Below are 72,089 nucleotides of genomic sequence, written 5' to 3'. Positions count from 1 at the left end.
ATATATTCCTAACAATTTTACCATTCAAGGTTCGTTGAGGACTTCTATGATTGTAGCTTCTAAAACTTTTCTTAACAAAGTTGGATTTTGAATTCTCACATTTTTCAAAACTTTTTGTTCCAACCTTATTAAACGAAGTTTTAAGATCATTAATCTTCTTTTGATGATCATCATGAACTTTTGAAAGTAAGTTATGAAAATCAGTATTTTTCTTTTCAAAATCATTAATTTTGATTTGCAATTCTTTGATCTTACTTTCAAGCTCATTGCTGGTCTTGGATATAAGACTATTTTCGTTTTTCAATTTTGAAATATCATTTTTGTATTTTGAAAATAGAGTCTTATAATCCGAAGCCAACCCATTATAATCCTCTGATAACTCATTATAAGATAATTCATCCAAATCGAATGAGTTAGAGGTTACCTTAGAATCTTCCCTGATAGCCATCAAGCACAAGTTTGCAACTTCTTGTTCCTCTTCATCGGAACCTTCTTCATCACTCCATATAGCTACATGAGCCTTGTGCTTCTTTTTGGATATACCCTTTTTCTTCAATTGTGGGCAATCATATTTGACATGCCCCGGCTTTTTGCATTCATAGCAAATGATCGGGTCTTTCTCCTTCGATTTAGTTTTGAAGCCTTCATGACGTTTGAATTTTCTTCATGGGTTGGGCATTATCAACTTTCTGAATCGTTTGGCAAATAATGTCATTTCCTCGTCATCATCATCATCGTCATTCGAATCACTCTCATCTTTTGTGGATTTGAGAGCAACTCCAATGTTTTTCTTCTTCTCTTTCTCCTTTGGTGTCTCGTCAATCTTATCGAGATCCACTTCATCTTCAAGCATCATTTCATGAGTGAGAAGAGAACTGATTAGTTCTTCAAGAGTTAAGGACGTTAGATCCTTAGACTCGATGGTTGTCGTCTTCTTTGATTGCCACGATTTTGGAAGGGAGTAGACTAACTTCCTGACAAGCTTTTCATTTGAAATGATCTCTCCATATGATTTGAGACCATTGACAATCGTTGAAAATCTATCCGTCATAGCTTTGATATCTTCATTTGGTTTCATCCTGAAATTTTTATAGCTATGCGTTAGAATACTAATTTTAGATTTCTTTACCTCATCGGTACCTTCATGAGTGACTTGAAGTTTGTCTCATATTTCTTTGGCGGTTGTACAAGATGAAACTCTTCCGTATTTATCTGGTCCAAGAGCACAAAATATGATATGGATGGCTTTGGAGTTTAGCTGGAACATTCTTGTTTCTCCTTCACTCCACAATCTTGGATGAGTGAGAGGCTTGATGTATCCTTCTTCTACGACATTCCATGCTCCCATGTCACTTGCTTGAATGAAGTACATCATCCTATTTTTCCAATAGGCATAGTTAGCTCCATTGAAGAAATGAGGCTTGTTGATGGGCATCGAATCGAGACCAGAGTCAAAATTTGAAGTGGAGGCCATTGATGACTTTGATTATCAATGTAACTCTTCTTGAATCGACTCAAGAGACGATTAAACCTTCAAATAAGTTAGGCTTTGATGCCAATTGTTGAGTTAATCGATCGATAGAATCAGCCAAGAGGGGGGGTGAATTGGCAATAAAAAGTTTGGTGGAAGTTTTTGCAGAAAATTGAAAGTAATTGCACAACGATTTAGAGTGGTTCGACTTTCTCAACCAAAGTCTACGTCTACTACCTTAGCTATCCACACTAAGGATTTTCCACAAATTCACTAATTTGTCTTTCTTTTGAGGACAAATAGTAACCTTACAAACCCTCAAGAATTATACCCCAAATTCTTGAGAACACTCTCTCCCAAAGAGAACAATACAAATTTGCAAACTTACAAGGAAATCCTCACAAGGTAGATTGTTTGCATAATTCTATAACAAAGAAAAGAACACTCAAGAATGAATACAATTGAGCACAATAAGTGTTCTTGAAAGCAAAATGAATATTGAATGAAAAATAGGCTTGAAATGCTCAAACTTGAGGTTTGATACTTTCTCTTTGATTCTCTCTTGATTCTAGTTGCTTGATGTTTCTTGTTTTTAATCAATGGCTTCTAAGCTTGTTTAACTACACATTGAATCACTTCTGAACGTTGGGGATCATTAATGAAGTTATTGGAGTCGTTTAAATGTGAAAACAATTAATACAACAGCTTGGAGCGTGGGGGGAATCAGTACCCCCTCATGGGGAATCGGTTCCCTAAGTGTAAAATTCAAATATTTCAATGGTTGAACAGTGGGGGAATCGATACCCCTGGGGGGAATCGGTTCCCTCTGAGCATACTAGAATTTCTCGGAGCCAAACCATTCAGGGGGAGAATCGGTTCCCTCTGGACAAACTGTAATTTTTGGCTTTGAAACAGTTCGAAATACTTTGTAAAATTATTGTGAAATTATTTTAATATTAAAACTTAATTTTACACTTTAGTAAGGATTTAAAATGAACTTTGAGAAACTTTGAGTAATATTTTGGTATTCGATTTAATATATCGAATATGCTTAGAAAAATCTTTTTCAAAATTAAAATTCTTTTAATTTAATTTGTTATATCGAAACATCAAAATCTTTTCAACAGGATTCTATTGAATTTACTCATCCTAAACCCCAAGTAACTGTCATCTGTCTATACTGGAAATTATAAAAGAATTAAAGAATGTAATGGAGATTAAGGAAAAATTCCCTAATGAGAAATTATTATTTGCTGTGACAATTTTTTGGTATGCTGACATTGTCAATTTTCTCGTTAGTGTTGTTTTGGTTCCTTACTTGAATAGCCTAGGAAAAAACAAGGTCATACACGATGGTGGCTATTGTCAAAGGGATGACCCCGACCTCTTCAACAAATTTGCTGCCTAAATGATTTCAAGTTACCACAGCAAAAAAGAGCGAAAAGAGAACAAAATGTCACGGCAAAATATTTTGAAGGTGGAACTGTTATATGTGTGGGGCATTTTGGTCTATATTGGTGCTCCGATTGAATGCGATAAAATTGTCATAACAATTTAAGATGTTTCGAAAAGAACAAACTCCCAAACATGTGGACAAGGGAAAAGCCCCTACAGAAGCTGCACCCACTTAGAAATATGACTCAATTGGTGTTGGCACTAATGATGACATTGCTGATGATGTCCAACCATATGCACAAATTCCACGGTAAATTGCAACACTTCTGGCCAAGCAGACCCAAGATTAAGTGGTGAATCTGACAAGCAACCTGATGACCTTCTTTACCTATATCAAGCGACGGGATGAGGATGTGGCAATAGCCTTCATGGAGCTCATTCCACATATAGCTCTTGATCTTTTAATCTTCTCTGATACACTGTTGCGTGCTTCTACGGATGTCATAGCATCAGCAGACGCTCCCCAGCCAGCTAATGAGAAGAAGCTGGAAGATGTTGACCGAATTCACACCATACCTACAATCGAGAAACAAGAGACTGATCCCTAACAACCAACTCTCACAGCACCATCGCAACTCACAGAGTCACACGATGCAGCACAATCGAAAATGTCGCAGTAATTTCCTTTGCACATGAGTTGATGCCGTTTCAAAAAGTGTCTAGACGTAAAGAGCCTCAACTTTCCACAGTCTCAGAAGGCCCCAATACTCCCCCTACTGCACCAACATTGACCTTTGAACATTCTAGCCCCACACAACTGCGTAAGCGCAAACGTCGCACGACCACCGCACCACCACCCGCATAAAAATCAAGGTACCTTGTATTACATTGCATTGCATAGCATGTAGTCTAGTTTTAACTTAGTTTTTTATTTAGCATTGAGGACAATGCTTCTCTCAAGTTTGGGGGAGGTAGGGTTCTCAAATTATTACATGATAGTATTAGTAGAATGAATATGCCATGACATTAGTAAGTGTTAGAATTAGTTTCTGGAATAAATTGAGGATGCCCGACGATGATGAACTCTTTCTGGCTAGAATAGAATGTACATGATTATTGAGGATGATAAAACCAACTCTAGGACTTGCTTCTTTGAAACCTTTGAATACACGATTGTATGTTTTCCATGCTTATGGAACTTAGAAATTTTTTATAAGAGAATTCTTGAATGTCGTGGCATAAAACTTTGATAATGAATTATGAAAACCCTAAAAAAAAGAAAACAAATTGTGAATAAATGCTTCGGCACATCTGTAGAGGGACACTCCTCTATGCCATGACATTGCCTAGAAACTGCATATAAATAAATGGCAGCTATAGCATATGAGTGAATGAAACTAGTCACGGGATGACTCTACCTGACTAGCTCGGGGGTGGAAGATACTCCCTTTCACCTAGAGTGTGGGATGGTAGGTGTGATGGGCTGACTCCCTTCGTAGCAGAGCTAACAAAAAATAATGTAGGAGTAAAACTTGTAAATGTCGTGGCAAAACAAGAAAACTTGATGAGAAATTTTTTAGGTTTGTTAAGCATGGACTTGATACAATAACATGCACACACTCACACAAAGGATCTTGCCCTAGGGGACAGTACTTGATTTCTCAAATTCTATCCCATATAACTATTATGCTTCTGAACTTGCCATGTTATTTTTATTTTTCTTAATACTATGCATTGCTTGAGGACAAGCAATAGCTTAAGTTTGGGGGTGTGATAACTCCGTAAAAATGTCATATTTGGGACCTTTTCACTTAAGTTATTGATTGTCTAAGAGTTCATAAAGGATTATATAGATGCATTTAGGAGTATATAATTGCATGTGGTGGAATTTTGTTTGTCGTGGCATGTTATTTTGTAATCGGTGTTGCGTTATGGGGAAGGTGTTTTGTTTGATGATGTGCAGGATTTGGAAGCAAGGATAAGCAAAAGGGAATTGCCATGATATAATGAGACTACTAAGCAAAATGCGATTATCGCGACTACTCGGATGACATTTCTGGGAAGAAAGGATAAAAGAAGATATTTTTAGTAAGAGTCAGCTGTCATTAACTATACGTGATTTCTGCAACCAGATACATAGGAGGGGCCCATTACCATCTCTGGAATGAAATTTAGGGTACTAGGGTAATTTTAACACAAAATCCTAGGTTCATTCTCCCCCTATAAATAGGAGATGAAACCACAATAAAAAAAATAACTTTAGACAAGTCGTCAAGAGCCTAAAAATTCAGAGAAACGATCTCTCATTTTTCCGTCAATCTTATTTGTCGTGGCATTCCTCCGTTAACAAGCTAGAGGGAGTGGCGTTCTAGGCGTCTGAGAGGAGCTAGTTCGTTGGGATAGTTCGTGGTGGCCGAGGGAAGCTCCGGTAGTGCACGTCGAATACTTTTCCTCATGCCCTTTGCTCTTTGCTTTCATATTTTATCATTTGGGTTATAAGGAACTGATTAACTTGCGTTTTGCTTGTTTATTTCGAACCCCACCATGAACTAATCCTATTTGGTGGGAGTTTATTTTGGATATTTAAGTTTTGCTTGAATGAATGGTTGTTTTTCTATATTATTATATGTTTTGTTTATGGATCTTAGTGCCTTAAGGTTGTAGGAGCTATGAGAGTAGCCATTCCTTAAGAGATTACTTAGTGTTGGAGAGAATGCCTAGGTAGCAAATCCTTAGTGTTTGAGATAAGCCAGTGATAAACCACATAAGCAAGGGGTTCTAGATAGTAACTAGGCCTAATCCACCTTAGAGATAAGGCTAGGATTTCATTCGACTAAAAGGAGTTGTGCATGAGTGATAGGTTAGATGTTAATGCTACTGCAAAAAGGTATTACCGAGACATATCCTACTATCTGGACCAATAGGATCACTACAGGGGCTTACGCCAACCGGTTTTGCCAATGCATCTTCAATTTGTCGAGTCCCTTACTAGAGATAGCATAGGGCACCCTAGTAGACTCTGTCGGGAAGATAAGGCATAGAAGTAAAACTATTCTGAGAAGTGGACTTAGATTCTCCTTAGTGACTCCTATCATTCATTCCCGTGGTAGCTTGTCGTGTGAGGAAGTCTAAAGTCCTTATAATTAAATCCAATATTTACATTTTGTTTTATCTTTATATTTTTAATTTATTTCAATACACTCAATTTACTTTTGCCAAGACATTTCTATCCATTTTGCCATAACATCTCCATTTACTGCCACATTACATTACATTACATTACATTACATTACACCATCATTCCATTCCCTCTTACATCCATTTCATTTTGTCATAGCATTCTCATTTGTGAATATCATTAGCAATACTTAGTTACTTTAGGATAGTGCATAAACTTTACTCAAGATCTCTCCTATCCATGTGGATATGATGCTCACTCATCACTTTATTACTTGTTCGATTATGTATACTTGCACATGTTTCACGTCCAAATTTAGTACTCATAATACGCGGACACTCGCACACTGAAAATGCCCCACTAGGGTAAATAAGGTAACCTAGGTATTCCTTAACATAACTTGACTTACTAAAGTGAGGTCAACATCAAACTAGTTGTAATCTCTCTCATTCTCTCATATAGAATGTTATGCGAAGGCTTACTTATTATCTGAGGAACTGGCTAGCCCGATATCTGGCTTGGGTTTATTTCTGAGTATCATAACTATATTCAATCTTATCTCATTTCCCTTTAAAGCCTCTTGAACTGAAAAGGACGGCATACTTTTCCTGGGTTCACTGACATTCTCAAAGCTCTTTTTTTACTACCATTGAATCTGACATATTCATCGTACCGCTTGTCGAATGTCTCCTTTAATGATCCTCGGTCCCTACTATCTGTATATGTCCTCAATTGAAGATAACTTATCGTACTACGCTCAATATGGTTATACCTGATGTAACCCGCTCTTACGAGTGTTTTTAGGCATGGTTGGTCATTTGTGTCCCTCACGGGCTAAGTCTTATTATTACGGATCATTCTTAGATCTAACGAACCTTAAACGGATCAAATATAACCATCCAAAGTGAGTAGTATTGATACTTTACTTGCAGTATCGACACCATAGGTAAAGTATCGACAGCTCCTATGAGTATTGGTACCAAAAATGTATTTTATTATGAAATTAGGGACTTAGTACCGATACTGTCACCCTAAGTAACGATACTTCTATGGTAGTATCGATATTTCAATGGTAGTATCGATACTCCCCTTGGCAGTATCGATACTCCAGTGTAAAATCTCTAATTTTTACCCCAATTTAATTAGTATTGATATTGTTCATCCCAGTATTGATACTCAAACCCTAAAATGGGTATTTTAGGCTCAAATAAATTGGTTTGGTTTCTAAACTTATTCTGAAGCTTTTACAAGATGATTAGGGTCTTAAAGTATCATAAAAACGTGTTATTAACACCGAAAACATAATTTGCTCAAGAAATTAAAGATAAACCCTAAAATGCTAAAATAATCAAATATTAGCAATTACTTGAAATTTATGAAAGTTTAATACTCCCAAGGATTAGAAATACACTACGTTGATTTTAGAAACCTGAAATGAACCTTCTTCAGCTAGCAATCACCTTCCTCAAGGCTTGGATGATGAAACCCCCTTTTTTTCTTGCAAAATAAAACCCAAAGCTTAAATCTTCAAAAATGAGGTAGCTAGGATGTTTAATAGGACAAAAAAAAGAAGTATAAAAGAGCTCACGATCTTACCTTGCTATGGAACTTGGAGAGGGAATAAAGAAAGAAGAGAAAATAAGATGATTAAGAGGAAATGGGAGAAACCCACATCCAAAATGGTATAAAACCCTAAAATTTAACTTTAATTTCCTTCAATGGTCTAATTGCTCTTTTGCAATTTGTCCCTTATTTAAAAATCCCCTTTTTATGGCTAATTAGCCCCAAAACCAACCCAATTAAGCCCAAACAACTTAAGCCATGGAATCTATGGGGTCCAATTACCTCTCGGGTAAACCTGAAACTACTAGCCCAAAATTTAGGGTGTTACAACTCTCTCATCCTTAAAAGAAATTTCGTCCTCAAAATTTACTCGATCCAAACGACTTATCCTTAAGTCAAACACTTAGGAACCTTGAAGTACCTAAACTAATATCAAAACTGATTCTGAATGAAGACGTCCTTACAAGCTGACATGCAACTAAGAATTTGCAAAATCAATCTACGATTTCTAAGGGCACTACCAACGTCAAACTTTAAGTGCAAACCTTCGAGAAGCACGAAGCTAAATAAATCATATTCTTGTTATCTTACACTGTACGCTCGAAACATTTCAAAGGATGATGTTTCTCCAAGATTCACTGTTATCTCTAAATCATTTTTCCAGTTAACATTACTTAATCGAGTTTACTCACTGCATAACCTAATAACCTTTTTTACTTGTTGAACATAGTCAACTCATCATACACCCTGATATCTTATGGAACTTGCCAACACTGTCTCGATACCAACTAATAAACAGGTGATGATAGTTCCCGACTAACGTCTATCTATATGCTTCTGCTTCGCAACTCTAATTCATTACTCATCCAAAAACCTAATTGTTTCTCATATACCTTGTGGCCTACATAAGCATTTCCCACTTGATCGAGCATCTAAGGTACTCACAACTGAAAATTGACTACTCATCTAGTGAAACTTACAATATTTGACTCTCTTGGAGAGTACACAACACAAAACGAAGATCTTACACGGCCAAACTATGACTTAGGGGTTCTGAGACTCTATATCTTAAACTCGATAATTCTTACTATCATTGAGCTATTTGATGATAGTTATTGCTAGTCATACGGTACTTAACAAACTTGATTTCCTTTAATTTGAAGCCCCAAAATCTACGATATTGTGCAACATTGTATACTTCTATGTTTTTTGTATACCTCATGCTCATATACCAACACAAAGACATAACTAATGAGGATTAGCTCATTTAGGTGATTCACTTACTGATCACGCATGAATACATACTGACAAAATCAGAAGAATCTCTACACTTCGAGACTCGCAACTCACTACTTAACCTTTAGTACTTTTAGTACATATGGTGGGATTCTATACTACTGTATCAAAACATATATTCTGCTAACTTACTCATTGAGAGTACTTGGAGCATCTGCGGCCAGTTAACAATTGAAGTGCCTTGGCACTGGCTGAGCTACATCCTGAAGTTTCTGGAAAACAAAGCGATAAACATATTGGTTAAAGCAACTTGGGTATTCCTAACACTCGCGGAGATCTTTATCTCCGACGTGGAACTTGGAATTTTAAAATTTTCTGCGGGTCGATCACACGAACCCTCGAAGAAAATGTAAAATAACTTTTCTTATTCTGCTAGGGTCTACCAACTCAACACTTAGATCCTCATAATAAGGTTCTCCTTATCTAGTTCACTTAACAACACAAAAGAATGCATGCACTCGTGTCACTGAAGCAAAATGAAAAGCTAAGACATATGAAAACATACATATAATCTCATCTACATCATCAAAATCCTGACCTTGCTCCTCTGCTATATGACAAGCTGGATTAAATATCATCGAACCAAAAATAGGTCAAACCGCTCGTTTACTATCCTGTCTGAGCATATAACCAACGTCAACTGAACTAGGACAATCCCTCACCATATGTGCCAAGGATTTGTATTCATGTCACTTATTAAAAAGCTTGAAGCAAATTCATCTATGATATTTTCCACAATGCTCACACACTGGATACCTCAAAGCTCTATCAGAGCCTCTAAAAATCACCATAGACGAGGAAGTAGGTGGTATCCTACGAGACCCTACGTTAGACCTCTAACTGGGTCAAAGTGACAAAGTTGACATCACTCTCTTATACTCTCGTGGACCTCTAGTCCTCTCTACTACTGACTGAGATAGATTCACTGGTACATAATTCCTCATACTTGGGCTACCTGATTCGCCCAACAAATTTTTTCTCATAGCATGAACCCTCTCTACAGCCTTAGCCTACTGTGTCAACTTTGAAAATACCCTAGGTGGGTCTATTGTCAACTGCTTAAGGATATCTATATGTAGTCCCTCAAGGAACCTCTTTTACCTTAAATACTTAGTCGCAACTAATTTTGGGGTCGTAACGGCTCAACCGAAGAAAATCTCTCTCGTACTTAAACACTGAGCATTCCCCTTAACTAACTAAGAGAATTGCATCCTCAAACCATATATGTCCGCCTCTCTAATATATTTTTCTATGAAATCATCTAAAAAGTGACCCCACATAGCATATCTAGTTGTATATCCATCTTTACAATCTCTCACCAATCGATAACATCACATTTGAGCAAAACGGTGATGCACTCTAACTTACCCTTTGGGATAAGATGAAGTTACCTCAGAGTCCTCATGGTCTCTCTCTCAACCACTAATCGATCGAAATCGGATCATCATCACCTGAACCGTAGAAGTCAACTATCTTATACTTCCTCAGTCTTTCTACTGGGTCCTAGCCGACGCTAGCGTACTCTGGGTGGTCTATTGCACAATCAACACTCTAGGAATGGCGTCCACTATCTCTCTAAGAGTGGAGGTTAAACCTCTAAAGAAAGTAGCCTTTGTGACTCCTGCGCCTAACAAAATTTCCTGATCCTCTGCCCTAGGCTGGAACTCCTCACTGACATTAACTGGATGAGAGGTAATGCTCTCAATCCTATCCTCAAAACCATGCTTTGAACTATCTACCATCGTAATACTCTACAACACATATTAAGAAAAGATACACCATTAGGATTCCAAACTTATACAAGTACAATAAATACCTAAGGGCATGCATTCACTGACACCTTACTAAAACTGACCACTAGGTCCTAGGACCGACTCAACCTGACATTCTGATACCACCAAATGTAATACTCTAAACTCGATTGGGCTTAAAATGCCACACTAGGCTATCGAGTCATCCCTTGATTTTAAAAACCTATTCATTTTTTTTCAAACATATTGAATAGTATTATGATAAATCATAAATAACTAATATAGAAATATTGTACAAAATCAGAGCTCCATGAGACATAATTTAAACCAAAATAATACAGTCACAGAGTTTAATAAATTGAATATATGAGTAAGGACTTATGAATACATATGTCCACTAAACCTACAATAGTGTACTCTATCGTAGATGCTAGAAGTCTTGCTGCAACGGTGTCTCATGAACTTCCCAAGCTACTAACCTACCAACGAAAAATTTTGAAAGTTGAGCTTACAAAGTCCAATAATATAATCGCTAATCTAGAGCAACATAAGAATTTTATAAACATAAGCATGCTGAAGACATGATACTAAGTAGTAGGTGCATGCATGGCCTAGATCAAGTGATATCTACTTAAGGCTTATTGTTCTATCACTGAAGTAGGGATCTCACGCATCCCTTAATAATCTGCTAAGGACCTCTCCATGAGTACACCTCTAAAGGGTCTTTAACCCTAACGAATGAACATGCTATACATTATCTAAATGCAACACCGATACTCCTACTCATTATCTAAATGCAAACCTAATATATTGTGCATTATCTAATATAAACTTGACTAGTATCTGGTCTAACATAGCTATCAGACACTAGTTACTGAGGGAACCCCGGTGTCACACTGCATCACTGTAGTTCCCACAAAGCATATTGAATGATCTCCTAGTCCTCACATAGCCATCAGGTATATCACTAAAGGGAACCCAGTATCATATATCATCGGTACAATTCTCGCACAAACTGAAGCATTAGCTCGGTCTCACATAACCTTTAAGCCAAGCTTTAACATATATGACATACTAAACTGATGGGAATATGCATGCATGACAGACACAAATAGACATGAAATAGGTCTGGTGGTGTGGTTGGATAAATTTACGTGCATCTCCGAATGACACCTAACTTACCTTGAGTACAAAAACCTAAGAGTAAGAACCGATATTTACGTGCATCGGAAGCTTAGCTGATTGTATTGAACTGACATAACTGCCCATGCATAACTAAGGCCCACAAGCCATTTAACTCTGTCATCGTTAACCCACTCCTCACATGTGTTAGGGTCTCACACCCTAGTTAGGCCCTGAACTACCTCGAACGTTGACAATACCCCCTAGGGAAACTAAGGTAACCTGGGTATTCTTTAACATAACTGGATTCACTCAAGTGAGGTCAATGTCACACTAGCTGTTATCTTACTTCTGAGTATCGGTACTCTATTCAATCTTATTGTACTTACATTCCAAGCCTCTTGAATTGAAAATGATGACATATATTACCTAGGTTCATTGGCATTCTCGAAACTCATACTTTTTTCTACCATTGAATCTGACATATTCATCGTACCGCTTATCGGACGTCTCCTTTAATGTCCTCAGTCTCTAATATATGTATAGTCCTTAATTAAACAGAATTTGGCATACTACACTTAATATGGTTACACCTGATGTAACCCGCTCTTACGAGTGTTTTTAGGCATACTTCATCATTTGTGTCCCTCACAGACTAAGTATTACAATTACGGATCATCTTTAGCTCTTACGGAAATTAAACGGGTCAAATCTGACCATCTAAAGTAAGTAGTATTGATACTCTACTTGTAGTATTGATACTCTACTTGTAGTATTGATACCCTAGGGTCAAGTATCGATACCCCTTTAAGTATCGGTACCAAAAAATGTATTCTTTTATGAAATTGGGACCTCATTATCAGTATTGTCACACTGAATGTCGATATTGTTAGGTCAATATTGATACTCCCCTTGCTAGTATCAATACTACAGCCCAAATCCATAATTTTTGCCCTAATTTAACCAATAGCGATACTATTCATCCTAATATCGGTACTCAAACCTTAAAATAAAAAATGTTAGGCTAAAAAATCACTTAAAATTCACCTCAAATGACTTGGTTTAATTTTTTAAGCTTATTCTGAAGCTTTTGCAAGTTGATTAGGGTCTTAAAGTATCATAAGAACATTTTATTAACGCCTAAAATATGATTTACTAGAGAAATCAAATATAAACCCTAAAATACTCAAATCATCAAATCTTAGCATTATTTGAAATTTGTGAAAGTTTAATACTCCCAAGGATTATAAATACACTACCTTGATATTAGAAACACATAATGAACCTTCTTTAACTAGCAATCACCCTCATCAAGGCTTGGATGATGAAAACCCCTCTTTTTCTTACAAAATAAAGCCCAAAGCTTGAATCTTCAAAAATGAGGTTGCTAAGGGGTTTAATAGTGCAAAAATGAAGTATAAAAGAGCCCAAGATATTACCTTGCTATGGAACTTAGAGAGGAAACGAAGAAAGAAGAGAAAAGAATAAAATGGAGAGGAAATGGGAGAAACCCACATCCAAAATGGTATAAAACCCCAAAATTTAACTTCAATTTCCATCAATGGTCTAATTGCTCCTTTGGTCTTTTGCATTTTGTCCTTTATTTAAAAATTTCCTTTTTATGGCTAATTAGACCTCAAAACCAACCCAATCAAGCATAGAAACTTAAGTAATGAAATCTACAGGGTCCATTTACCTCTCGGGTAAACCCGAAACTACTAGCCTGGAGTTTGAGATGTTACAAAATATTAAAATAAAATGAGAACCAAATTGATAAGATTTTTAAATATTAAAACTTTTTTTGAATTAGGATCAATTTGATAAAATATGCAAATTTTGAGACTGAAAATGTTATTGTAACACCCGTTTCCCGAATACATTTCCGTATACAAGTCACAGATGTCACATGACTTTTAAAACATTTTCATTTTTAAAAATAGTAAAATTTTGATTCTATACATAAAACATTTTAAAATATTAATAATAAAACATTCGTTAACTTTCAGTATGTAAAATAGTCTTAAAGTTCTAACATATTAAATATTACAATCATTCCAGAGCATCATCATATATCTATTACATGCCATCTAATTATATCAAAAGTAGATATATTTGTCATACAATTACTGATAAGGCAACTTTTGATTTATGATATCAGTTGCACTCCTTACTCCGCTCGTACTATTACCTATGCGTGAAACCATCAAACACTAAGTATTCACTTAGTGAGGCATAATAATATAAATGAGGTGTAACCAAAACATAAGTATATCATAAAATATCAAAATACAAATTTATTCGTATAAATCATAATAATAGATAAAAATGGCTTGGTAAACCAAGTTTCTTTCATATAACATACGAAACAATATTTAGTATGTCTAGCATACCTATCAATCAGTATTATTCCAAAATTATCCTTTTATTTGCCCAATGTACGTTGAATGAGAATACAAGGTACATGAGTTACACCTAAGTGTCGAAATGGTAATTCACAAACTCATTATGAATTCCATGGATGCGCACATAGTGCCAAAATGGTAATTAACAAACTCATTATGAATACCATAGGTGCACACATAGTGCCGAAAGTACACATTGTATTGATACGAAAATGCAACATATGCATTAAAAAAATCGATCGATAACCATCATACACGAAATATGTCAAAATGCACTCATGACTCTCAATGCACATACAATAGGCATTTAAATCAATTTCGCAGATTAAATATTTATTCTGAAACATCGATAGTTGTTAAAACAATATAAAAATTCATCCATTTATTTTAGAGCAGTGCATACTCTAAAAATTAATTGTAAAATCATTTTCATAAACTTTATGAAAATATTTCAAAATACTGTAAAACATACTTTTATCAAAACATTTAAGGTTGACTCATTGCAAGTCATCTTCATATCGTATAAGTACATAATAATGCACTCACCTGGAATGCCTCACTATTATGCCTTAATGATGTCCTACAATTTTACAACTTTATCCTTGCCATTTTGTTTACTTGACTCCGAAATTTGATTACGATCTACCCAATCATCCATAATCACACATACAATATAAAATATAACGTTAATATACTTTTTAACAATCATACAAAATAATAATACTCAAAAGTACTATTATGTTCGAATTCTTTTAAAATTCATCCAAACTTAAAATTTTAGACTGAATAGTATCGGCACACCTCCTACAGTATCGATACTTCTCTTATATGGTATCGATACCCACTTTAGTATCGACACCATTTTTGCATTCTAGAATCCATTTTTCAATTACAGTATTAATACCTTCCTCTTGGTATCGATACCTCCACATCAGTATCGATACTACTTTTATCAGTATGGATAATTTTCATCGTGTTCATATTCTTTCCTCCAATTTAACCTTATAGTATCGGTATTTTTCTTCCAGAACCGATACCCTTACCCATATTTTTCTTATTTCACTTTGATTTTTACCCAAATTTCCCTTAAATCTCTTACTCTTATCTCCAACCATGCCATCAAACTCACTATCACTTATCCTAGCTAACTTATATCCATAAATCTCCTTATAACATCCAAAATCTCCAAAGAACACAAAACTAAAAAATCACACCCAAAATTCAAACATGTTTTCAATCACTTATAAGGCTCCAAATCTCTTATTTACATCTTTGACAAGTCAAATATGCTTTTAAACTTCAATTTCTGACCAAATTTCATCAAATCACTTAAAACCCCATTTTATTAAATCACTACTAAATCACTAATATCTTAGTTTTATTCACCCTTGAACTTTCCTTAAGCCTATATATCACTTAAGGCTTTAAAACCAACCCATAAACGAAAGGAAAAAACCAACTTGAAGAAATCTTACTTTTGCTATAGAAGTATGGGGATGAAAAGAAGAAGAAGAGTAGAGAACCCACTTTCCAGACTTTACATTTTTCCCCTTATCCACTTAATAAATATCCCTAAAAGAATGAATATTAAATTCATTTTCTTCTAAAAGACCATAATGCCCCTCTATTTTTCCATTCTTAATAATAAGTTTTAAACACAATTTACTAAATCAATCCATGTACTTTTCAATTTGTTCAAATTAACCCACAAAATTTAAATCCTTTCACTATAGTCACTGAGCCGATGTTTGGGGTATTACAATTCTCCCCTTAAGAAAATTTGTCCTCGAATTTTAAGACGTACCTGATGCGAAGAGGTGTGGAAACTGCTTCCCCATGTCCTCATCTATTTCCCAAGTAGCTTCCTTGACTTTATGATTTTTCCAAAGCATTTTAACTAGAGGAATCTTCTTGTTACGCAGATCTTTGATTTCTCTAGCCAAGATCCATACTCTTCTTCATAAGTAAAATCTGGTCAGATATTTATTTCCTCTGGTGTGATAATATGCGAGGGATCTGATCGGTACTTCTTGAGCATCGACACATGAAAAAAATTATGGATCTTGTCCATATCGGGAGGCATAGCTAATTAATAAGCTATTGGTCTGACCCTTTTTAAAATCTCATAAAGTCCAATAAATCTCGGACTCAGCTTTCTTTTGCGCCCAAACTGCAATACTTTGTTTTGCGCCCAAACCGTAATACTTTCTTCCAAGGCAATACTTTCAGAAAAACCTTATCTCCCACTTGATATTCAATCTCTTTTCTCTTTAGATCAGCATAAGACTTTTGTTGATCAGAAGCTATCTTAAGATTATCTTAGATAACTTTCACTTTATCTTCCATTTCTTTCACTAAATCAGGGCCAACTAGATCTCGATCTTTTAGCTCAAACAAATTTAATGGTGTTCGACACTTCATCCCATACAAGGCTTCATATGGAGCCATCTTAATACTCGATTGATAATTGTTATTATAGGTACATTCCTCTAAAGGCAAATATCTTTCCTATGATCCTTTGAATTCAATCACGCGTGCTCTTAGCATTTCCTCCAATACCTGAATAGTTCGCTCTGATTGACTATCTGTCTATGGATAAAACGTCATGCTGAAATTCAATCGAGTACCCAATGCCTCGTGCAAAGAATTCTAGAATATTGAAGTAAACCTTGGATCTCAGTTAGATACTATCGATACAGGTACTCCATGCAGCTGAACTATCTCTTTTATATAAAACTTTGCATATTTATCCATCAAGTAATAAATCTGAACTGGAATAAAGTGAGCTGTCTTGGTCAACCTGTCCACAATTACCCATATTGAGTCCTTTTTACTGGGTGTCAAAGGTAACCCTAAAAAACTCCATAGTAATTTGTTCACACTTCCATTCAGGAATGGATATCGATTGTAGCAATCTGGAAGACACTTGATGTTCAGCTTTCATTTGCTGACATGCCATGCATTTTTGCAACAAACTCTGATATAGCTTTTTTCATGCGATGCCATCAATAAAGGCTCTTTATATCCTGATACATCTTATTCCCACCTGGATGCAAAGTCAAAGGACTATAATGTACCATGGAGATAATATTTTTCCTCAGTTCTTCATTATCTGGAATGTAAAGTCTTCCACGATAATATAAACATCTATTAGTCCTGATTTCGAAGTCTTTGGTCTCACATTTTTCTTGTACAATTCTTGCCAAACATTTTCCATCTTTTCCTTGCAATTCTTTTATCCGATCCAACATCATCAAATTTAACTTAAGCTCAACAATCAAGGAGTCATCTTCCTTTAATAATATACATGCGTCCAAAGCTCGTAAAGCTGTAAAAGTCTTTCGGCTAATTGCATCAGTTACCACATTAGCCTTCACTGGATGATAATCGATGATCACATCATAATCTTTTAAAAGTTTGATTCATCTTATCTGCCTTAAGTTAAGTTATTTTTAAGTCAAGACTTTTGTGATCTGTAAAAATATGGCACCACTCACCGTACAGATAATGACGCCAAATCTTCAAAGAAAACATAACCGCTTCCAATTCTAAGTCATGTGTCAGGTAATTTCTCTCGTGAGTCTTCAACTGTCTCAAGGCATAAGCCACAACTTTCTCTTCTTGCATAAGTAAACTTCTCAACCAATTATGAGATGCATCACTAAAAACTACATAGTCTTTACCCGACTCAGGTTGTACAAGAACTGGTTCCTCTGTTACAATCCTCATTAGCATTTCAAAACTTTCTTGGCATTTCTCCAACCAAACAAAAGGCACATCTTTCCATAACAATTTAGTTAGCGGTGAAGCTAATATCGAAAAGTTCTTCACAAACCTTCGATAATAACTAGCAAGCCCCAAGAAACTTTGAACTTTAGAAATATTCTTTGGGGGTTTCTAATCCACTATAGCTTGAATCTTTTTGGGATCTACTCTTATGCCTTCTACAGATACTATATGGCCAAGGAAAACAACCTCTGCTAGCCAAAATTCACATTTATATAGTTTGACATACAACTTCCTCTCTAAAAGAGTCTGAAGAACAATACAAAGATGAGTATCATGCTCCTCTCTTGACTCTGAATACACCAATGTATCTCCACTAAATACCACCACAAATTGATCTAGATAAGGTTGGAATACTCGGTTCATCAAATCCATAAATATTGTAGGAGCATTAGTGAAACCGAATGGAATCACCACAAATTTGTAATGTTCATACCGAGTATGAAAAGCTTTCGTTGAAATATCCTCTTCTTTAATCTTTAATTTGTGGTATCCTGACCGAAGGTCTATCATATAGAATAATATTGCACCTTTCATTTGATTAAATAGATCATCAATCATCGGAAGAGGATACTTATTATTTATTGTTACCCTATTTAACTGTCGATAATCTATGCATAATCGCATATATCAATCCTTCTTTTTCATAAAAAGCACAGGTTCCCCCAAGGTGAAACAATGGGTCTGATAAATCCCCTATCGAGCAACTCATGCAATTGGGCCTTTAATTCTCTTAACTCAGTTGGGGTTATTCGATATGGAGCCATAAAAATAGGTTCAGTACCCGGGTAAACATCAATCTTGAATTCCACCTCACGGTCAGGAGGTAAACCCAATAATTCTTCAAGAAAAACATCTGGAAACTCCCGAACTGTTGAAATATCATCTAATCTCGCATCTGATATTTAAGTGTCTAATACGTTAGCCAGAAAAGCTACACAGCCTTCTGATATCAGTTTCTTTGCGGTCATTCTTGATATCATATTGGATGGTGATTTCGCTTTTTCATCGATTACTATGATTTCTGAGCCTTCCGCATCCTTCAAAAATAATCGCTTCTTGAGAAAATCAACCCATCCATGATGTGGAGACAACCAATCCATGCCCAAAATAATATTAAACTATTTGAAAGGAAATTCCATCAAGATTGTCGGGAACATAACCCCTTGAATCTTTATCGGGCATTTTCTACATACTCGAGTTACCATTGCACTATGACCCATAGAGTTTACCACTATCATCTCATTAAATATTGGTTTCAAAGGAATTCATCTAGCTCTAATCAACTTTGTCCTAATATAAGAGTGAGTAGAACCAGGGTCAACCAAAACAAATATAGGTTCATCAAAAAGATGAAATGTACCTGTTAAAATCTCTGGGTCATCCCGATCCTCATTAGTATTAATATTATAAATTATGTCTACTCCCCATGTCTCTAGTCGTTGGATTGACTCAAATTGTCCTCTGGATCTACCTCTTCCTCTGCCTCTATTATATCTTGCTACTGATCTCCCAGTTTGCACTGATTTATCCTCGAATCTCTTAGGACAATTTCGAGCATAGTGACTAATTTCACCACACTAGAAACAAACGCCACTGAGCAATCTACATACTCCATGGTGAAATTTACCACATGTCTGACATGGAGTAGTTATTTCTCTATATGCTCTACCTGAGCTAGCAACAAAATACTGTAATTGTTTACTCTTTTGTGAAACTGCAGCAGAACTATCTTTATTATTGTATCGAGAACTCAAACCCTTTTCTCTTTTAGAATGATAGGAATTTAAAGACGTTCCAACTCTTTTTCTCGTCTGCATACCTTACTATACTGCTAGAGTCTCCTCTTGAGCTCTTTCAATGACCTTAGCTTGGTTATGACTTCTTGCAGGCTAGGTAATTTTAAAGCCAACATCATCTCTTTCAACTTAGGCCTCAAAGCCTCGATGAACCAATCACGTCGGGTCTTGTCATTGAAAACTACTTCAGTAGCAAAACAACTCAGCTTGTTATACTCAGCCTCGTACTCATGTATTGCTCGATCACCCTGTTTCAGATTAAGAAACTTCAACAACATCGCCCATATAAACTGCTCACCGATGTACTTGTTCTTAAATTCATCTTGAAAGAACTGTCATGTCACTTGTTCAGGTGGTGTATACATCGTAGTATTTATCCACCACACTCGAGCTGGTCCTCGAAGTAAAGATATAGCTCTGCCCAGCTTTTCAAAATCTGAGCAGTGAAGATCTTCAAGCATCACCTTAATGTCTCTTAACCATAAATCAACATCTATAGGAGCTTCATCCTCTTCTCCCCGGAACTTAGGTGCTCCCAAACTTTTTATCTCTTTTGGGATTAACATCGGTGGTGCTGGAGCAGTAGGGGGAGGCGGAGGAGGTTAAAATCAAGTCAAAATTGCATCAAGAGCCTGCATAAAAGCTCTATACTCTGGCACTGACATACCCTGATGTATCGGTGCACTAGAATTTTCAGACTGGATCGGATGCTTACTATTAGCTTCATTGCTCTCACTACCCGACCCTTCTCTAAATTCTTGCTCAATCGCTCTTCGCGAATTCACAGATTCCGACATCTAGTAGGACATACATAATAATAACAAGTAAAGTTAGTAATGAGTGACATCAATCATATTCTAACAACACCATATCAGTAACTTTGACATCTTAGTGGCATGTAAACCCTTTTTAAATTAAAATACACCCAGTTTCGGCCGAGAATCGACTAAACCTGTAGCTCTGATACCAATAAATGTAACACCCATTTCCTGTATACGTTTTCGTACACAAGTCACAGATGCCACATGACTTTTAAAACATTTCCGTTTTTAAAAACCAGTAAAATTTTGATTCTATACATAAAACATTTTAAAATAATAATAATAAAATGTTCGTTAACTTTCAGTATGTAAAATAGTTTTAAAGTTCTAACATATTAAATATTACAATCATAGTAAGTCTCATATGTTTCAGAGCATCATCATATATCTATTACATGCCATCTAAGATTACCAAAAGTGGACATATTTGTCTTACAGTTACTGATGATGCAACCTTTGATTTATAATATCAGCTGCAGTCCTTACTCCGCTCATACTATTACCTAAGCGTGAAACAATCACACGCTAAATATTCACTTAGTGAGGCATAATAATATAAATGAGGTGTAACCAAAACCTAAGTGTCAAAATGGTAATTCACAAACTCATTATGAATTCCATGGATGCGCACATAGTGCCAAAATGGTAATTCACAAACTCAATATGAATACCATGGGTGCATACATAGTGTCGAAAGTACACATAATACTAATACGAAAATACAACATATGCATTAAAAAAATCGATCGATAAACATTATACACAAAGTATGTCAAAATACACCTATGACTCTCAATGCACATACAATAGGCATTTCAATCAATTTCGCAGATTAAACATTTATTCTGAAATATCGAATAATTGTTAAAACAATATAAAAGTTCATCTATTTATTTTAGAGCGTTTCATACTCTAAAATTAATCATAAAATCATTTTCATAAACTTTATGAAAATATTTCAAAATACTATAAAACATACTTTTATAAAAAAATTCGAGGTTGACTCATCGCAAGTCATCCTCATCTCGTATAAGTACATAATAATGCACTCGCCTAGTATGCCTCACTATTATGCCTTAATGATATCCTACAATTCTGCAACTTTATCATTTCCCTTTTGTTTGATTGACTCCAGAATTTGATTACGATCTAACCAAGCATCCATAATCACATATACAATATAAAATACAATGTTAGTATACTTTCTAATATTTATACAAAATAATAATACTCAAAAGTACTATTATGTTCGAATTCTTTAAACATTCATCTTAACTTAAAATTTCAGATTGAATAGTATCAGTACCCCTCCTACAGTATCGATACTTCTCATCTATGGTATCGATATCCACTTCAGTATCGATACCATTTTTGCATTCTGGAATCCATTTTTCAATTATAGTTTCAATGCCTTCATCTTGGTATCGATACTACTTTCATCAGTATCGATATTATTCATCATATTCATACTTTTTCCTCCAATTTAACCTTATAGTATCGGTATTGTTCTTCCAGTACCGATACCCTTACCCATATTTTTCTTATTTCACTTTGATTTTTACCCAAATTTCCCTTAAATCTCTTACTTTTATCTCCAACCATGCCATCAAACTCACTATCACTTATCCCAACTAACTTATATCCATAAATCTCCTTATAACATCCAAAATCTCCAAAGAACACTTAAAACTAAAAATCACACCTAAAATTCAAACATGTTTTCAATCACTTCTAAGGCTCCAAATCTCTTATTTACATCTTTGACAAGTCAAATATGCTTTTAAACTCCAATTTCTGACCAAATTTCATCAAATCACTTAAAAACTCATTTTATTAAATCACTACTAAATCACTAATCTCCTAGTTTTATTCACCCTTGAACTTTCCTTAAGCATCTATATCATTTAAGGCTTCAAAACCAACCCACAAACGAAAGGAAAAACCAACTTGAAGAAATCTTACCTTTTCTATGGAAGTACGGGGACTAGAAGAAGAAGAAGAGTAAAGAACCCACTTTCCAGACTTAACCTTTTCCCCTTATTCACTTAATAAATATCCCTAAAAGAATGAATATTAATTTAATTTTCTTCTAAAAGACCATAATGCCCTGTCATTCTTCCATTCTTAATAATAAGTCTTAAACATAATTTCCTAAATCAATCCATGCACTTTTCAATTTATTCAAATTAACCCACCAAATTTTAAATCTTTTCAATATAGTCACTGACCCGATGTTTGGGGTATTACAGTTATTACATCAATACCATATCATCAGTTCCATTAAATCAACTATCAAACTTTAAGTTGGGTGATCTAAATAAAAATGAAGTGAAAAGATAGGTATGAATTTGAGGAAAAAAATACTAGTAAGTGACTAAAATAAAAAACGAGAATATATAAGTGATTAAATATGTAATTTACTTTAAAACATAATAGTTAGAAAATGAAAGTGATAATTTTAATAGTTTATTCAATAATAAAATAATAAATTTAATTAGGCATAATGACAAAATTAGTATTTAGTGCTTGAATAAATAGTCACTTTATTTTTTATTTTTTAAAATAATTTTATCCATAATATTTTTATTTTTGTTAGAACAACTATTGTTCGATGAAAATATAAAGATATGATTTAGGTCACATCACCTAAAATAATGATATATCACGTATCATGTCATTAAAGTGATGTATCATATATCACATCATTCATTAAACACATATGAAAATACTACGTTATGTGTGTTAGTTAACTAACGATTTTTATCTAACATGAATTATTTTAATAAAAAAATTAAAATATTTGAAGCTAAAATACTAAAAAAACAAAGTGATTATATATACAAATATTAGGAATTTATTATTATTATTATTATTATTATTATTATTATTATTATTATTATTATTCATTTTGATTATAAATAGCTATAGCTTGATTTTATCCCAACACCAAAAACATTAAAATTTTGGTTTCATCTCTACGGTGTGGGGACATACCTATATGGTTTTATCACACAAAAATCGCAGTGACAAATTAAGACAAAGTGAGAAATCTCAAAGCATCTTCTCAGAGCATTGATGTTAGCAAAGAGAAAGACAAAGAAAAGAAAAGATTATGTCACTGCTGACTCGCTGACTCATCGACTGACATTGATTATTTTCTTATATAAGCTTTTATCTTAGCTTGCCTATCTGTGACATGACAGCCTAGTATTCACATAATTAATTTTCAAAAAAGAAATTTAAAATACCCACCATTTATTTATTTATATATATCCAAAACCCAAACTTGATGATTTGACATTACAGATTCTGTACTGTTAGCTTCGTTCCCATCGGACACTTTCATTTACACCCCAACATTACCAGTAACCTTTTTCCGGTGAATTCAAAAAATTCTTTTTATGGAGGTTAGAAACCAATTTTTGAACTTTGGTGGTGAATTCATGGACCCACTTTATGGTGGCTCGAGTCAGCTGGTTAGGACGAGAGGGCATCAACTGCACTATTGTGTGCTCCAGTGGGGATTGCACCATGCAAAAGAGGATATCTTCGAAGATATCCTCTATTTCTCTCTGAAGATAGTTTTTCCTTACACGAATTCAACTCGAGTCTCGTATTCTCTAGATAACTATAATCTTATGATTAGACATTTAACATTCTCACATGATATACGGAGTAAAACTTAATACCAATCATATTTGTTTGGTTTGTTGACCTATGAGCAGTGTTGAAATGTGTATCCTTATTTTTGATAAGTTATTAAATATAATTCAATATATTAATGGAAAGAGAGGAAAAAAAGAAAATTTATATACTCAATTTATTGAAAATGAGTATTAAAATTAGCCAAAGTATACATATGGTCCCTCAACCATAGGGTGTTACTTTGTGGAGTTCCTCACCTATCAGAAGTAATAAAATGATCATCCAGATGTTATTTTTTTAGTCTTTTGACTATTAAAAGTTACAAATAGTCACCCGATTATTCATTATGTTCCAAACTCGTCATTTTTCATTAAAAATAATGGTAGTTTGAGTTGGATGCTAATTTTTTTGTCTAAAACATGATAGTCGTTTGAGACTCTATGATCAAATTTTATCATATATCTGACAACATATTAACATGTAACTCAATTTGTCGTCAGTTTTTTAATGAAAAATGATGAATTCGGAACATAATGAAAGTTTGGTGATCATTTTATAACTTTTAATAAACGATGGACTCAACAAAGCAACACCCTATAGTTGGGAGACCATTTTGTAACTTTTAATAATCAAGAGACTCAACAAAACAACACCTTATAGTCGAATGACTATTTGTGTACTTTATCCTGAAACTTTAGACTCCGATTTTTTAAATTTGCCACTATCTATAAATAGTAATAACTATGTCAATACTACCAACTAAAATCACTATAAATATCCCTAAGCATGACTGAGAATAAGCATGTCTCGACTCCAACTCACACGAACGTACATTGTTTATCTTCCTCTACCTTCACTTCTTTTCTCAAATAGATCACAACTGATTGCGAATCTCTACCCAAATTAGAAGAAATAAACCGTCAATGGTCGACAAGACTACATTGTTCTCATCAACAATATCCAAAGTGCTTTTGGTTTGGGCTTATTCCTCTTCATGTTAAATTAGAAGTTAGGGTTATACACGAAAGTGAAAAGATACAAAATCATTAAAGGCTAACTTAAGCATTTTTTTTAGTTTGACTTCCTTAACCTAATGAGATATTGTTTGATGTTAAATTAGGGTTCATGATTTTATTGATTTTTAACTATATGTTATTGTTTGTTTATGATTTTAACTATAAAAATCAAGTAAAAGGGAAATGGTAGTTTTGTTGTAACTACTAAAGAAAGGCTCTACTGGAAATGTTAATTTTTTTTAACATTTCCGGTAAAGCGTTACCTAAAACATTATTTTTTTATCAGAAATATTAATTTCGCTACCTAATTTCCAGTAAGAAAAAATATTTTGGGTAGCGCCCAATATTAACAATTCTGGTAGAAAAAATAATGTTTTAGGTAGCGTTTTACAAGAAATGTTAAACATTTTAGGTAGCATCCAATATTAACATTTTCAGTAGAAAAAATAATATTTTAAATAGTATTTTACCGAAAATATTAAAAAAAATATTAATATTTTCAGTAACATTCTTTATCCGTATATTAAGATTACTGTACCTTATACATCAGGGAAAAGGTTTTCCAATTCAGCAATACACAGTGAAGGAAGAGCATGCAGACATTAGACCCTTGAAGAATATTTGTAGGGTTTCGTTGGCTAAACCTAAAAGAATCGTAAAATATTGTGTTTTAGCATCCCAAGGTGGGTTTTTTAATGCATGTGTTCTGATAAACACTGCTGCATGATTTCTGTGCCATCAAATTCGGTGAAAAAACAAAAAGAAATCAACAAAATACTATAAACTGCAATTATTTTTGTTCATCTGATCAAATGTTTTTTTAACGATTTGATTTGAGCTCTGAACATGACAGGTTAACACATGTGAGATAACTGCACATCATTCTGTGATCCATCCATGCCATTGCAACATATGCTAATATTATATCTGAACAAAGAAGAACGAGTTAAATTAAAGAACTTTAAATGTAGGTAGGGGGAAGCCCATTGTCTTTTGTGCAAATCAATGAAATGTCATATATTGGTTAAGTGGTCCAGTCTGAGGAGAGACAGATAAAAGAGCAAAGGGATAAAAGGTTGAGACTTTACCATTATTGTTACTAAAAGAGAAATTACACAATACAATTATTCCATGGGATTGTTTGTTTAATTGAAAAATATGATCTGAATTAAACATATATAAATGCATTCAGTAGAGTAGAAAGAAACTGCATGTAATGGATAGAATGTGAAAAGCAACACACATTTAGTAATTAAACATATGATGATGAGGGATGGCATTGTGTGTTCAGTGGTACCCATTAGACTTTTGAGGATCTGCAAATTCCTGGTCAACTTTTGCTTGCTTGTTCCCATCCTCCTTTAACCCAAAGTGAATGTGAGGAAGATGTGCCCACTGCAAAAATACTACTACTGTTAATTACACGCATAATCTTATATTGGGGTGAACTTATAATGTCTTAAGGGTGCGACTTATAAAATTTTAGAGATAGAAAATATATTATAGATATAAAACACAGGATATATCTAAAACATATGGGAATTTGAAATTCTCAAGGGTACATCCGCCTCCGCTAGCCCCTTCAGTCCATCCCTGCTCTCAGCTGTAACCCAACTAATTCATCAAAGTCACCCTTAAAAGATGGTATCTACACAACTTGATTAATACATAAGGTTTAGAATTCAAATTTTTAAAATATTTCTTGAGAACTATTTAATTACTAGTCATTTGACCTAATAAGCATATGATATTTGGGGGTTTCTTTGAACATATGAACTACTATAACCAAATTAATTAGGATAAGATGCATGAAAACTATACCTAGTTCTTAGGCCTTTCTAGCCCCTTAATTTTCTAAGTATTTGTTGTTGAAATAGTTATTTTTCTAAGTTAAACTAGCTTGAAAAAGGTCCAATGCATCATTTTGACAAATCATTTTTAATAAAATGCGCTAAGAAGGAAATGAAATACTAATACAATCTCCATAAATAAAAGTGTATCATCATAGTTATAAGCTGTCAAAATTCATTAATTTAATCATCTTTTATTTCAGTTTTATAGTTAATAATCAAATTATCTCTCTTAATAATATCATTTCGAAAATTCAAACATTAATTCTCTAGCATGACAAAACTACCTAAGTAATATCAAATCAAGCAGGAAATAATAGAAAAATAAGTAACATGTTTGTAGTGGCTTAAGAAATAACAACACAAGCCTTGAATTAAGGGTGGTTGAGAGGCTTAATGTTGGCTATCATGGTAGTAACAACCCAAGTAAATGTCTCTGCATATATAGAATTAAATTGACATGGGGAGGAATCATGGCATGCATATCCATATTGGTGAAATGGATTAATTTCATGTAATAGGATTATTAATTGCAGATAAAAGCAGCAGTGAGTCAGTGACTATACATATATAGATATATGTTTATTTGCAGAACCTGTATATATATAAAAAAGCTTACATTTTTTGCTGCTGTGCTGAAAGCTTCCCTGTGGCTGATATCTGGATTAGTAGCCTTGATTCTTTGGATTTCCTCCCTATAAATAGTAAGAATCCAGAAGAGGAAAGTGAATGAGAGATGGGGGTTTATGATCCTTCATCAAAGCAATTAACCATGAAAATTGAGTTAAGACTTACTTAATGAACCTGTTATACGCAGAAGGAACACGTTGCCTCTTCTCAGGTGCTGCATTTTATATCACGTAGTTTAATTAAACATCTACTTATAAACAAGCTTCAATCAACCAAAACACTTTCTGAAATTCATATGTTAGACCATACAATCGAAAAGGATGGAAAACTCTCTAGTGGGATAGGCAATCGACATTTATTTTGTCAGGTGAAATCTTAAAAAAATAAGCAGGTATATATAGGTATAGGACACCAGCCTGGGGATGTACTCAATAATGGTCTATCTACATGCAAAGCAACTCACTTTGGATTCTTTGTGATAATAAAAAAGAAAAAGAACCCATACATCAAACTGTTATAGACATGTCTATGGAATTGTTAATAATTAATGAGTTGAACTTGTGTGTAAGGTCACCATCTTGGAAGGGGCTAGGATTTGAGAGGAGAGATCAAATGAGTTGCATAAGGTGTTTCTGATAGGCGAAATCCTTATCTGCTATTGTTATAGCTGTGAGACAATCTTTGGAAACAACCAAACCTCCACCAGTTAAGACTCTCGGGTTAACCTCTCCACTTACCGAAACCTTCAAGGAACCACCACTTTCTAAGCACGGGCTTCTTAGAAAATCATGGTACACAAATAATACATGACAGACTCACATGATATACCATAAACTATAACTAAATCTAAGATATGACAACAAGACTTATTTAGTCAGTTGACCTACAAATAACCATAATTACTATCAACACTAGACTAGGGTCACTATAATACACCTCAACACAATCGAGGGAGGGATTGAAACCTCTACGACCACTAATACAATCTTCTTCTTCTTCATCATCTCTATGACTAACTCTCTCCCTTACAAAGTTATCGGTCGACGGTCATTTTATCACTGATATTGATTCTCTGTCCAAATCAAAATGAGTGAATCGCTAACTGCTGACGATATTACTATGTTCCTATCAACGACTATGTTATGGCCATTTGTGTTGGTGGGCCGGGGGGGTAGGGTGAAATTATCCAGCATTAAAAAGGCTGTGGTAGTAGGTTCAGGCGCTATGCATGTAGCAATTACTTAAGGGAACCTATCTCAATGCATTTGAATGACACATAAGTATGTATATCATGAGATTGACAGAGAAACAAACGGCGAATAGGGGGCATTCTAGTTGGTTCATGCTCTGCAGAAAACTTGTTGCATTTGGAAGACGACCCACATTCCTTATTCGAATGATCTTCATCAATGGCTACCTGCTGTTTCTGCAACTCCTCTCAAAACGAAAGCAAACAAGTCAATTATCCAAAAAAATAATTTTGTGGATAATGCTACCATTCTTTGATCAACTAAAAAAGAAACTGTATATATATATTATTCCTTGTCTTAAATGCTACCATTCTTTTCTTTCTGAATTTAATATTTCAGGAAGTCACAAGAATGTCCCAGAAAAGAAGGGGGGCTGCCAAAAAGAATCTGAAAATACCTGAGCATCTTGAATGGGAACTGTTTGAAGAGAGTTCCCCATATTTACAGACAGCAGATTTGCACAATGCCCACATCTAACAGTCACCAGATTGAACCCACTGTTGCATGGAACACTAACCTACATAAAAGTTCATTTCGGCGATGTTAATGCTTACTGCTATAGACACAACCAATCACATGTCTGAAGCCAACCCTATCTTTATCTTTTGGTCATTCAAAGAGTTGAATCTGCTGGAACAAACACAAACACTAATTGATAAATCATAGCCCCAACCCTCATATCTGTTTAGAATAGATCCCTATACATTTTCCTTACAAAATCTCTAGATCTGCCATATCCACCAATACCAAACACAAAAGTTTCGTAATGTCTGAAGCATAAGAGAAAACATCATTCATGAAGTAATCCTTTCAAGTTTTTTGTAAGGGTCTGTTTTATATAGAAGGAATTCTCTCGATATATTCTCTCCTTTCACATGACATTTTTCAGCCTGACACCTCTATATACATAAGCTCAGAGGGGGGGGGGAGATGAAAAGAACGTGACCGGAACGGAAACCATAAAGGGCAGGCCAAAGCTATCAGAGCATGTCATTGAACAAAGATAAAGATAAAATTCAAGTCTGGTGATTGATTTACTGATTACTTAATCTGTGCAGTGCTTAGGATCTTGAATAAAGATAAAAGAAACTCTTCTATCTTTTGATCTGGAAGAACCCTAAGCCAAACCTACTTTAGCTCCCTTGGAAAAGAATTTTTTATCACAACAAAAAGTCTTTAGGTGTATAAATAACCTATTTCAAAGGCTGAACTAAAATTTCCCTTGGCCTTCCATAATGCTTTCATCGTGCACCAATATGTTCAACACCCTGTGCTTATTTCATATGGGAATTCTGGGTCATGTGTTGGACACTTTGAGCCATAAACCATACTAAAATTTCTCATAAAATATGAGTTCCGAGTTAAATCATAAAAATATCTCACAATCCCATCAAGAAGTGGATTTTTCTCTTTTTACAGGAAAAATGGCATTTTCCTAATTAAATCAAAGAAAAAGAAAGATACATGAAGAAAAAGAATGCATAAATTGATAGATAAATATATATAGTAATGGAATTCAGTGCTGTACCGCTAAAATGGTGTTGCAGATGTTGCACTGCACATACCAGATACGTTCAGATGTCAAGTCCATTGACATTTTTTCTCTCTCTTTTAAGTTTCTATAGTATTCACCAAGAACAAAGGAAGAGAAACAAAAAAAAAAAGCATAAAATGGATCAAGGTTGAAGAAATGATAAGGTAAATAGTAGCAATAACAAAGGGAAGACAGTAGGACGACAAAGAAGAAAGGAAATAATTGGGTTTTGGTTGTATTTTTATGTGAATTAATTGTAAGACAGATTTTCAAAAGTGTAAAAAACACATGATTTGACAAGTCTAGCGCTAACAGGGAGAGAGAATAGTGCAGTAAATATGGGTTAGAAAGGAAGAAGAGAGGGAAAGGAAGAGAGGGAAAGGAGGTGTTATGATTGAAGCAATGAGTGGGTGGGAAATCTCCCATCTCCATCTCCATCTCCATCTCCATCTCCATCTCCTTGCTTTGTCCTGAGTAGGTTCTTTAATAATTACTAATTTAGTAAAAGATAATAAAAATGATAAATTATTAATCTATGAACTTTCTAATAAATAATTAAAAATACTAAATTATTAGTTAGTAATTATTATTTTACTACACTCAAAATCAAACCCTAATTATCATTTCAATATATTTATAAATTGTTATTTTGGTATTTAGACCTTCAATTTATTTCATATACTCTTTTGATAATTTTTAGGTTAAATTTATTAATTTATGTTTATATGAAGTTCTATATAATATTATTAGATTTTATTTATAGTTAGAAAAATAAAATAAAAAAAATTGATGAGCTTAACGAGGCGAGCAAAAAGCTTAACGAGCAACGAGTCGAGCAACAAATTTTAACAACCTTAACGAGCAACGAGTCGAGCAACAAATTTTCTTAACGAGCAAGAGTCGAACAAAATTTTAACGAGCTTAACTAGTAACGAGTCGAGTCTAGCAACAAAATTCTTTTAATGAACATGAGTCGAGCACTGACCAACTCGCGATCGACTCGCTCGATAAGCACCCTAGTCTTGAGGACGAGGGGCAGCGATCATATTAATGCTTTCTAATGTTTTATACGAATTAAATGATTTTAATGGTTAAAGGTTATTGTTATTTTTTTTAGGTTTTGAATTTCAATATCATGTATGATTTTAGCGGTAAATGAATTGTTATTTCTTGAGGTCTTGAGAATGAACGTTCATTGTCAAATTTTTGAGAATCTTTTAATAGATACTACCTTGTATTTTTTTTACACAATAGATAAATAATTTATTAGAAAAAATTCACATGCAATGGATGTATAGCGATCCCCAATAAAATCCATACAAGATCCACGCTTAAATCAAAATCACCAACAATTCCCTACACTAAATTCCAATACCCAAAAATTTTGGTTAGTGACTACAATGTAAGTTTTATGGCTAAGTATAAATTTTGTAAAAGTTTAGGGACTAAAAATGTAATTTTGAAAAGCTATATATTTTAGCCCGTAAATAATAGTTTAGCCTAAAACTAGAATTTTCGTGGTAATCAGATTTTCGGTACGAGATTGTGTTAAAAGTTATAAAGCGATAAAGTTCGGTATAGAAAACAGATAGTCAGATTAAACCAAAATTTTACAAAATTTTGAAGGATGCTAGATGAGTGTTGGAAATATTATTTTCATATTTTAGATCATAAAAATTTAGCACATGTCAGTTTAATTTTTCAGATTTGGGCCAAACAGTGGAAAATTAGTGACTAAAATGCAATTTTTAAAAAATTGCATGGTCAAAGTAGAAATTCAAAGCCAAATTGGTTCATCTTTGAATACGGAATATCTTAATGGAAGATAATGCAATGGAATTTTGTAATTATCAAGGTTCATTAATGGTAAAAATGAAATTTCTCATTAATTGAATTTTAAATTCAATTAAATTATATTAAGCTTGTGTTAAGGATTATTTATGCTAGAATAATCAAGAAAATTAACACATTTTTCAGCCATAAACCCTCTCCAAGTCGTGAGCTCTATACCAAAGTAAGAGAAAATTTTGATTTCATTTTTAAGCTTACATGATTGATTTTTGGACTAAGTTGTGAAATAGAGAATTAATCTATATGAAATTCTCTATCATTTGGTATAAATATTACATGGTAATCATGCTTATTTCATGAGATTTGAGAATTAGGGTTTATGTAGGGTTTATGGATTTTGAAGAAATGACAAAGGATTTTTATGTTATTGATGTTGGAGATTAATTATAAGGCATGTGTGATAATTAAAATTATGTGTAAAGACTTGTAGTGTATTCAGTCATGACTAGGGTTTATGAGATTGGTTGATTTTGGTTAATTTGATGTTTTGATGGTTAGAATAGCATGAATATGATGTAAGGAAGTTAAATTCATGCTTGAAATTGAATGAAAAGCTTGCTATGTATACTTGAATAAGTTCGGCCACAAGGGGAAAATTAGGGGGGAAATATTGAAAATTTTCCTATGGTCTAAAATTGATATTAGAAGTGTTCTATGTGGTTTGGAGATCAATTTGGAATCTTCAGTCAGTAAAAGGGCTAATTTACAAGTTTTGAAAATTTTGGGACATAATTGTATAAAGGTGAGAATTGAGAAGTTCAATGTTGAATTTTTAATTATGCAATGCTGGAATTTTAAGTTGGAAAGTTGTTTGGAGCCAAATTGCAAATTTGGTAAATTACAATGTGGAATTAGAAAGGTCTTGACACTTTAGGGACTTAGTTGCAAACTTATTAAATGTGAAATTATCATTTGGGTAAAATATTACATTGCTGGAAATTCTATTTATAAGCTTATTTTCGAGTTTAAATGTTGAGTTGGGATCAAATTACAAGTTTATAAAAATGGATGGTCAATTTCGAAAAGTCTAAGAAACAATGGGATGAAATTGCAAGTTTTTGAATGTTAAGGTATTGATTTGATAATTTTATTAAGGTTCTGGAAATTTTAGTAAATTATGTGAAAATTATTATAATGGTGAATGGTCATTATGAATTAAATTGAAAAGTAGGTATGAATTCTAAAAAGAATTCATAAATTGTGATTCGATTGTGAATTGGCAAATGTAAAAGGGCTGAAGATGAAAATAAATATGTATGGAATCAGATAAGCATTTTGAGAAGTTTGAAATTTTGAAGGAAAACATTATTTAGTTTTATATCGATTTAAGTATCGATTTTTATTTCTATCAAATTAATATTTAAGCTTAGATTATGTTAGTTCGATACTAACATATAGTTTAAATATTTTATGTTATTATATGATATCGTCAGACCACGATAAATCTAGTGATCCAAGTAACACGAAAGGAAAGAAAAAGATACATGATTGAGAAGATTATCGTGGAGAATGCTTGATAGTGAGGCAAAGGTGATTGCATATTTAATTTGTATTTATGTTATCGAACGAACAATTGGCTTGTGATGAGCCAGTGACGGAGTTACTATGGTAAGAAGTGACTCATAAATAGTATGTAATTTATGATTCATGCACATATGTTCATTTGGTAAGCTAATAGAATTATGGATTAAGCTAAGGATTATAAATAAAGAAAGCTGTCTAGATATTATGATTCGAACAATAAGTTTAGAAAATCACTATAAATTATATAGAAGTGATTAGAGGATGATCTCTATACTGTTGGATTTGTATATAAGTCTACTTTCATTAAACAAACATCTACTGATTTTGAGAAGTACACAAAAAGATATGAATTTTTAATCGATGATAGGTCAGAAAATAGGACAGCGGATTTTGCTCAAAACAGTTTTTGTAAGCCAATCTTGAAAATTCACTATAAATTGTACAATTTGAATTAGAAGAAGTGTCTTATATGGTTAGATTCATATTCGAGTCTAGTTTTCAATGGTATAAACGAAATAATTTTTAAGTATGTATATTAATATAGAATAAATTTCTTTAAAGGTGGTGCAAACTGTCAGAGTATGGAATTTCAATAAATTATGTAGTTAAAGCAATTGAAAGCAAAAGATTAAATCTAAAGCTTAGTGAGGCTTATATGTTGATTTATAAATAAAGTATCAAAGTGAGTGCAATTTATTTATTTAATTATTCTGATCGATGATGATTTGCAATAAGTCAACCTCATATTACTTTAAAGTATGATTTATAATTTTTATCATGGATTATTTTCATAATGTTTTCAACAAGTTTTATGAATGATTTAGGGTATAAACTACCCAAGCACGATTTATATGACTATGAATTTCAATGTTATGATTTTTAAAATGTTGATTAAATAATGATTATATTATGTTCTATAAGTACATTGTATGTTGTATTAATAGTCATAAGTACATTTGGCATGTCATTAAGTTGAATAACTTCAAGTTAAGTTATGGTACATTTGTGTACATTATGTATTGCACCGTTGGTGCTCATGTTATGATTACACTTGGAGTGAAGACTATGATCAGTTATGATTGACATCGTGATGTGCCTAGTACGCACCTTATGTTGAACTCACGTACCTTATATTCTCTTACATACATTGGACTATAAAAGTAAATATGAAAGTTATGACAAGTATATGAAAATGAAATGAAAGTTCTAAAATATGTTTGAATGAAAAGAATATGGGTTTATGACATTTGATGTTGATTTATATGATTTTGGTAAAATCATGAGATGACGATTTTCAAGTTTTCAAGAGGAAAACGACTTGAATAGCTCGGTTTGAAAGTTTTAATATACTTTGTGAAATTTATGTTTTATATCACTTTAGCTATAGTATTGTCTCAATATGTTTTACTTAGCGCGTGATGATTTTCATGCGTAGGTTTGAAAAAGAAATGGACGTAAAATGAGGAGCTTTGTGAGTATCTTTTGGAAATCAAACATACCGACAGTATCAGTAAGACATCTTATCTTTGACTTATTAGTGACATGTACATTATATATGTAGGTTGCTTTATCAGATTTATTTTAAAAGCGTCTATAATAGTAATTTAGGACTATTTTAATTTTAGCTAATTTTAGCTATAATGGTATTTATAAATGAATAGTATAAATGTTAAGTTTTAAATAGTTTTTAAATTATGCAGAATTTAGGCAGTTTTATATAGCCATGAAACAACATAGAACTGCCTAATTGCTGAATAAAATCAATTTTGTTTTGAATGATAAATCATTATTTTATGAATATACATGTTTAATGAAACAAATTTAAATTTTTTAAAGGGTTGTTTTACAAGCAACGGAATTTTAAGTATTTTATGTTTCACGAATGTCTAAAATGATAGTGTAACATCTTTAACTCATAATTTGAGACATATACGAGTTATGGGTATTATATTTATCCACTAAGATAAATATTGCACCCAATTCTATTTTTAAAAAGCTTATAAATAAACCCAAATGGAAGACGAAAATCTTCAACAACAAAAAAATTCCTAAAATGACATCACCTAGAAAATTTGACACACCCAAATTAACACGGGAATGGAACCAGAACAATTGAAACTCGTCCCACAAGCTGAAAAATGATCCCCTACACCTTGGGCGAACCATAATATTACTTGAAAGATAAATTCGAATCTCCTTAGAAATATTGAAACCCAACGCCATTGGAATTTCTTTAGAACCACCTCAGAAATTCAAAATCCATAACCTAATACAAAGATTTATTAGGTGTTTAAACTCAAAATTCAGCATGAATCAAGCGACCTTAGTGATTAAGAGATTGTTGTTATCCTTGAGGTAATGAGTTCAAGAACCTATGATGGGGTATGAGCGTTCATTGTCAAATAGTTGAAAGTTTTTGTACATATACTACCTTGTATTCACCCTAAGTTTATATATAAAAAAAAACTCAAAACTCACAATATAACTTCTCATTTGTCTAATATTTAAACTTACAAAGAACTAAATTGTAATTAGACCAAAAATTTAAGAACACATACTTATCATTCTTTAGTTCGACCTCTACTTGATTAAATATTTAATAAATTTTTATATTTTTTAAAATTTAAACATCTATTTTTACATGAACCAAAATACTATTAAACTAACATTATATCAAATATATAAATTTTAACAGGAGCTCCGTCCCTGACCATATATATATTGTTATAAAATGATAGTATTTAGAAGAGTAAACTACATATTTAGTACATAAACTATCATTTTTGTTCCATTTTAGTACCTAAACTTTCAATTTTTTCAAAATCACACCTAAAGTTTACTTTTATTTTCATTTTAGTATCATGCCGTTAAAAATTTAGGTACTAAAATGAGACAAAAAGTTAACAATGGGGTACTAAAATGAAATAAAAAGTAAACGCCGGGTACTAAAATGAAACAAAAAATAAACGTTACGTATGATTTTAAAAAAATTAAAAGTTTAGGTACTAAACATGTAATTTACCCTAATTAGTATTCATCAGTGTAACGCCCCTGCTCGGTTCGATGCGTAAACACAAGTTGTGGGGACGATTTGTTAATTCACATTAACACGTCTTTTAATAAAAATATGTTACGTGATGTATCATATGCCATGCATGATTATAATCTATTTATTTTATGAATATTATAATTTTATAATAATATGATTTGTCTGTCGCGTCTTTCTATATTTTTATTGTGTATTTTTTTTATATCTTACTTATATGTAAAATGAATTTCTATAATTATAAAATATGAGAGTTGATGTGGGTTTTTTTGCCCCCACTAAGTTATGCGTTCAAAAAAAAACCCTAGTAGGTCATCTTTAAAATTATTTTGGGATATACGATAAATACTATAGTGATAAACTTGTTACACCTAATGGCAAGGTTATTCAAATAATATTTTTATTTAAATTCGTCACGTCGAATTGACGAGTTCTAATAAAATATAATTGTTATTAGATTTTGTGATGTATGAGTGACAAGTTTCAATAAAAAATATATTTTATTAAAAAACGTCATACCCACGTGATGAGTTCTAACTTACTGTAGTAAATATCGTAGTTTTAAAAAATAGTGTTATATTGAACTAAATAATTAATCCGCCTATAGTATTGGGCAAATTTTGCCGCTCATGTAAATTAGAAGAAGTGGATTAGAAGCTTCAGAAGTGGCTTACAATTTTGGGTTTATTTTCGGTTATCCTATTAGGTTGGGAAAAATCACCTTAGTTTTATGGTCTATAACCATTGTATTTTTTTTACTGATTTATATTTTTTTTATGTGTGTGATATAATGTATAATACATTAACATGTAGATTATATTAAATTTATGAGATTAATTAAATGGAAAATGATAAGATAAGTTTTACTTATAGAAACCTTAAAAATATATTAAGTTAATATGACATTTCAATATTTACCATCATTAATGTGTCGATTGATATATGTAGGTTGTGTTACAACGAAATACATGTATTTATCGACTTAAAGAATAAGTAAGTGATATTGGATGGTTTTAATATTGATTAATAACTTAATTAAGTTATTATAATAGGATTAAAAACCTAGAGATAAGAGATTCGAATAATTATAACATTGGAACAAAAATTGTCACCAAATAGAGGAGTTATCCTTACTCATTAGAAATTTTAAAAAAAATATTTCCAAAATGAATATATGAGATTGATTAATTTTAATATAAAATAAAATAGTGGGAGCATCATTTAAATCCAACCCTCTTCAAATTGGGTCCATGCTTAAGCCTGCATTGAGGCCCCATGCTTTAATAAGCAACATGCCAACACCTAAGGGTAATTTTGGCCCAATACTGTAGGCGTGCTAATTATTTAATCTAATACAGTATCAAATTTTTTTATTTTGTGAGCTAAAACTTTTGTTATAGTGACTTGAAATTCATCACGTCAAAGTGATGAGTACTAATAAAATATATTTTTTTATTAGAATTTGTTACTCCGACTATTAGAACTAATATTTCGATGTGACGAGTTTGAATAAAAAATTTATTTGGACAAACTCTTTATGTGGGTGTAACGAATTTATCCCAAGTTAATTTTCGAGATAACCCAATGGGTTAATTTTTTCACCTGCCTGACTTATTGAGCTAATTTTGCCAACACCTAAGCCTTTTAGCAAACCCAATATCTATTTGGGCCATTATCCAAACCATTGACCCACCGTCTGAATTCATATTCGTTTTGACCCAATCCACTCCGACCCATACCTAAGTGACTTGATCCGGCCCATACTCGAATCAACTTATTGACCAGACTTAAGCTATTGACCTAACCTAACTTGACCATATTTGTTGACCTAATTTGACCCATTAACTCGACCTGTACCTAACATGTATCTGATTCAATCCGAAATTTGTCCCGAGTCAAAATTTAAAACGTTGATTGTTGTTATTAATCGTTCATCTTGTTGTTGGTCCTCGACTTTAATCTTGATCGTTGACCCTAAAAATTCAATCTAAGGCTTGATTGTAACTTGTATTCATTGGTAATTGATTTGCATAATTATTCTAGTTCTCTGTAAGTGCTTAGATAATTCTAGAGGACATGTTCGAACCAAAACACTTAGTAGACTACTTTGGTAAACGATTCCAAATAAGAAGAAGATAAATGAATGTTGGATAGATTCAAATATTAATATTGATAATAAACTTATGTAGGCTTTTCAATATCACAATTTAGACTATGATAGACCGTACTAAACCTAATCAGCTATTGACAGAGAAGAGGTCCACGTTTAGTGATTCGTAAAACCCGTTAAATAAATCTCATATCAATATATATATATCTTTTTGAATAATTTAAAGTAATTATAAGTGACAGTATTTGTTCTAAAGATTTTTAATCATTTAATAATGAACGCTCAAATATACTATAGTCGTTAATGCTCGAAACTGGGACTTCTAAAAATAATCATTATTCATTTAATCACTGAGGTAACTTGATTCGGGAAGCATTAATTTTAGAATTACACTCTTCGTACTATTTTTATGGTATATATTCTTATGCCATTGTTTTTTCTGTAGTATCCTTGTTTTTCTGTAGTATCCTCGTACACGTTTGCCTGGGTCTGTAATATGATTACGTATTATTACCTATTAAAATAATAAGATATATTATGAGTATTAGGTACTCGACGTGCAGAGAGTGATAGATGAATGAGTAGGTTATAGGATTACCTATTAAAATAATAAGATATATTACGAGTATTTAGGTCGGGTGGCTCCCCAGTCTAAGTTCAGGACATGCTTAATATGACATTCAGATTGAAGTCTACTTTTGTCATGCTATATGTGTTTGCAGGTTCTAATGTGAGCTGGAGTGTTAACAGGATTTTAAAATTGCGTTCTACAACATTCCCAATGATTTCTTCTTCTGGTTCGTTAAAGCTAAGGGACATCTGGGATGCAATCCGAAACAAAGAGGAGAAAGTTTCCTGGCACAAACTAATCTGGTTCCCCATGCACATTCCTAAATTTAGTTTGATTGCTTTGATGGCTTTGCTAAACAGACTGCCTACAAGAGATAGGTTATTTAAAATGGGAATCAACTTTGAAGGGACTTGTGTCAACTGCAACATCGAGTAGGAGACAAGAAACCATCTTTTTCTCAATGTACTCTTGTTGTTCGTCTTTGGAATTCTATACTGTCGCTCAACGGGTTGAAGAATTCATTCTTAACATGGGATGAAATGGTTGCTCGGGCTACTTCAATTTGGAAAGGGAAGTCACTACTCACCATAATATTGAAGATCTCTTGGACTGCCTATATCCACATATTGTGGGAGGAAATGAATCATAGAATTTTTCGAGGTCGATATAGAACAATCGAAGACATGCTCAAGGCTATTATTGAAGCTGTGGGGATTCAACTTAAAGTAAAAATATTAATAGAATTGATAGTACTAATTATAATCTTTGTAATGCTTGGGGTATAGTCTAACCAATCTTTGTTTTTTGTAAGTAGGTTATCTATATTTCTTTTTGTTATAGATTGGTTGATTGTTTTTGTAGCAGAACACTGCTCTTTGACTAATAAAATTTGATTTATCCAAAAAATAATAATACATTAAAGTTTTAACAAAATTTAGATAATATGACGAAGATAATTTTGTGAATATTCGTGTAAGTATTTGTAATTCAACGTTACAAGTTTAACTTGTTAAAAAGTAAATATATTATAAAGAAAATTTAGTAAAATATGTTTTTATGTAATCAACTAATCCTATATTCTACCAAGTGAATGCAATCTTACATCACTATCAAATAAAGGAATATAACATTTCTAATAAAGGAATATATATAAAAAAACTTTATGAAATTGGAATTTTTTTTCTCTAGAAATTCCCAACAAGAAGTAAGAAAAACACATAGCAAAGTAGGAAACTTGGCCCCAACTTTCTACAGGAATATGATGTCGGAAATGAATAAATATTATTAGATATTAAATTTATTTTTAATTAAAAACTAAGTTAAATTTTATTATAATTTTACTTGTTAAAAATTATTTAGTGATTAAATTTCTTTAATTAAAAGTTTTAACGTGACAAGAATTTTTAGGGATTAATTTTTTTTTATAAATATAGGATACATTTTAATCATTAAGATTATGAGAGAGAATTGTATTGAAGATATTAATCTTTTGATAATTTCTGCAAATTGTAAAGTTTACATTAGGTAGAAATAACTTTTATAGAGATATTAGAAGAAGAGACACATTAATTATAACATATATATATATATATATGAATTCATATTTATTTCATCCACGAAAATTAAGAAAAAATCAACTACATTACTTTGCTTTGATTATAATGATTACGAATGGAGTAAATTGAATTGAGAGGGTTATATTTATCTATATAATATCTGATTTGGATCAGTTAATTAATAGATTAATTAATATATCGGATATCGAGATTATAAAAAAACATAAATTTTCTGATGAAACTCCACACTTTGTTCACATAAATTTTCACCAACACACGACCACGTAAAATAAGCTAATTCCGCAACCAAAGAGGGAACATAAACTCAATCAGAACCAAGTTGAAAAATTCACCTGTTGCTGGAAGTATGAGAAAAATCGTTCCACTTTTGACCATCCCAGATCACGATTCGACCGTCAGCAACACCAGTGTAAGGACCAAGCCCCAAACGGTCAAACGTGATGCTCTCAGGGCCTTGAACCTCATTCTTGAACTTAATCTCCGATTTCTCAAGCAAGTTCTCTTCGTCCCTAAGCGTTGGAACAAGCCCCACGGAGGCATATCCACCTTATAAGCGTTGGAACTACGGGACAAAGTTCTCTGACTTTGTGGCTTATAAGGTGGATATGCCTCCGTGGGGCTTGTTCCAAAGCTTAGGGATGAAGAGAACTTTCTTGAGAAATCGGAGATTAAGTTCAAGAATGAGGTTCAAGGCCATGAGAGCATCGCGTTTGACCCTTTGGGGCTTGGTCCTTACACTGGTGTTGCTGACGGTCGAATCGTGATCTGGGATGGTCAAAAGTGGAACGATTTTTCTCATACTTCCAGCAACAGGTGAATTTTTCAACTTGGTTCTGATTGAGTTTACGTTCCCTCTTTGGTTACGGAATTAGCTTATTTTACGTGGTTGTGTGTTGGTGAAAATTTATGTGAACAAAGTGTGGAGTTCAAGCCCCAAAGTTCTCTTTTACAGTTTTAAGATTTCAATAAACATTTATTTCTTTAGTAACATCCAATTGTTGCATTGAAAACTTTGTGCAGCTCCCACTCCACTTTGAACTCAATTTTTAAAAATTATGTTCATGTATTAATAGAAGCTTATATGTGTTAGAAAGCTTTTCAAAAATCATTAAAGGTTATTTTTATAATTATAATTATAATTATTATATTTTATAATAAGTGGTACAAATTTTAAAAACAATTTACATATGCGATACTCGCAATGACCGTGATAACATTTATTATGTCTGCAATCGCGATAAATATAATACGATTGAAAAAACGACTGCGACTGCAATTTGAATTCATGATATGTATAGATCTTGGTAGAAGCTGATATTAATGCGAAAGTTGAGATTCTTGAATGATTGGCTTTCAACTATAAATTTTCAAGAGTGATGGACTACCATAATGGCTATTTATCGGATATATATGCACATCGTACAAAAACTAAATTTTGTTATATAGGAAGTTTGTGCAGTCCTCCTTAAGTAACGCTTTCAAATGCTTTGATCTTTATAAGTAAAAACTAAAACGTATAATCAATGGTGATGATTTAAGTGGTAAACAATTTAATATTCTTATTAGGAGACTCACCTATTAAAATCAGGTGTGCGACGTAAGTCGGTCCGAATTAGTCAAGACAAAACTTTAGAACCGGGAGGGCAACAAAGAAGAGAGAGACTAAAACGTATAGAATCCAATAAGTGATTTAATTGATAAAGAGAAAAATTGTTCTTTTTCCAATATTTGAATTTGAATAGATATATTTATAATACATATATATATATATATTGTTGAAAAAATTAATTTTTCCAAATATATATTATCTTGTAATTATTTGAATTATTATTATTTAATTATTCAAAATTATTTAGAAAAATATCAAAATGTGTAAAATTATACTATAATTTTAGTCCATGCTTTTTACCATTTTTTTACTAGTAGCGGCATTTCTATTAATCAAAATATTGGTCTACCTTCAACAATTTTGGTTATTGTGGTTACATTTGTTGGTAAATTCTAAATTGTTTATATTTATATTTTTATTATCAAATTATTCTTTTAATATTTTATTATTAATATCATATTTTTGTTTTTAATTACTTATTAATAAAATTTAATGAAATGATGATATAATTTAATAGGATAATGATTTTAATTTTTAAAATATTATATTTTATCAATTTGATGGCAAATGAAAATAATTTATTTAATTTTATTTTAACACAAAACTCTATTAAATAAAATAATCTAAAAACACTTTTCATAATTATTTTTAAAAATTAGGTTAAATGGACGGTAGAACGCTCCACAAATTTCCCAATAAAATCTAAACCAGATCACTACATAAATTAGACTAAATTAATAGAATATAAAAATATCGAGTATTAAATATTTAATCATACTAATTTTTTGTTGGTTATCACATTAACACTTTTTCTAAATGTTAGAAGGCTTTAAAAAGATCTAACTCGAACTATCCAACCAGAATTACCTGATTATAAAAAATATTGGACATTTATAATGAAAATACTTGATTTTGCGGGTCGGGTAGTCGACTCGCTACCTTTCTCAAGTTTTCAAGTTAAGCCCCGTTCACAAAAATATCCTTTAATTCGATATATATATATATATATATATATATATATATATATATATATATATCATTAAATTTTTTATTTTTCATTTTCAAAGTATTTCACTCTAACCTTCTAAATTCTTAATTTTTTAAATTATTTTACCATTACATTCTAAATTATTAATTTCTTAAGCTATTTCACCATAACCATCTAAATTATTTCTAAAAGTACTTTTTAACTTTAAAATATTTTAAATATAATTGTATTTAGTTTTATTTTTTAATAAATGTTGCCTTTTAATTAGTACTCTGCCCAATTAAAATGTCAATTATTGATTTTTTTGGTCAATTTTTTTAACTTTGATTATTTAATATTTAAAATTTATTATTGATAAAAATATAAAAAAATATATTAAAAAAAACCTTCAATCAAGTAGTTTTAGAATATATTTTAAAATGCTTCATATAGTTTGATTTTTTAAATTTTATGCATGAATATGTATTATAGATTTTTAATTTTTAATTTTTTTAATTTTTTTATGTAAATATGTTGAGAAAACAATATAATTTAAAAGAATAAAAATATATCAATCGGGTACTTTTGACCCGAAAATGTGAGTACATAAATTTTACGAGTATCTGACTTGCAGGTATCCGAACTTAAAGGACCGAGACATGAGCTAACAATTTCGTACCCGAAAACTTCGAGTACTCGATATTTCAGGTATCCAAAAACGCGGGTACTCGGCTTTGGGCACCTCAAATTAATTACACGTGACTTGATTGACGCACCTAAATATTTTTTTTGCAAAAATCTTAGATAAATATATGGCGATATCTGTTCAAAGACTCTTAACCATTTGACAATGAGCGTTTATACTCCGACATTTGCCATGCTCGAACTCGAGGCCTTAAGAGATAACAACAAGTTTCTTAACCACACACTTAAATAGTTAAATGATTTAATCGAAAAAATTCAAAACCGATGATAAAAAAACAATAACTAAATGACCAAACGAATAATTTATCCTTATTTAATTTTATTCTCAAATTTTATAATTTCACGCCTTAAAATTATAATATAAATTATTAAATATAAAATTCATCCCTACATAAAATTATATATCCATCTGACTTATAAGTGTTGGAAGAACTAGTTTGGTTGAACCCTAATATCACTGATAATAGCTCCATCGAATTCCTTAATTGGCCATTGAGTCTATCAGTTTTCTCATTAAATGTCTTATTCGGCTAAGGATGTAAAATCGAGTAATCGTTCAGGTTTCAGTCGTAACCTGTCAAGTCGAATAAACTCGGATACAAGTCAAGTCAATTTGATGTTCCAAGTCAAATCAGGTTGGGTCATTTTCAGGTTGATTTGACATCAGGTTCAGTTAGATTTCAGGTCAGGTTACTTTCAGTTCGAATTGATGTCAGTTCAAGTCAAAACAGTTCAGGTCTGGAGCAGTCAGTTTAATTCATGTTTGGATGGACTTCAGACAGATCTCGTTCAGATCAAGTCACATCATTGGCAGATAAAATTCAGGTTAGATCTTTATCAGATATAGATTGAGTTCAAATCAGGTCAATATTTATTTTTTGATTAATTATTTTTGTCTTTCACGAACGTTGAATTGTAATTTGTAATAGTATATAATTTAGAGTAAATTACTAAGAATATAAATAATCATGGATCAATTTTATGAAAAATATAAAATTAAGGACTAAATTGAACAAATATGAAATTAAAAATTTAAATTTAAATAAATTAAACAACACAGATTGAAGAGGGATTAAATCAAAATAATTTTAAAATGTCAGGTTGAAATTAATATAGAAAATGACTAAATTATACCCATTTAAAAAGTTATGGGCTAATTGCAAAAATATAAATAAGAAATAAGAATGGGCCAAATTCATATGCAACTATAAATTTAATGACTAAATTGATTAAATATGAAAATGAACGAATTAAAATTTAAATAAAGTAAAGAACACAAAAGAATGAAATCAAAATAATTGTAAATTGTGAAGCAAATTTGAAAAATAGAGTAAATTACATTCATTTAAGAAGTTAAGAAAAAAATTAAAACAACTATAATATATATATAAGTATATATTAATATAATATATATAAACTATATAGTTTATATTTATAGTTTTATATATTGTATATAAACTATGTAGAGTATATATGAATTATATATATATATATATATATATATATAGTTTATATTAATAAACTATAGTTCATTAGTATATATAAATTATATATTATATAGTTCATTAATAGATATAAACTATATATAAATTATATAGTTCATATAAACTATATATTATATAGTTCATTAATATATATATAAACTATATATTAATATATTATGTATAAATTATATAACTTATTATAGTTTATATATAAAGTATATATATTATGTATATAAACTATATAGTTTATATATGCAGTTTATATATATAGTATATATAGTTTATTAAATATAAACTATATATATATATATATGGTTTAGGGTTAATTTATGTAATTATATGTAGTTTATATTCATATATAAACTATATATACTATATAGTTTATATATAAAAATATATAAAAATTATATCTATATATATATATATATATAAATTATATCTATATATATATATATAAACTACATAAACTATATATAGTTTATATATGAATTATATATAAAATTATATATATAAAAACTATATAAATTATACTTTATATATAAACTATATACTATAGTTGAAATTTATGTATTATATAATATATATAGTTTACATATGAACTATATATATAAACTATATAGTTTACATATGAATTATATATATAGTTTTTATATAGTATATACTATATATATAAACTATAGTTTATATTTATATATTATATACTATAGTTGATATATATATATATATAGTTTACATATGAACTATATATATATATGTTTACATATGAACTATATATAGTATATACTAAAAAACGACAGCGGTGCGACGGTGACTCAATGAGGAAGATGATCAGACCGACATGTGGGTCAATGACGCGCCGACGAGGTCTCCGGTCGATTGGGACGCTTTAGTGGGGAGTGCACCTCCTTTGGATGATGAAATATTAGCCATTGGATTCAATCTTGATCCTATGGTTAAGATTAATTTTTGTTTTTTCACTTGGATGCATGATGTGGCTTACATTGAATCTAGCTTCTTATCCAAGGGCTCACATGAATTTGTGTTTCTTTCACATGGATTGAAGCAATAGTGACCCTTGGAAGAAGGCTAATCAAGGGTTGAAATTAATTTGTGTATTTTCACAAGGTTAGTGATGTCATTACCTAAAAATCACACCACCATAAATGCTTCATCTTTGACTTTTCAAAGCAACAAAATTCCCCTAAAAAAAGCACCCAAAACCGACGGATAAGGATGAAGCAATTTAGGATTTTTGTTTTTTATATTATTTATTTATTTATTTATGCATATATATGTAACATTGTGGGCTATTTATTAGGGTCTTTGGAAAAACTATGTAAATGGACAATTATCTAATGAAGTGGACTATTATTTTGGGGTTTTATTATTTAAAATGAGCTATACTAATATGGACTATTTATTCTAACATGCAAACTATGTAGTATATACTAAATATATAATATAAACTATGTAATATACTAATTATTTAACATCTAATATAATATGCAATTATTTGATATGAAACTATATGATATGCAATGCAACTATTATTTAATATGTACTATATAACATGCTAATTATTATTTAATATGCAATCACGTAGCAAAAATTATACACTATATGATATATGATATATCTAATATGCCAACTATATACTATATACATACTATATATTATACATATTCCCACACATTTATTATATTATAATATGAAAACCGCCACGAGTCGCCACCCGGATAAAATGGGTGATAACATATACAAAAGCTCGATGAAGAAATTTTTGGTAGCAAAGGTAGGCTTTTAGCCTTATAAAACTTTTGTTATAATATTTGAGAGCTTAAGAAAACATTTTGTTTTTGTTCATTTTATTGTGATTTTATTATATTCAATAGTAATAAATCAAATGTTATTCAAATTTTAGATCAAATGTTATTTACATTATCAATATCAATTAAATTCATCTTTTATATTATGTTTTATATATTTTATAATTTTTATATAAATTTTCTTTACATAAATTAAACTATATAATTTACATTTAAAACAATTTTATTAATCATGTTCAATGCCAATATATTATTCTAACTTGTAATCATTATAATTAATTTAATTAATAATGTTCAATACATAAATTACTCGATAAAATAAAATTAATGATTATATTGAAGATTTATAACATAAGAATCATAATTAATATAATAAATCTATTTATTAATTTAATTATCATAATTAATATTTTATTATAACATTTAGAAATTAATCATATTAATTAGTATGATTTATTATAACTCAAAATCTCACAATTTTATTAAAATCTTATAATTTCATCAATGATAATATATAAGTCATGTAAATGTAAAGTCAGATAAATATCATATTAGGTCAATAACAAGTAAGATCATTTACAAATCATGTTCATAACAGGTCGGGTAATACCAATTATTTACCAAGTCAATCTCGGGTTCAAGTTCATATCAATCGGATGCAAGTCCGGTTTGAGTATTATATTTTCGGTTTAATTCGGGTTCAGGTCGTTCTCAGGTCAGGTGCAAGTCAAGTTCAGATCTATGATTTTCAGGTCCAACTCAGGTTCATGTCAACAACAGTTTTAACTCGAATCAATTTCAGATCACCACACTATATGTTAAAAGTAATTTTAACTCGAATAGATTTTAGTCAATTTGATAGGGTAGGTCAACTTTTTACATTCCTATATTCGGCTACTGTACGTTAGATTAGGTTTTAGTGACTGATCCATCTCCTCTTGAATCCTGATAGTGACTGTGCCATCCACAAATAAGAAAAATAAAACAAAAAGGTAAGGTACCTGACGGTAGTCATGATAATCGCCTTTATATTAAATCTGTATCTTACTATAGAAAAGGATAAACTACACCTTTAATATTTACAACTATTATTTTTGTTAACAAAATGTTATTTAAACTTTATTTTTTGTTAAAAAAATATATCTAACATTTTATTTAAGTTTTATTTTAATATTTTGTTATTAAAAATTTAATAATAATATTAACATATCATCATAAGATAATATTATATTATATTTTTAAAAATTTAAAAGTGTCACATTAATAATTTTATTAATTTTTTAACAATAAGATATGAACTTGAAGTAATGATTTAGGGGTTGTTTGTTTACTTCAGAATGATTAAACGTTAAATGATTCAAATGCTGAATGATTCATAGGCTCTGTATGAATTAGCTCTGAATGTGACATGCTGTTTGATAATGGCTCTGAATCATTCAGAATGTACTTCTATGCTGAATCATTCAACACTGTTTTGCTGAATCACTCAATATTGAATCATTCAGAAGTAAAAAACAAACGCGCTGAATGCTGAATGGTTCAACATTCAACGCTGAATGCTGAATGATTCAACATTCAACACTGAATGCTGAACGGTTCAACATTCAGTGCTGAATGATTCCATTTAGAGCTAAACAAACAACCTTACTAAAACGGAAAGAAATAATAATTTAAATACTAACTGTGTAGTTTAACCTAAAATAAGGAAACTTGAAGTAAAAGACGGGGCCCATTGGAGTTCAGCTCAACCACAAACTCTTTCCTCTCTGTCGGAGCAGTTGTACATTTCCAAGATTTGATCTTTTTTTTCTTCCTGTTTCTCTCAAATTTTGAAGCGATGACGCCGGTGGGAGTTCTTGGTATTCTGGTTCTTCTGCTTGCAGTATACTGCGCGACAGACCCTTTTAAGCACAGCGGGATCTATGAGTTCACTGACTTTGTGGCTTACAAGGTGGATATGCCTCCGTGGGGGCTTGTTCCAACGCTTAGGGACGATGAGAATTTGCTCGAGAAATCAGAGATTAAGTTCATGAATGAGGTTCAAGGCCCTGAGAGCATAGCATTTGATCCTTTGGGGAGTGGTCCTTACACCGGTGTTGCTGACGGTCGGATTGTGTTCTGGGATGGTCAGAGGTGGAATGATTTTGCTCATACTTCCAGCAACAGGTGAATCTTTCAACTTGGTTCTGATTGAGTTTATGTTCCTTTTTTGTTGCAGAATTTGACTAAAAGTATTACTTGTATGAAATTATCTCCAATTTCAATTAGTTTTTTGGGCATTATGTCAAAATATTTTACCAATTGTAATTTTGAGCTCAGGTCAGAACTATGTGATCCAAAGCCATCACCATTGAGTTACCTTCCAAATGAGCATATCTGCGGTCGACCTTTGGGACTCCGGTTCCATAAGAAAACCGGTGATTTGTACATTGCCGATGCATATTTCGGGTTGATGAAGGTCGGTCCGGAAGGCGGATTAGCAACATCACTTGTAACAGAGGCAGATGGGGTGCCCCTCAGGTTTACCAATGACCTTGACATTGATGATGAAGGCGACATCTATTTTACTGATAGTAGCACCAAATACCAAAGAAGGTAACTTTCTGATGATAAGTTTTGAGACTAAAACTGTTATTATATTATGCAAATCACAGTTTCCGGAACTACCTATTATCTATTATACTGAGACAGTAACATTTCAGGAACTTCATGCTGCTAATTTTTTCATGTGAGAATAGTGGGAGACTTATGAAGCATAATCCACACACAAAGGAAACCACTGTCCTTATGAAAAATCTCCAATTTCCCAATGGCGTGTCCTTGAGCAAAGATGGTTCTTTTCTTGTAGTTTGCGAAGCATGTTCTGGCAGGTGAGCTTTGCTTCTAAATTTACTCTAAGACCAGCTATTCCCATGTAAAGGTTTGATATCTGTCAAATGCAGATTGCTTAAGTACTGGTTGAAAGGTGAGAAATCAGGGACTTCAGAGGTGTTTGCAATCTTACCAGGATTTCCCGACAACGTCCGATCAAACAAAAACGGTGAATTTTGGGTAGCAATTCACTCTCGGAGGTCCATGTACTCTCATATATTAGGATTACATCCAAAACTTAGGACATTCATTCTCAAGCTCCCCATCCCAGCAGATGTTCAACGCCTGCTTCATATGAGGGGTAAACCGCTGGGACAAGCTGTCAAATACGGTCCGGACGGAAAGCTTTTACTAGTTCTAGAGGACAGCCAAGGGAAGGTTGTGAGAGCCGTTAGCGAAGTCGACGAGAGAGACGGAAAGCTGTGGCTAGGGAGTGTTCTAATGCCCTTTATTGCAGTTTATGATTTGGATTGAGTTTGGCTAGTCCTTTTGGCCTGCAAAGCATTGTCTTTGGCATTCTGAATGTTGCTTAGCATTGTTTGTCATTGAAAAGCTAGCTTATAGGCGTTTACTTCTCATTGGTATGGGACTGCATTATAAATAAGTAGTCTTGTCATAAAATTTATAATATAATTTTCTAAGTCCGCACCATCTATCGGAAAACCATACGTCTGTCCCTGTTTACAAGAACCGGTTGAGCTAAAGTTCGAGTTACGCCCTTTCTAAGAAATATATAGCAAGGTAAAAATCTTGCCTAAACCTTTACACACCCTACAATCGATCAAGCCTGTTTCTTGCTGCATCTTACCATCCTCACAAAATATACATTTTGTAACTCCTACATCCATCACCAAAAAGAAGAAAAGCTATTGTCAACCAGCTGCATTTCCTGGATATAAATTAATGAAAAAATGACATGAAGAAAAAGATTGATTTGAATTTATTTAATTGATTGAGACCGTTAACTACGGGTGAAAAGGGTCTATGAAATAATTTGTCCAAATGTAGGTATAGGTGAGGATAGAGATTCGTCGGGGTTTTAAATTTATTTTATTCTATAATTTTAATTATATGAAAAGTGGTTGTTTATTTAGATATTTATATGTTATGAGAATTCTTTTTTCTAAATATTTTAATATAAAAAATTAAAATTTATACAATAAACTCATTAAGTGATCTCGAGAATTGTTATCCGATTTATTGATCGACTAATCCAGATCGAGTATTACAGAGGCGAGGGTGATCATTCCAACCCAATTTACTCTATTCGCAAACGCCAAGGTTCGAACCACTGCCCACAAGACGAAATTCTGATACAACAAAAAGTCTATTTTATCCTTGGGTCTTAATCCGACTTGCCTCTATGTACATAATGAATCGAATCTCTTGAAGGTGATCCTTTTTGGATGTCAACAAGCACAATTCAACTTGGTGTGCTTTTTTTATCTTGATGTGTTGCAAGAAATTAACTCCATTGATGCTTAAAGTGTGCATGAGTCTCAGATCTTGATTTGCGATCTAATGACATCCTTAACACTTATTCGAAATTAATTTGGACCAAGTGATCACAAATCTCCCTTGGGTACTCGGACTGCTTCCAATGCCTCCTTTAGATTGCTTGCTTTGGCCTGTCTCGCTATATAACTTCGCTTGTATTCCTTCATTCTCGATAAAGTAAATGATTATTATGAATTGATCCTCTAATTCTATTAGTGTGGCATTTGTCATTTGATGAGGTATTTTAACGGCCGTTATGATCGAGACACCTAAAGTGGTAATGTTTATCACGTTATCCACTTGGATGATTTGAAAAAAAAAAGAGTTTTTTGCACCTATTTGAGAAAAGCGGTATACTTTAAGCACTTATTTTATAATTAAGCCATAAATTTATAATGGTTAATGAAAATAAGTTTATCTCATCAACAGTTAGTGATTAAATTTTTAAAATTTGAGTGGAGAGTTGTAGTCGTAGAACAACAATCATCAATCGATATTTCTTTATGAGACATTAAAACATGAGGAAGAAGAATAGAGTTTAAAAGGAGAAAAAAATAGAGAAATCCTCCTTTTTTTTCCAGTCTTTCCTTGAGGTACAAATATCCTATCTGTGGTGTTCAAATTCAGGTACTCGAAATGTCAGGTATCTAGGACTTTTGGGCCATAAAAATTCAACCCGTGATTCGACTCGTAAGAGGCATATACCCGTAAGTCGAGATCCATAAAAATCGGGTACTAGCATTTTCGACTCATAGATACCCGAATAATATTTATTTTATTTTTTAAATTTATATTAATTTTTTTAGAAAAATCCACGTAGAAAAAACACAAAATTTAAAACTTAAAAGTTTATAATACATAACATAAACATAAAATTTATAAATTCAAATTATATAATCTAAAAATAAAATATAAAAATATAAAAAAGAAAATAAAACTGTAGAACTATGTTTCGATATAACAAATTAAGGCAAAATGTTTTTTGGGCTTGAATTGAATTTATTCAAAGTTTTCAAAATATTTCAAAAATAATTCAAATTTCATTAAATTCGGATTTGAGCAAAAATGCAAAGAAGTACTGATACTGCTTCATGTAGTATCGATACCACATGAATGGGTATTGATACCCCCATCAAGGTAGTACCGATACCCCTATGAAGGCTCAAACATCGAATGCAATTTGATACCGATACCTAGGCAAGGGTATCGATACCATAGTGCAAAGTAGTACCGATACCCCTTAAGCAGTATCGATACTACAAGGCTCCAACGGCTAGTTAAATTTGAATTTAACAAAGGTAATACTGATACCACATAGAGGGGTACCGATACCCCCTGTTCTGGACAACCTATTTTTGCAAGAAAATAATCCCCAAACGACTCCAAAACATCCCCAACGGCTATATACTACTTCAAACTCATTTCAAGCTATAAATACAAGCTGAGGACACTTGAAGAAGTGAGAGAACAACTATCCAAGCAATCAAACACAAGAGAAGAGTTTTTCAATCTTATTTCATCTTTCTCTTGTAAATATTTTATTCTTGTGAGCTTAATTCTTGTAAAACCTACCTTAGAGAGGTTTTCTTGTTTACATTTCCTTTCATTGTAAAGGGTTTTTGGTTCTAGCTGAGCCTGCTAAAAGCTAGGGATAAGATTCTAGTTTAGCCCGTGAAAAACTAGTGAGTTGTAAAGGTTATCTCTTTGTCATATAAAAAGAAAGAACACATTAGTGAATTTGTTGGAAAATCCTAGGTGAGGAGCTAAGGTAGTGGATGTAGACTTGGTTGAGAAGTCGAGCCACTATAAATCGCTGTGCAATTTTCTATCTTTCAATTTCTTTACTCCCTAAACACAAAAACTGACCCGACCCCTCTTGGCGAACACTTTCGGTTGTCGATTCGAGCTTCTGCAAAATCCCAATAATTGGTATCAGAACTTAACTCGTTAGAAGGTTTAACCACCTTGAGACGATCCTTGAAGAAGATCTACCAATTTCTGAAACAACAGAGAATATGACTTCCATCTCCGGCTCATTCAACATGGAAGACTCCTTACCAACCGACAAGCCTCCATACTTCAATGGAGACAACTACCATCATTGGAAGAAATTAATGAAGTTATTTATCCAAGCCAATGATCTTGATGCATGGGAGATGATCGAGAGTGGATACTGTTCTCCAAAGAAGAAAGAGAAGAAGTGGAGTGACCAAGAACGGAAGAAAGCTCAACAAAATGCCAAGGCCATGCACATGGTGTTTTGTGCATTTGGTCCTGAAATCTATGAAGGAGTTTTTTCGTGTTCAAGTGCCAAGGAGCTTTGGAATAAGCTCGAGGAAATCCATGGAAACAAAAAAGAAGAACCAATAAAGGTGGTGTCTTTAATGGCTCGTGAAGAGCCAGAGGTATCTTCTAACTTAAATAAATTTAATTCATATTCTTTTGATGAGTTACAAGATGCTTATAATAAGTTGTATTTGGGATTTGAGACCATGAATTCCAAATATATGAAATTAATTTCAAAACTCAAAATTGAAAATAAATCGATTTTGAAAGCAAAAGTTGATTTTGAAAATCAAAATGAAATTTTGAAAAATGATTTAGAGCTTTCAAAAATCAAAATAAATGATTTAGAAAAAGAAAATTTTGGTTTAAAAGTTAAGCTTGAAAGCTTAACAAAAGAAAAAGAATTAATTTCTAAAAACAACTTATTATGTTAAAAAATGACAAAATACTGACATTGCTATTTTCATGGTCATTTGGAATATACTTGTCATATAAAGAAAAGAAAGTTTTTAAAATTATACAAGTATGGGTTCCCAAGGGAACAAGGGGCATTGAAACTAACGTCCAAGAATCCAAAGCAATTTGAATACCAAAATCAAAATGAATGTCTCTTGTACGTGTGTGGGAGCAGTGGTGATGAAAGTGATGATATTCAAGATGCTCTAGCCACACATGAAAAAGGAATGAGTAACCTCTAAGCTTAATGCTTTTAATTTTGGTTATTTGGTTGCACATTTGATTTTAATCATGTATGAGTTTTTGTTTTAAATAATTATGCATTATTGTTTTAATCTCATATATGTTAAAAAGGTTTTATGATGAACATTTTAAAGTTTTAATGATTTTTCAGAATTTTTAGTTCATCATAATAAAATTTTGGTCAAAATTGGCTTTAATACAAATGATATCTCTCTAACAATTGATATCAACTTTTCAAGTACTTTGATTTTACAAATTTTAAATTTTTGACCTAAATTTAAATGTTTATGCATATGATTTAAATGAAAATGATATCTCTCTAACAATTGATATCAAAATTTTCAAATGCATAACATTTTTTGAAAGCTTTATGCATATGTACTTAATTTCAACAATTGATATTGCATAAAGTATTTTAGACTTGGATACATTGAATTTCATGTACTACTAACATGTTTGTTATTCTTTGTTGAAATTCAATTTTGTTTAACTGTCAAACTCTTAAAGCTAAATTTTGTTTGGAATGCTATTTTTGAGGGGGAGCTTTGATTTTTCAAATGATTTTTAAATGTCAAATTTATCACTTACTCTCCAATGTTATTTTAGAACTTCAAAGATTAAATTAGTTTTGATATACAAAAAAGGGGAAGAAGTATGGTTTGAAAAATTCAATTTCTTAATGAAAAGGGGGGAGCTTAACATTTTCATATATTTTCCAACAATTGATATCTTTTTAACAATTGGTATCCTTTTGTAAACAATTGATATCTTTTTCATTAAACATTTTATTAAGGGGGAGTTTTGCCTAAAACGATTTTTCAAATGTTTTGTTATATCAAAAAAGGGGAGATTATAGAACTATGTTTCGATATAACAAATTAAGGAAAAATGTTTTTGGACTTGAATTGAATTTATTCAAAGTTTTCAAAAATAATTCAAAGTCCATTAAATTCGGATTTGAGCAAAAATGCAAAGAAGTACCGATACTGCTTTATGTAGTATCGATACCACATGAATGTTTACTGATACCCCCATTAGGGTAGTACCGATACCCCTATGAAGGCTCAAACATCGAATGCAATTTTGATACCAATACCTAGGCAAGGGTATCGATACCATAGTGTAAAGTAGTACTGATACCCCTTAGGCAGTATCGATAATGCAAGGCTCCAACGGCTAGCAACGACTAGTTAAATTTAAATTTAACAAAGGTAGTACTGATACCCCATAGAGGGGTACCGATACCCCATAGAGGGGAACCGATAGCCCTTGTTCTGGACATCCTATTTTTGCAGGAAAATAATCTCCAAACGGCTCTAAAACATCCCTAACAGCTATATACAACTTCAAACTCATTTTAAGCTATCAATACAAGCTGAGGACACTTGAAGAAGTGAGAGAACAACTATCCAAGCAATCAAACACAAGAGAAGAGTTTTTCAATCTTTTTTTTATCTTTCTCTTGTAAATATTTTGTTCTTGTGAGCTTAATTCTTGTAAACACCTACCTTAGAGAGGTTTTCTTGTTTACATTTCCTTTCATTGTAAAGGGTTTTTGGTTCTAGCTGAGCCTGCTAAAAGCTAGGGATAAGGTTCTAGTTTAGCTCATGAAAAACTAGGGAGTTGTGAAGGTTATCTCTTTGTCCTATAAAAAAAAGAACACATTAGTGAATTTGTTGGAAAATCCTAGGTGAGGAGCTAAGGTAGTGGATGTAGACTTGGTTGAGAAGTCGAACCACTATAAATCACTGTGCAATTTTTTATCTTTCAATCTCCTTACTCCCTAAACACAAAAAACCGACCCGACCCCTCTTGGCGAACTCTTTCAATTGTCGATTCGAGCTTCCGCAAAATCCCAACAAAAACTTTACAATTACAGCTAAATTTAAAATAATTTAAGATTAAAATAAATAATTCTAAAAAAAAAATTAAATGTTAAGGTGAAACAATTTGAAAAAAATATAGATTTAGAATGTTAGGGTAAAATAATTTTAAAACTAGAAATGAAAAATCTAATTTAAATAAAAATAATAATAAAATAAAAAAGAGAAACCGAGTTGACAGGTCAGCGGATACACAATTTAGGGTAATTTTGTGAAATGGGTCTGATTCAGAAACCCGTAAAAAATAATGGGTCGGGTACCCGACCCACAAAATCAAGTATTTTCCTCTAAAATATCTGATAATTTTATATCGGGTTGGTGGGTTAACGGGTCGTATAGTTCGGGTCAATTATTTTTGAACACCCTTAATCCTAACCATAGGGTGACTGGTCTCAAACCTATAAGAACGATGACTATTTGTAGGCTGACTTAAACAAGATGATTACAACGGTTGAAGCAGATTTGATTTTGATATATCACGTAGGATTATCTACTCAACAAAATGTAATTATTCAGAAATTACGAAAATTAGGATGAATTGTGAACAAAAATACTTATATTATCTGAAAGTAAAACAAGAACTATTCGATTTTTTTCTGAAGAAGAAATAAGTATTCGATTAAGTCACCAAAATTTTACTTATGTAATTAAAAGGCTGCTATGGATATGAATGAAATGATAATTGTCGGCAAGGTTTCTAAATGTCATTTTTTTTCTGTCAACCTTATTTATGATTTTTACTCGTTTATGACGAAATTATTGTTTTACCCCTAATGGTCCTTGTCACTACCCTAGCTATTTCAGAATAGTACCAACGGATTATTCGGCTCCCTAAAGCATTCATACACGATGGGTTGGGTTACTTGATTAAACTACTAAATGACCTCTAGGTCGTGATCGCCATTGAAATCATAATGGTCGTCTCTAAATGAAGAATCTGATTAATAAAAGTAATCAGGTGAACAATCTATGTTTTGTTTTTCGTTGGAGTAAATTCCAATCGTGTAATAGGTTCTCTGTTTATTTGATGCATTACGTTTATCGTCATTAAGAAAATAGCATTTATTATTATGATTATTATGTGTGTTACAATTATACAATAACAATTTTGGACGATATCTTTACCGTTACATAATGGTCGTTATTTTGATAGCGAACCATTATTTAAATTAAATATCACACACGTAACAGTTGAATGCATACATGTATGAGCTCTTGAAGCTTTACTTCCCATCTCATGCATTTGCTATTAAAAGATTTCAGTGACAAATGCATGATTTTATGTTAAGGGGCAAGTTTGAACGTAGGAGGTGCAAACTTGAATTTATAAAATTTTAGGAGTGAAAATATATTTTCAATAGAAAATATATAGAGAAAATCTAAAATTTATAGTAATTTTAGATTTTTAGGAGGGGCGATTGCCCTCACCCGCCCCCCTCGGTCCATCCCTAGCTTCATCTTTATGGTCCAAATCTGGTCATTTTCAACATAAAAGAAATTGTAGGATACATTATTGGCTAATTTTCAGGTGCCCCAAGAAAAAAAATAAAAAATCATTTTTGAATGATCCAATGATAGTGTAACGCTTCGAATCCCAGGTTGACCTGAGATATGTAAATTAAGCCCAAAAAACCTATTAGAATAGTTTGGCCCTAGTTAAGTTGGAGTGGGTTTGAGTTGGGCCCAAGTGTTAGAAAATTGAGATGAGTTTATTAAGAAATAAAAAGAAGATGACCAAAAGTGTAATTAACCCAATGCTAAAATCAAAAGAAGAAAACCCTTTATTTATGATGATTTCACGTGAACCACTCCTCTAACCTCACCAAACACTCTATTTCTTCTCTTCATCTTTTCTCTATTCTAATTTCTCTTCAAAATTAGCGCGAAGGTGAAAACTTTAAGAGATTCAAGCCTAGTTGAGTTTAGAAAAGGTAAGAATATTAATCTCCATTGCAAGAGCTTTAATTAAATCCCCTAATCTCAAGTTTTGGGTATATTTTCAAAAATGGGTTTTAGAGAGGTTTAAGAGAATCAAGTGATTCAAACTTGTTTTTAGTAGATTTAAGTTTATATAGAGTGTTCTTAACTCTAATCCAAACCCTAGATAAGTTAGTAATTCATTTCTTGCCTTTGATTTGTGAAAGATGTGAGAAAAAGCTCCAAGGTAAGGGGAAAGAGAAATTGACCCTTAGTTGATTTGGGAGAGTTTCTGTAATACCCCAAAATTTGAATTAAGGACCTTATTAAAAGAATTTAAAAATTAGGAGGATTTATTCGATTAAATGATAAGATGAGAATGATTGGGATTAATGGTTTAGACTAAATTGGGCCAATAGAATATTAAGAGGACATTTTGGTCCTTTACAAGAGAATGAATTTAAAATTATTAGTTAGTAAAGTATTAAATTTAAGGGAAAAGGGAAAGTAAACACAAAAGACCCATTTCCTTTTCTTCTTCTTTCACGTGGGTGAAGTCTTCTCCATAGCTCCAAAGGTAAGTTGCAATTATTTGGTTTTTCCTTTTGATTGTGGGTCGTTTTTACAACCTTAAGTGATATGAAAGCTTAAGGAAGGATTAATTGAGATTGAACCATGAAATGGATAAAATATTAGAGATTTTAGGAAATGGGTTTTGAAATGATATGTTAGTATATTGGTGTTTATTGAGGTTTATTGGTAGATTTGACTTGTCAAAGAGGTAAATGAGAGATTAGAAGTATTTATAGGGGATTAAGAACATATTAGAAAAAATGCTTTGATTTTTAGAATTGAATGTTCTTGAAAGATTTTAGATATTCTAAGAGGCTAAATGAAGGAATGTTAGTATGGATAGTTAAGAGAGAGTTTAATAGTATTGTATGGGGTAAATATAACGAGAATTAACCACATTTGTATGAAAATTTGGTTAAAAACTGGAAATTATGGGCAAGGGTATCGGTATTGCTCAGAACAGTACCGATACTATAGGCTAAAAGGAGATAAATTAGATGAGTAGTATCGATACTGATTCAACCAGTATCGATACCGACGAGGTAGTATCCATACCATGATAAGGGGTATCTATACCAAGCAACATCGAATCTAATTTTGATATCGATACCGGAAGGGGGTATCGTACCATAGTATGATAGTATCGATACCATGGTAAGGGTATCGATACCATGGTAAGGGTATCGATACCAGGCAACATCGAACCTAATTTTGGTATCGATATCGGATGGGGGTATCGATACCATAGTATAAAAGTATCGGTACCAGGGAAATAGTATCGATACTATGGAGCCAGAAATGTTTAAAATAGACTGATATTGGTATAGAAAGTTAATGATATGTTCTTTTGAGTATTATTTAAGTCTAATGGTTAGGAAATATTCTAACATTGGGTATGGTATATGTTTTTATGGATACTTGAGTAGATCGGAACCAAGCTCCCGAAACAAGCAAAACTAAGGGCAAAGGTAAAGTACCAGAGTAATCAGCCTTACCTTTTGGATACATAGCGAGGATAGTCAGTTGAGTGCATTTATTTTGTACATTAAGGGTTATAAAGATATGTTGTTAAAAATATAAATTGCATGGATATATCAGTACTATGTGTACTACAGGCACCTTGCGTGCATATTCACGGAATTCATCATGGGTTGATGAATCACCGTACATGCACTTTGTGTGCATATTCACAGAATTCATCATGGGTTGATGAATCACCGTATATGCAATTTGTGTGCATATTCACGGAATTCATCAACGGAATTCATCATGGGTTGATGAATCACCATACATGGACTTTGTGTACATATTCACAGAATTCTTCATGGGTTGATGAATCACCGTACATGCACTTTGTGTGCAAATCCACGAAATTCATTATGAGTTGATGAATCACCGTACAGACAATATGTGTGTAACCCACAGAATTCATCATGAGTTGATGAATTTCCGTATAGGCACTAATTATGCATTCTAATAAATGAACATGAATAAAAAGTGGGTAAATGACTATAATAGCACCAATGGTGCAAAATTGTAAGGTTTACAATAAATTGTAAAGAGTTGCTCGATATTAAAAGTGTTACCTATATTTATGTTTATATGTTGCTTATGATTAAGTATGCCTCACTAAGTAATAATTAATGGGTGTTCATTTCACGCGTAGGTTGAATACTAGCCGAGTAAGGAGATCTCGGACATCAAGTCAAAGTCGCCTAATCAATAACAGTATGACATACCTGTATACTTTTGATATATTTTACTCGGCATGTAATAGGCTTAATAAAAACGCTCTATAAAACTTTTGAATTAAACTACTGTAAAACGATGAAATGTGATACATCTCTTTTTATTTGCATATGTAAGTTAATGCATGTTTTAATTATAACTAAATTCTAATGGTTTATAAAATAAAACAAAATTATACGGATTTTCGAATGGGAAACTATTTTAAAAGTGATGTGACATCTATAGCTCGTATACGTAAAGGTATACGGGAGATGGGTGTTATAGTTTCCATCAGCTAGAACACCAAGGTAACACATTTACAACTTCTTCACACCATTTGTGGGTCATTAGAAATGCATTCTAACTTAAGAGGTGAGTTTAAAGCATGTTAAGTATTTTCATGGTAGATTTCATGTTTTAGTGTTATAACATGTTTTAAAGTCTTATTTATGATCTCTTTTTATCATATAAAACACTAATAATGATTAAGGACCTCAATAAAATAGTTTGGGAGAGTTTAAGTGACAAATTCATGCCCAAGTAGAGCATTTTTTAGCGTGAGTATCAATATTGGAGGAACAATACTGGAACCGTTCTTATAAGAGGCATAAAATCAGGAGAATTTTATGGAAGAGTTGCTTCGGTATCGAGACCATTTTTCCAGTGCTCAATTTTGGTATCGATACTCATCAATACTCCCCATAGGAATATCGATACTACTTATTTTCCTTCAATGGGATTTAGCAGTACAATATCGATGCCATGAGAGGAGTATTGATACCCAAGCGATAATACCGATACTGAGGGGCTTGGTATCGGTACCAGCGTGCAAATTGGGGCAAATAATCTCAAGGGACTTTAAGAAAATATGAGGTTTTTGAAAGCTCTATAATTTCTTCCTAATAAGATGACAAGTGAGAACAATGATAATGCTTAAATATATTTATAAACGAGATCAATTCGGGTGATATACGACTAGGGTGACATAAGACTAGTGATGTAAGGTCGTTAGGGTCGATATCACTTGATGTTAAGTGATTCTTACTTATCGATTGATTGTGGATCAAGGAATGAAGCAAAACAACTTGCATAAGTATTCTTACTTATCAATGATCCCAAGTCTTGGCACTTCAAGTGATATATCCTTTGGAACGTCAAGGGACATAATTGTTGATTCTTCAAAAGACATGTTTATTGAATCTTCAATTTAAAGTGGCATGTCTATTGGATTGTCCTGCAAGGCAAAAGAAATAGTAGAAGAAGATTTGTTAGGTAAATTTTGTCCTTTACTTTGATTTTATTCTCTACACTCATCCTTTTCAGATTTTTCATTTTCGATCTGATTCTCCACTTGTTCAACTTGCTGCTCTTGCAAGACTTCTTTTTCAACTTTCTTAATGGCTTTAGTTTTCTCTCATTCTTCTATGCGTAACTTCAGTTGAGTTTGGTCTTCATGCACTTGATTTGGCAACATTGGCACCAAGGTGATCTTCTTTCCATTATGTAGGAATGAGAAACGATTGGTGAAGCAATTATGTGTTTCTCGTTTATCAAACTGCCAAGGTCGACCGAAAAGAAGATGGCTTGAATCATAGGAACAACATCACACAAGATTTCATCTTCATATCTCCCAATTGAAAAGGGCACCAGTACTTGCTCTATGACTTCTAGTTCTTCATCTTCATTTAATCCTTGCAAAACATATGGACTGGTATGTTTGAACGTTGTAAGTCCCAACTTCTCTACCATATATGTGCTAGCAAGGTTTGCAACTTCCACTATCAATGGCTACAAGACATACTTTACCATCTTTATCGTTTACATGGCAACGAGTATGAAATGCATTCTCTCTTTGTTGTATGTTCTCCATTGCTTGGGAAGAGGAAATATCAAATAACATTGTTAGTAAAAAAATTTGAAATGTGAAAATTAGGACCTTACCAAATTTCATACAATAAAACCTCACGATCACTCCAAAAAAAATAATGATGCTCCACTCAACGCTCGTGTTTGCATTCGGGAATATAAATTGGCTTTTGCAATTCACCTTCTGATCTTACACACTCGATTAGCCTTTTTCCACTCGTTCCTTTCTTGTAAAGTTCTAAGTGACTTTACTCAAAACCGTATCAAGTATATTTTACTTGTGCGTCGACTGCAAAAATAGTTAGTAGGAATAGAAAAATAAAATATATAATGAAAATGTGGCTTATAAATAGAAAGAAGAGAATAAAAGGGGTTACTTACACAAAATCACTTCACAACCTCCTATCACCACAATCAATTTAAAAGGCCTACTTGAATGGCTTGGTGACGAGAATTGTTGTTGTGTACTTCAACTTTTCTTTCTTTTTGAGTGCTGAAATTTCTTTGATGAATTTTGATTTCTTTCACTTGCACTTCTCTTTTGTATTTTTTTTGTTGCACATTGTTTCTTCCACCAAAGCTCTGATTACCACTTGATGTAAGGTCGTTGGGGTCGATATCACTTGATATAAAGTGATTCTTCCTTATCAATTGATTGTGGATCTAAGAAGGAAGCAAAAAAACCTGCATAAGCAAATAACTCAAATAGATGGTTAAGGTGGTAAATGTGAAGGTGATACGATAAGCTATTTTTAAGTACGAGAGTGATGGTAGCGGAAGTATGTGGTTTTAGTTAAGGTTTAGTGGATGAAACAATGGAATGGTTGTGATGATAGTATCTTAAGAAAGACTCAAAGAAGAACTAATGTTAAAGAACAAAGACCCAGACTTTATATTGCTTCTTTAAAGGATGGTAATAAGGACTTGGACCCGCTATCTATATGGAGATAAGTACCACAAGTATCAAGGTGAAATAGGGGTTGACGCCACAAGTAATTGAATTACTTGATAAGTCGATAAAATTCACAAGGACTTAACAAAGAGAATAATCTCACTTAATTGATAATCAAAGTCTATGTTACAATGCAACATGAAATCCTATTTATAGGATGAATAATGCATGGTGATGTGGCCATCCTTTACACTTTCCTAAAGACATAATTTAAAGGCATAATTTAAACATAATTATCATGCATATATTAGGTGTATATTCGGTCAAGTGTAGGAATATATCTCCTTTGATGAATCCTTCAAGTTGTGGCTAAATGGAGACAAGCATCTTGCTTTCCTGGTCACGCACATGGGTTGTTTTGGTAGTGCAATTTCGTCTAGGATGTGCAGCAGCAACTTGGCGTGTATTGTCTTCATTTCAAGCTTGTTGAGTGGGTAGATAATTAGCAAAAACAAGGGCTTGTGGTATCGAGCTATCATTGTGCATTTTCAGCCGAACTTCAACACTAATTAGTGCCCCACGATCTTCCATATCTTGATGAGTTGTTCATATCTTCTTAATGCTCCAACAAGCTGCCAATTGTGTGTCATGCTCCACTAAACCTTGCTGCCGTGTTGGTGAGATGGATGTGTCTTCTAAGTGCTCCACTATGCTATCCCAACATAAGGCATATTCTAATGTTCCTACATGTGCAAGGAAAACAAGTATTTTAATGGCATTAATCTATTATGAACTAATACCTTGCTGTCGTGCATGTGCTTGTGAGGTTTTGGTTGCATGTTTATTAACTACAAATGCCATTAAACAACACGTGAAAAACTTAAGTACTAAGATGAATGCAATGAGCTACACGAATGTATGCTGCCATGATGAATGTGAATGCAAAACATATTTAAATAACAATGTGCATGATGGAATAATAAGTATGCTATCATTGAAGCATACTTAGATGAATGCAAAACTAATATGAAATAATAACATGCTTGAAATAACATGACATGAGCTGATGAGTGATTGAAAACATGCTTAATATGATATGTAAATGATATGCAAAACTATTCTAACATGTTGAACATATTTAAATACCAATGTGCACCAAATAATATAAAGATGTGAATATGTTGTATGCATGAACATGGTATTCATAATAAATGATAAATGGAAACATGTAATAATAATATCCTAAGAAATGATATGTAATCATAGCATAAATTTGAATGATGAGAAAGACATGATAAACTAAGCATAGGATGTTATGACGAAATTGATGATTTATACTAAGATGTGAATGCATGCTAATGATATAATACAATTTATAAATGATATAATTTAAGATAAGGTAAGGAAAAACTCCCTTAGAAACAACAATGAAGATCATCCATAGTGTGATTAAGTCATGGAGATAATTGGAGCTAGATAGGATCACATCAACTAGCCTTGATTGAATACTCAGGAAACGACTAGGACACCTAAGTTACTCTAGTCATTGGTGTTAGCATCGAGAAAATAGAATCAATTCGAATATCTTTAGGTAGTGCATGAGGAACTTTAAATAGACTAACTAGGGCTGAGGCCCGACACTCGGGAGGGGTGGGTTAGTCGAGGGTGATATGTCCGATGTAGAGATTTTGTGCCTTATCCTCGGTAAATTAGAGGGGTGCGTGAGCTCCAAGATGAAGAACCTTCAGTCGCACCATGGTGTCTACCATAAAATAGAGAGTGAAGTATACAAGTATACTCATTATTGCATTGTATTTGACATCTTGAGCATTTATTGAACACTTTTAGTATGATTTAGTTGTTAGTGTGACACTGACACTGAGCTAGTGAGATCAGTGTTCGAAATTTGTTTCTGTGCTCATGTATTTAGGAGGAGCAGTCGAGGAGCCTTTTTGAGCAGCAGTTTCCCAGATCGAGTGCAGAGCAAAGTACACCTTGGTCTGTATATTTTGATATATTATTTTGGGAGCTCCCCAATGTAAACTTAATTATACTTTATGGATGAATTCCTTTATTTGGAATGATTTTTAATTGGTCATTAAATTAAGAAATTTAGAAAAATTTTGGGTGAACCACTCAATTAGTTTCGTGTAACATTCTAACCGGTCAACTGTGTGTCGTACTGATTTAAGGTGTTACATATATGTTTTATGTTCCAAATAGCTCCCTTGTCATTTTCTTTACTAGGAAAATCAGGGATGCCTGCCTGAGAGGATTCAGATATATTTAGGACATGTGGAATAATTGCCTAGTTATTATTAGTACAAAGGTTTTAGAAGTTGAGATCTGTCCATATCAAAATAAGCAAACATCCCACTACATTGTACGGTGACAGTCATCCACACATGTGAACTTGGTAGCTTAGATATCGGAAACCGAAGATCCCGAAGTACCGAAACCGATTTTGAAATCAAAGGAAATGCAGGTTAACTGTGGGATTCCATCGCCTGATATTGTCATCTTAAGCGTGTAGGAACCCTGCAAAAGCCATACAAAGTAAATGAGTCCTAAAAATTCCGAATTAAGAGTAGTAGAGTTCGAAACCGGTGCATGGGATTTCGCTTTTCTGTTGTAATCCCCAACCTAGAAAGAGCAAATCTAGGTTCTGGTCTCTACAGATGGTTATGAACCAGGCTGGCTTAAATATGAAACCAGATGGTGCATCGACACTTTCAGGACACATGAAAAGCTACTAAGGCAAGTGTAAGAAATAGTCTAAATGTTCTAAAGTTCAACAATGTCAAGTCAAACCAAGTTTGAAATAAGCAATTAAACAACAAAACCGAAAGGAAAAAAAGGCATCGGGAAACATGATGTTGTCGATCAAAGGTCTCTAAGATAATCATCGACTAAAGAAGTGCATCAAACAGGCAAGGATGAAAATACAAGCCCGGTAGCACAATCTGAAATGGAAACAATTTACTTTTTCTTCTATTTCTTAATTTGAAGAAAAGAAAATCGAGTATGATCATATAGATATATGAATGTATCTGGTTGGAAATTAACCATAGAAATGGAATCAAATGAAGCAACCATCTATTTGATGACAACATCTAAATGGTTAGGAATTGACGAAGGAAGTCACATAAATGTCACACAAAGGTGCGTGTGAGATTTCTTGCAGTGCCTGCATGAGACTTGAGGACGATGTGTCGCTAATAAATATATCTCTGAGACCACTTTGTATCCTGCCTTAAACAACCAAGAAGAACCAAACTAAGATACACTTTTTCTCCCTTTTTCTATTTTGAACAACAAAAAGCAATGTGACTGTTTCATTTTATAAAAGATAACAACAAGGTTGATATAGAGATTTGAGTGGGACCTTACGAAATTGGGCTACTAGATCAATCACCAAGCACTGCAACCAAGCAATGCTTTATTAACTGAATATGTCAGGCAATGGGCTAGTTAAACATTTCAACGTTCAAGTCAATTTAAAAGGGCACCTCACAGGTAGTATAATCCTGAAAATATTCTCAAAATAAAATAAAATAAAAGTTAACGCCATTAGTGAAACTTACTGGTGGAGTAAATCCAGGTAAAACTTGATTGTGAGAGAGTACAAAGTTCCCAACAGAAATAGGACAGGTTGTTTCCTCACAAAGAGGATGAGTTTCTTGATGGACATGTACCCCAAAGTAGGAAACATCAATCCCCGCTTTGCCTCCAGATATTGCTTGACCTGCAAAATAATACGCAATCATGAACTGCCAATAAAGGCTCTGTGAACCATGGACATAAAAACATGGAGCAATTTTTAGATACATATACAGATCTGTACCGTATAAATGAAGGCATTCAATGACATGTACCAAAAAGTTCCAGAACGTCAAGAATTCATGTCTAAGCTATTAAATCCAAAATATATTTTTTATTCAAAAGAAAAGGATTTAGAAGAAATGGTTTTGCCATCAAAACACAGCACCAGTCTAGCGATTTGGATTTAACTTTGTAGCCAAAAGCATAATGCCATAATTCACCAAGATTTGAAGTGTAAATACCTAAGAAATTGGCTTTCATGATACAGGCCTAGGGTCATGCTGGTACTCTCAACTGCCAGAGAATATTTTAGGGGTTTTAGGGTCATGCTGGTACAGTTCATAAGGAGGATTGAAGGTTGATTCTTGATTAAGCTTCTTTTTAATCTCCCCGAAATTCGGCCTATGTTTAGGATAGGTTTGTACCACCCTAAAGCAGATTCCTACATACTTGAGATCCAAACCAGTAAACTAATTATGTTTCTTCCAGTGTTACCTAATCCGCCCCAACCCCCCACAAATCTCGTTTGAATTCGTTCATTCCAATTCAAGGTTTGTTCGCATTCCAATTCGTTAATGGACGCATGCTGGAAAGGCCAAATTGATGTACCAAAAATCCAGCACAGCAAAAGCAAACAAACAACGGGGGAAGAGAAAGAAGCATCTAGATTCTAGCACCACAATCTATGTACTAGCACCGGGAAGAAATAAATTTAAGTTGCAGTGTTGCACAGCCCTTCTTTCAATTAAGCAATGGAAGGAGAGAAGTCCATTTCTAATCTATATAATGAATCAATCATCACCAAATTATCCCAACGAATCATGATCCCAAAATCTGTTGCAAACAAAACACCCCAACGAACCGCAAACGGGGAAACTAACAAATTGCGATCATGTACCCATTACACGAACCAAAGTGAACCGTGAACTAGATAACACTGGTTTCTTCCACAAAGCAACTCATATTCCACGAGCACACAATCCTTAAGACTCATAAATTATAGAAATCTATGATGCTTGGCTCGATACAATACGAATTGGATAATTAAATTAAACCCTTCGAGCCAGTTATTCCTGTTTTACTTAATCTGCAAAAGATTCGGCAGCTAAAGTTCAAGAGAATTGAATCCTTAGAAAATATGAAGTAATTTCATTGATTTCTACAGTTCAACACTCTACCCTCTTTTTTCCAGAATTAAATATTAACCACCAAACATGCAATCAAAAACAAGGCAAGGATCATTAGAAAAACTGCAAGAAGGGAAAGTTTACCAGTAGAAGCTGAGATGGTGAAGGTAGCTGGCTTGCCCCAAGCCACAGGATTAGGTAAAGAAAATTGAATAATTAATAACTGAAACCTCCAGATCGCTTTGATAAAATCACAAGAAAATTGAACCCTCCAAATAAAATATTTTAATATTTGTTCAAATTAAAATATTTAATTTTTTAATCGAATCGAGTTCTGCTCAAGGTAAAGAAACTTCCACAATCAAACAAGTCTAAACTCTAAACCAAACTGTGTGTGGTCCCCAACCAAAACAAAGGATCAACTTGTCATAATTCTGCTCCCTTTCATTGTCTTCCTCTTTCAAGAGAATAAAGAGCGTGGACTGTATTATTATTATTATTATTATTATTATTATTATTATTATTATTATTATTATTATTATTATTATTATTATTATTTCGTTTGTAGTAAAATGAATTAAACTAGTGAAAAATGAGATAAAACTGATAAAAATAAATAAACTCATATTATCAAAAGTGATGTAAGATTATTTAAAGAAAAGATGCATTCGTATTATCTTTTATATTATAAGATCTTGGTGCTATATTGATCATTTATATTATCATTTTGAGATAATCTTTTTCATTTAAAAATGAGAATATAACTGCATGAACCAAAAAATTTTAATGGTAAATGAAAATATAATTTTGAATATATCAAGTGATCTTAATAATAGTAAATGAGAAGGTTATTTATCTTACAGATATTGGGTTCGAGCAGTAAGGCATGTCTGTGTTGTCAATAATTCTGGACATATACTGCATTGTAATTACTCTACACTATTAAAAAATTAGAATATAATTTTAAAATACTTTTATATACTTCTACACACTTTTTAATTAAATAAATAATAAACGAGTTGTAGGAATATAAATTGCTCTTGAAACAAGTTAATGAGAAACCAAGCTTTATCCAAAGGATTCTTGTCCACAAAAGTTATTCCCTTTGATGTTTGGAAAAAAAATATTTTCAGAAAATATTAGTAAATTATATGTTTGATCAATTTTGGTATTTAAACTTTTATTTTTTTTGGAAACATACCTAAAGTTTAGTTTTTGTTTCATTTTAGTACCCATTTACATTTTAATGTGAAGTTTTGAAAAAAAATGAAAGTTTAGGTATTAAAATGGATGAAAATTGATAGTTTAGGTACTAAACGCTTTAAGTTTTTAATGGCAGTGTACTGAAATAAAATAAAAATTAAATGTTATGTATGATTTTGAAAAAAATAAAAATTTAAGTACAAAAATATACCAAAACTAATAGTTTAAGTACTAAATGCAACGTGAGGTACATGAATTTAATGCCCTCCCTATATAAAAACAATAATACCACATTTTAATACATGTATTCTAATAATATTATTATTTAATAAAATAATACTACTACGATCAATCCAATCAATTTAATCAATGAGATCATTTTTATTGAGATTAATTTTCTTCAGATTTCATAGTTTGTATTCAATGATAGGATTGTCGATCACACACCTCTATATTCATATTTTTCTATCATCCACAATTGTACGATTAAGATGCGACGATAATGAAGCCGTCTGATCAACACACATTGATGTTGGTAATGTTGGAGATAATATTAATTAAGGAGTTGTTTCTTTACTTTAGAATGATTAAGTGCTAAATGATTCAAATGCTGAATGATTCCAATGCTGAATGATTCAAATGCTGAATGATTCAGAGGCTTTGGATGAATTAGCTCTGAATGTGACATGTTGTTTGTTTACTGGCTCTGAATCATTCAGAATGTACTTATGTGCTGAATCATTCAGCACTGTTTTGCTGAATCAGTCAGCACTAAATCATTCAGAAGTGCGAAACAAACACGCTGAATGCTGAACGATTCAACATTCAGCGCTGAATGATTCCATTAAGAGGTAAACAAGCAGTCCCTAAGACAACGAAAGCAATGTCAATGATAATCGTATTGGAGAGTAATTAATACAAAGAAATTTCACTCGAAACCGACAACCATTACACTATATAACTCATTCACAAAGAACTTGTCAGTGATATATTTTTTTGTTTTATTTTTTATTAATATTGTTATTTTTATTGTAATACAATATTTTAATTATATTTAAATTTATAACAATTTAAAATTTTACAGATTTATAACAAGTTTGTTAAGCTTATAATAATTTTAAATTCCCTAAATCTATACCAAGTTAATTTAAGTTTATAACAAAAGTTTAATTACAAAAGTAAAAAAAAAACTTAGTTTTCTCTTATTGGTGTGTTGCTCATCTCTTTTCTCTTTCGTCTTTGTTGATCGACGACATCAACTTTAATGTTGGTTGTCGACTGTCGATATTCTTTTTTTTTTTCTTTTCTATATCATATCTTTATTTCTTTTGTTTTTTATTTTCAATAAGTATGCTTGTGTTGCAAGTTTCCATATGCCTTTATGGCACGTTTCTTATGTTTTTTTTTCTATTTTTGACCTTTTTTTATTTATCTTTTTTCTAAGGGTTGATTGACATCGCCACAACTAATTAATATGACGCTTATCTAATATATTATAATCTTCATACTTTGGACTCTCGGATTAGATTTGGATACCTGATTGGCGTTCATAAATAGTTTTTCACGTCGCTCGAGTTTGATTTACGGTTTTTCGGTAGTCTTTCAGTAGCTTGATCCCCTTTTGTGGTTCGTTTGCCAATGCGATCATATCTGTTTGTATCTATCTTTGTTCAAGTTCTTGTTTAGATTTAATCTTTCCTTGTATGGTCTTTATATGATCTTAAGTTATTATTTTTGCTTCAATGATTATAGGAAAATTTCCTAATTATGTACTTAATTTTCGATTGTGATTGTAAATCTTTATTGTAATTTGAGATATTTCTTATTTTGAATAATATTATTTACTTTTAAAAAAATTTATAACAATATTTTTGCATTTATAATTATTTTTAATATAATCCCTGAAAGAGTATTTCATTTTTGTATAGACTAGGGCATTTTTTAAA

General features: G+C 32.3%; 3 protein-coding genes across 5 annotated transcripts; 1 reads left to right on the top strand and 2 right to left on the bottom strand.

Annotated features, from left to right (window-relative positions):
- Positions 1-26,311: 26,311 nt before the first annotated feature.
- LOC120128987 (putative axial regulator YABBY 2) lies at positions 26,312-30,715 on the bottom strand. Of its 3 annotated transcripts, none has more exons than XM_039146597.1 (6): positions 30,504-30,715; positions 29,373-29,492; positions 29,040-29,160; positions 27,891-27,939; positions 27,715-27,790; positions 26,312-26,640 (listed from the first exon to the last, which is right to left on the bottom strand). In XM_039146597.1, the coding sequence occupies exons 1-6, from the start codon at positions 30,570-30,572 to the stop codon at positions 26,533-26,535; spliced, it is 543 nt and encodes a 180-aa protein (XP_039002528.1). In that variant the 5' UTR covers positions 30,573-30,715; the 3' UTR covers positions 26,312-26,532. The 3 variants fall into 3 exon arrangements, with proteins under 3 accessions (XP_039002528.1, XP_039002532.1, XP_039002536.1); XM_039146601.1 differs by having other exon boundaries at positions 29,040-29,157; XM_039146605.1 differs by having other exon boundaries at positions 29,040-29,151; positions 30,504-30,696.
- An 18,807-nt stretch (positions 30,716-49,522) lies between these two features.
- On the top strand, positions 49,523-51,230 carry LOC120128979 (protein STRICTOSIDINE SYNTHASE-LIKE 3-like). Its single transcript, XM_039146586.1, has 4 exons — positions 49,523-49,945; positions 50,099-50,374; positions 50,482-50,649; positions 50,722-51,230. Exons 1-4 carry the CDS (start codon positions 49,617-49,619, stop codon positions 51,122-51,124), a joined length of 1,176 nt encoding a protein of 391 aa, XP_039002517.1. The 5' UTR covers positions 49,523-49,616; the 3' UTR covers positions 51,125-51,230.
- A 15,077-nt stretch (positions 51,231-66,307) lies between these two features.
- On the bottom strand, positions 66,308-69,226 carry LOC120128534 (putative phosphatidylglycerol/phosphatidylinositol transfer protein DDB_G0278295; the record flags this gene model as incomplete). The annotated part of the gene is made up of 3 exons (XM_039146209.1): positions 66,308-66,529; positions 67,576-67,736; positions 69,085-69,226. Coding segments are annotated over 3 exons (420 nt in total), but the record flags the coding sequence as incomplete, so codon positions are not given.
- Positions 69,227-72,089: the final 2,863 nt, after the last annotated feature.

Source organism: Hibiscus syriacus, unplaced genomic scaffold, assembly GCF_006381635.1.
Source record: "Hibiscus syriacus cultivar Baekdansim isolate YM2019G1 unplaced genomic scaffold, ASM638163v2 tig00001644_pilon, whole genome shotgun sequence".
NCBI classification, from domain to species: Eukaryota; Viridiplantae; Streptophyta; class Magnoliopsida; order Malvales; family Malvaceae; genus Hibiscus; species Hibiscus syriacus.
Note: the sequence above shows the minus strand (reverse complement) of the source record. Positions and strands in the feature narration are given on the sequence as shown.

Coding starts and splice junctions, on each gene's coding strand:
- LOC120128987 (XM_039146597.1), bottom strand. CDS start 30,572: ATGTCAATGGACTTGACATCTGAACGTATCTGGTATGTGCAGTGCAAC. Junction 29,161..29,372: donor TTCCCATTCAAGATGCTCAG/GTATTTTCAGAT, acceptor TCGTTTTGAGAG/GAGTTGCAGAAACAGCAGGT. Junction 27,791..27,890: donor GCGTATAACAGGTTCATTAA/GTAAGTCTTAAC, acceptor TACTATTTATAG/GGAGGAAATCCAAAGAATCA.
- LOC120128979 (XM_039146586.1), top strand. CDS start 49,617: ATGACGCCGGTGGGAGTTCTTGGTATTCTGGTTCTTCTGCTTGCAGTA. Junction 50,375..50,481: donor AGCACCAAATACCAAAGAAG/GTAACTTTCTGA, acceptor GTAACATTTCAG/GAACTTCATGCTGCTAATTT. Junction 50,650..50,721: donor TGCGAAGCATGTTCTGGCAG/GTGAGCTTTGCT, acceptor TGTCAAATGCAG/ATTGCTTAAGTACTGGTTGA.